Raw genomic sequence first — 60948 nt, 5'->3', positions numbered from 1 at the left:
GTACAACTGGTGAAATACTATTTTCACCCAGTGTCATGCGTTTTCATTGTAAAGATGGTGTGAGGAATGAGGGACGTTCACTTTAATCAGCTTGATGCAGGTTTGGGGGGTTGTTTTAGTTACTATAGCAACAGTCTGTCTAATGGATACTGATAAAAAACCACCTACGGTTTTATTACTTGGATTTATTAAAACTAGCAATAAACCGTTATCTACGCATAAACAAACTTTAACTTCACGCGAGGCAACAAAACCATAATCAGTCATGGAAGATTAGCCTACTATAAGACACTGTAAGCAGCTGCGTAGCCTTTTAGATGGGAGCGTTGTAGTTGTGTTGCGACGCGCAGTGTGTACAGTGTTGACAGGGCACTGAAGGTCACTTCCTGATTTACTGAGAGTCGGTACTATGTCCTAACACTTTCAAAACGCTCTGCCTCTCTTTAAATGACGCTTTGTGTGCCTGAAACGCGACTTTACCGCTACAGGTGGAAATAGCAAGTTTTCTTACTTTATTTGAGGCAGACCAGCACCTCATTCAGTCGCAGGACAGGTGAATTTATCGATTCGTATGCTTTCCTGGCACATTTATATTGACGAGGATGTTTTAAAATGGCGGTGGCAGCGTCACAACAGGTAAGATACTTTTCATTCGCTTTTATCACGCTGTTAGCGTTAACTTGCTTGCGCGCAGAAGTTTGAATATATTTTGAGCTCTTTGCAGTCAGTCACTTGAAGTAATGTAAAAATAGAACGTCTCCTGAACCGAGGAAGTATTAAGTGCACCAGCAATGAGAAAAGTTGAGTTAAGTTTAGAGCTTAGATGCTAAATGATATGTAGAAGTGTTCGTAAAAACGGGCCGTGTGATGTTATAATCGTAATAATAATAGTATTGTTTGTTGGAGGGTCTGGACTCTGTAGTGAAGGTGAGGTGATGGACGCACACACATCCTTCCACCTGCAGCAGGAACATGGCAGAAGCAGAGCACACGTCCAATGAAAGCAACACAAACTGTCAGAACAACGATGGTGAGTTCAAAGTAACTTTGTAGCCCTATGTTGGTTTAGGGTCTTGGATGTCAAAATGTAGCAGAATTAGTATTATTACACTTCCGTTGTGCATCACTGGTTCTTGAGACACAAGACAAAACTGGAGAAAAAAAAGTTTAAGTATATCAGAATTATGATTTTTGATGTTCAGATGTGTATTCAACTGATGATAATCAGATAGAAAGCATCAAAATATGTTTTGTCAAATTAATAAATGTAGCATGCACTTCAATCAATGAATGAATGAATGAAATGAGACTACAAGATACACACAAATTGATTTTCAGAGCAATTTATTGAAATGTAACCAGACAAATAGAAAACCTTGTGATATTTACAAATATTGCATATCAGCGATCACAAATGTATTAAATGCAGTGACTATTTTGTATTTCTGCTGTTCTGCTTGCTTTCCACTTTCAGCAGCTTTGGTTTTCCCAATAGGGACTTTCAAAAAAGTCTTGGTTTATGAGTTATAAGCCACGAAACACAACAACCAGCTAGCAGGACACTAGTTTTTTCATTGTTCTAGAAATGTTTTAGCCTGACGTTAACTTTTGTGAGCATGTAATCTGTCATGCAGTTGCAAATCCTTAAAAAGGAAGTTTGTTTTTGGTGCTTTTGAGAAATTTAAAGGATGCTGATTGCCTTATGAAGGATTGCATCAGAGAGCAACTGTCTCAAAAAGTACTTTGCAAGCATTAACAGCTCAGGGTGTAATGGTACACAATCATGACAGTTCGGTATGTACCTCAGTATTGAAGTCACGGTTCGGTACGGGTTTGTTACAGCAGGGTGGAGTAAACTAAACAAAAAATTTCTTCTTTTTTCTTAATTTTTTTTTATTAAACAATAGTTTATTGAACAAATTGTGTCTCTTTAAATAAATTATATTGAACATTTTCTTAAGGATGCTGTAAACTATATACTGGGAGCCCTTTCTTGCTCATTACAATAACATTAAAGGTTACAATTAACAACAGAGCCCAAACTATTCAATTCAATTGCTATTTATTTTTAAATTATAATCAACACAAAAAATGTAAACTGCACATAAGGCAGGTTTTGCATTAACTTCTAAATCTAATTATATAATCCAATTGTACTCCAGTTCATTTTTGAAATATAATCATTTACAGTTACTGTCATAACTTGTTTTCATGACAAATTTATTTAAACATATTAAGCAATTAAGACATTACTAACAATGTAAAAGTAATGAATATATAAGCTAATATGGTGCATATATTTAGTGAAATTCTCCCCTCTTGAGTTCATTTCTCTAGTGAACTAACATGCTGGGAGGGTAAATGACTTACCTGAGGTAAATGTAATGCTACGTGAGATATTATTCTCAAGCTGTTTTATTGATGTCTTTCCATGGAGATTATACGCATATCTATATCGTCTGTTCTTCTTCTGTGCTTTTTTCTGTTGTGGCGGTTAGCAAACAGCCTTCCATTACCGCGCATGCCCCCTTCTGGATTGGAGTGTGGATCACCTGTGACTGACTGTATTTTTCGTCTACCTGCATAAACCAAACTGAGATGTCCATACCGTACGTTTTGGGATGAATACATGTACAGTTACACCCTTATTAACATCACTTGAGCTACTTCATTGCTCTATGAGCTGTAGGACTGTATGATTTTGGTTGAAAGAGCTAATTATTCACTTGTAAAAATGTAATTAAAATCAGCTATTTCTCTGTGACTGTAGGAACAGAGAAACCTTAACTCAAAGACCAAAAATAATTCTTTAAATTTAAGAAATGCTATGGGCTGGGTCACCTTTGAAATGTTGAAAATGCTGTTATTGTTTAAGGCGTGTATTGTTGGGCAGTTAATCTATTGTTGTCCTGTCAAATGCAGCAGTTACTGATTGCACGTTCAACTGAAGATTTCACAGCTTTGTTAAGGCATGTTCTGTCCACAATAGAGAATTGACTTGTAGGTTATATGCACTTGTAAATGTGACACACACTGAACCATATTCAATTAGGGAAGAAGAACCAGTAGAGCTTGTATTATTCGTTGCCTCTCCCATTGTATATTTTGCATCCTTATTAGGCACAATATAAACATTTTGTTTGTCATTCTGAGCTGAAATTGCTCTATTTTCCACTTGTTTTATGTGCTACTGTGCTGTCCTCAGGCCCTCCCCTCTCCAATCATTCATCCTCTATCCTCATTTAATCAAAGCTATTTTGGTCCAATTTTGATGGAAGATATTGTCCGGTAGATTATCAAGGATGTTTGAGGACAGCTGTCTTGTAGTTTGAGTGTTGGGAGTGTTGACGTGATGTTACCTCAGGTCTTTGGGTCACATTTTTAGTGGGTTTTCTTGTTGCTTTCTCTACTTCTGGACAGTTTTCATGTCATGTCATAAGCTGGTCAATAGTGTGTTGTAACTAAAGGAAGATAAAGGCTGCTGTTGTTTTACTCATGGAAGACTCGGAAAAGTGTTTACCCAGCCACGCACATTCAGTCTTATCACTTTCAGGGTGTGTTTACCTGGAACATTGACATGTGGGGAATATAGTGAGGGCTGAGAGCACAGACCAGTGCCCGGTTGCATAAAGCACCTTAAGTTTTTCCCTTAAGTATGACACTTAAGGCGTGATTTCCCCTTAACTAAGGGAATGACTTAAGGGTGTTGCATATAATCTCTTAAACTGTTCTCTTAGGTAAGGGAAACCGTTAAGTGTTTCACGACAGCATCCCAGGTTTTGCCGTTAAAAAATTCTGCTGTTGCCATGGACACGTTATTTGTTAATACGTATCGTGGTAAGTTTTCATAGAAAACAACATAATATGGATAAGGAAAACAAAAAAGAAAACCAAATATGAAAGAGAGAAACTCAAATTGATTGTTTACTCAAAATTGAGATTTCTGCCGTCATTCACTCACCCTGACACCCTCATGTCGTTCCAAACCCATAAGACTTTCATTCATCTTTGGATAACAAATAAAGATATTTTTAATATTCTCTCATCATTTATGTCCATTTATTGAAAGACATCCATATGATTACGGCTGTGTCGGAAGCTCAAATGTGCGCGCAAGAACCAATGAGGTTTGTTTTTGCGTGTGATGCACGCACGTTTGCGCTTCCGTTGACCATATAAGATATGTTATATTTCATCAATGTTTATGTGAATAAACCGCTAAAGTACAATTTGTCTATCATATAAAGCGGCCGATCGTGGCACGTTATACGACTTGGATTGAACCTGCTCACTCTGTGTAACACTTAAGGTGAAGTTTTACGAACCTTACGATATACTTAGGGAAATGAAGGTTAAGGGGCTTTATGCAACACTTACGCATTACTTAAGTGAAAAATATATACTTAAGGGAAATTCTTAGGGTTTATGACGTTTCGCCTAAAGAAACCCTTAAGTAACACTTAACGGTTATTTTCTGCAACACCCTTAAGTTTAAGGGAAACATAAGGGCGATCTTAAGGGAAAATTACACTTAAGGTGCTTTATGCAACCGGGCACTGACACCCAATGTAAAATCTACAGTACAAAAGTACGTAAAAATAGGGTCCAATGTACTGTGGTAATATGCAGAAATTTTCTGGATTGATTTTTCAGAGATGTTTTACCTGTATTTTGAATTATGCATTGCATTACTTTGTGTTTCAGGGTTGAAGGAAATGTCTGTAAAATTTTCTGGATGAATTACCAGTACCTTTTCTGTTTTTCTATGGATTTTTTTTTTTTTTTGTGAGTTTGATGATTGGTTATTTCTGTCCAGTTGACCCTGAAATATATGATGGTATTTATTGCAAAAACTGTCTCTTTAACCCTAACCCTATGCATAAGATGCTTTTTATAAAAATTAGCCTGATCAAGACAAAGGAGTCAGCCATTTTCTTCATCATTGTCATGTCCACCACAGAATGCTATCAAACACTATACTGTATGTAATTGGACGTGGTGGAAATTACATCTGTTGGTTCAGAAATAATGTCAGTTTGTTTTCTAAAAGGCTATTAGATTTTTTTACTTGTAAGGACTAATCAACATTTGTAATGTGCCTTTCTAGATTCCCAAGTTTCATCAATCAGCAAGTCTTCACAATGTTTGCAGAGTGCTTCCATGCCTCTCACCCAAAACCATGTCAACCATTTCATATCTTCAGAATCTCAGCCCCCACATGGCTCCCTCAGCTGCAAATTATTTACTCCATTTAACGGCGCATGTGATGAGGATCGCAGTAGCCTGGCCTCTCAGGACTCTGGTATCCCCACCCTTGAGATCAACCCGCCTGAGCACATTCATGCTCGAGTCACCACTGCTAAGCTGGTAGTTCCACCTCCACATGATGATAATCCAGCAACACTAAACTTGGATATTTCAGATAGCTCCTTACTCAAGTCTTCCACCTTCCCCCGTTGTGATTTTGATTTGGTCCGTCTCTACAGTGCAAGTGGGCTTTCCAGTGCGGCAGGCAAGGGTACATTGAACCGCAGTGATGATATTTCAGTGTGCAGTGTGTCCAGTTTAAGTACTGAGTTTTCTGCCACATTGTCAGTCAGTAATGAGGACTTCCTAGACTTCATGGTTACATCCGAGTCCAGCGCCGTTGTTACATTTGAGAATGATGATGTCTTGCACCGTTCTGACAATTCACTCTCACCCCCTACTGACTTGCACGGCAAGCTAAGCAGCCCACAACGGCAACCAGTGGGGGTCTCTACACCTCATGAGGCTAGGACCAAAAGACTGGGACCACTGACCAACTTCTTCCACAGGTATTGTAGCATTTGCATTTGTAATGTTGTTAAACTCAGACCAAGAAATCACTGTCTGCTTTGTTCAGTAGTATTTTGAGTAGTATTGTGTTTGAGGTTTATCCAAATTTTGTCTTTCAAATAATGTTGCATTAATATTATTCAACAATCTTCAAGGTTTTTTTTTTTTTTTATTTCATATTGTTTTTCATATGTGCGTCTTTCTTGGGTACTTTTGGATATTTTTGAAGATCTTACAGTACTCTTGGCAATCCATAAGATTTTTCGATATAGTTTATCTATATGTAAATATATATGTACATCGCAGGACTGCTTAAACACAACAGAGAAGCACAAAAACATGGATGAATGAGAAGAAAGAGTGGGGCGTGCTTAATGATGAGTTATTAAAAGCACAATAAACCACGACGGAGAACTAGATTCGGTACTGACAGGCGGCTTTCTGAGGTGCACATCCAAAGCGCAAGAGTACTGAATTCATTCACTTTCACGGCTCATTGCGCTTGATCATTCGAAAGCACTCATTTATGCATCAAAATGTCCATCTTGTTGAGTAATCTCATAAACACAGTCAGTTATGTCTTAAAGGAACACTCCACTTTTTTTGAAAATAGGCTCATTTTCCAACACCCCAAGAGTTAAATAGTTGAGTTTTACCGTTTTCGAATCCATTCAGCCAATCTCAGGTTCTGGCGGTACCACTTTTAGCATAGCTTAGCATAGTTCATTAAATCTGATTAGACCGTTAGCATCGCGCTTAAAAATGACCAAAGAGTTTTGATATTTTTCCTATTGACTCTTCTGTAGTTAAATCGTGTACTAAGACCGACAGAAAATGAAAAGTTGCGATTTTCTAGGCTGATATGGCTAGGAACTATACTCTCATTCAGGCGTAATAATCAAGGAACTTTGCTGCCGTATCATGGCTGCAGCAGTGCAATGATATTACGCAGCGTCTCTCACATACGTCTCCATGGTTGCAAGGCACGTTCCCTGTGCAAGCAGGGGCTCACGGGTGCTGTGTAATATCATTGCACTGCTGCAGCCATGGAACAGCAGCAAAGTTCCTTGATTATTACGCCTGAATGAGAGTATAGTTCCTAGCCATATCAGCCTAGAAAATCGCAACTTTTTATTTTCCGTCGGTCTTAGTACACGATTTAACTACAGAAGAGTCAAGTTTTAAATAGGAAAAATATCAAAACTCTTTGGTCATTTTTAAGCACGATGCTAACGGTCTAATCAGATTCAATGAACTATGCTAAGCTATGCTAAAAGTGGTACCGCCAGAACCGGAGATCGGCTGAATGGATTCGAAAACGGTAAAACTCAACTGTTTAACTCTAGGGGAGTTGGAAAATGAGCCTATTTTCAAAAAAAGTGGAGTGTTCCTTTAAGTAAAAGTAAACATTTGGGTGAAATGATCATTATATTGGATTCATGTGTAAGGTCTTAGTGACAGCAGCCTATAGGCCTGTCATTAATGTTAATCAAACAACAAAAGATATTTTACTGCTCTTTATCTTTCATAGCTTTATTAAGAATCTGTTTATATGTAATATATATATATAGTGCTGTTCACATTATGCAGTTTATGTTGTCTTAGAAGGGAGACCCACTGTCTTTGACCTTGAAAACCTCTGATCTTAACTCTTTTTGTCACGGGCTACTAGCATCCTAAAAGTAGTAGTAGGTTTTTTTTTGTTTGTTTGTTTTTTTACTGCATGTGGTGTTTCCTTAAGACTGGAATACACACAACTTTTCAAATCTGAACAGATTTTAAAACTAGGCATCATTCACTTGCTGACTTTGTAAATGGTTGTAGAGGGAAAACTGGCCATCATACACATCTGGCAACGCAATTCTACAGATCGGCTCTGACTTTCAGCAACTAGAGTCGACTCATTCAGACTGTAAAGTCCTGTTGTGTATTCTAGCTTTTAGTGGAACTGCAACAAAAACACTTTCTCAGTGTACTTATGTGAACATGCCAAGTTCTTGTTTCATCAGTAATATTTTATCTAAACTTCCCTTTCTATCTGAACTTCCAATTAAAGAGTATGCTGTTGCTTCTCATCATCACCAGTGATTTTTTTTTTTTTTTTTTTTTTTTTTTTTTTTAATTGTTGTTTTTGAGAGGGACAGCACATCTCTTGCTCAACCTGTGCTTGTTTATCTATAGCTGCTTTTCCACCGTCAGGCCAAACGGTTCTTAGAATAGCAAGGAACGGTTCCAGTTGTGTTTCCACTTGAGTCTGGTTCGGCACGGCGCGATTACAAACCATTCTCAGCCCAGAATTCTTGGCACGGGTGTCTGACCATGTTGAATCGTGCTGCTAAAATGCATGTAGTGACGTCGCCACTCAGGATTGGTCACTTGTCACCAGTTTCTCTGTGGCTGGCTAAGTGCTCTATTTGAGTGACGTAAACACAAGTTATAATAATAATAAAATTAAAAGAAATATCTGATCATCCTCCATAACGCGGTCATTATTTACATCTCATTTCATCGGTAAACCATTGCGTTACCAAGACAACGACTACTGCTCTTGTATTACATTCCAAAGAGTGGCCGTTATCAGCCCCACAGTGGAAAATGAAACTGTATCTGTACCAGCTGGCCTGGATCGGCACGGAATGGAACTGTTGCAATGAGAACCGTTCGGCCCGACTGTGGAAAAGCGGCTTGTGATATCTTGGCCCCACCATATTCCATATCGCCATCATCCATTATATCACTCAGTTTCAGTGCTGCTGAAAAGCTCATGTATTTGTATCACAATTAATCACAGACTAAAAGTGTTGAAGTCACCGAATAGTGTGGAGTAAAGGGCTCTCAAAGTCTTAAGTGGCTTAGGTTTATACTTAATAAAGCTTGATCACTAACTGGACATCACCTTGCTCTCTAAGATCAAAAACTGCCCTCTATGTCCCCATAACAAGACTCTGCACTGTGGTTGATAGTTCTCATCTTGTCTCAGAATTACCTGCCCTTTCATCATTGTGATGTGCACCATCTTGAAGCTTTCAAGAGAGATCTTAAAACAGCTCAAATATTTTTCCTTCTGCCTCACTCTCCACTATAGTGCAGTATTCTCTTAAATTTCTCAGTATTCAACGAAAAGTGCTATAATAATAAATTAGTCTTGTTTTGTGGAGTTCATATCGCATAAAATAGAGCAGTCACTTCACTTTAATTTTTAGTAGAACTAGCACTCTTACTCAGTTCTGTTATTTCGTTTCTATATTTGTAAGGAGTCTTTTTGCTAGGAGGATGAAGGACACAGGTGCACTGGAAGGACAGCGAGAGCCTGGGTGGAAGCTGTTTGGTAAAGTTCCACATAAAGAACTTTCAACCAAAGACTCCAGGAAAATACAAAAGGTACGTTTCACACCTGAAAAAATAAAAAGGGACAAAATGCAGTGTACCTGCTTTTTGAGTGGTTTTGTATGTAGTAAGATTGAGCTGAAATTATATATATAAAAAGTACCCTTCATTGAGCATGGCTTTTGAATCAATGTCAGATCCTCTATAACAAGGCAAGTATCTTTTAGTGTTAAGCAAGTCTTACGAGGTGCTGCTTTAAATCAAAAGGATGGAATACACTACACTTTTTTTTTTTTTTTTTTTTTTTTTTTTTTAGTCTGAAGAAGGCAACTGCAGATTTTTTTAGCTTCAGACTATGATTCCATCCAATCGGAGGACATCAGACTTGTTTCCCATTTATTTTGAGTCCATTTTAGAACACTTTTTTTTTTTTTTTTCATTTCATTTGTCAAATGTATCCTAGCAACATTGATGATAAGTTGATGTTAAAAATGTTCAGGGTAATGTTTTCGTCCCATGGCTGCTGCAAATATAAAATTAGATATTAACCAAGAAATAGCACATATAAGCACTAAAATATTAATAGGCATCCCATAAAGCAATTATTAACTGTCAAACTATGCTTTAGAATATGTGAAGTTGCCACTTTACCCAGGAAAATATTAGAAATTTTAATTGTGGATTTCTGTTTTTAATGTCTGAAAGGTATTTAACAATTTCTTGATAAATTCTTTACAATAGCTTACAGTAATTTAACAATTAAATCATATAGTGCTACAAAAACAATGTTTAAGTTAAATCAAAGGGAGGTTTCTAAATGTTGTATTTATGCACATTTATGAACTATGTGAAATCATGTCAAGAAGTAGTGTTCATACTTTGTCATGTCTCAGTGTTAATTATTGTTCATGTTTTGGCTTTAAAGTTTAAACAGACTTGCAAAATGAATGAAACTGGTTTCCCAAATGCTTCCCCAACCATTGGTTGAGCTGTTTTGGGGATATCAATATGTAAATCATTTCCTTAGTCACCAAAAATTCACTCATTACAATTTACCATTCTTATTTTTTTATGGAATATTTATAATATTATATTTATTATTTTATGTTTATTAAAAATTATTTTATCAGTGCACTTTTTTTTCATCCATGTGGCAACTTAGTCTTTACTCACAAACTTTACCTTCCTCCCCCCCACACAGCAAAGTCACTTCTCTAATGACGTGTGCATTGGCATGAGGGCGGGACAATAATCCCTCCCCTCCAGCAAATCGTCACTCACATGAGATCGCAATTAGCAAACCTCAGTGATCTAATCAATTCCTGTTGGACAAAATAATCAAGTCCCGCTTTACATTTATGCTTGTTTGAGAAGTCATTTCACTCTGATATGTCACAATAATGAAGAACAGGCGGTCGATATTTCCATTTAATGTCGTCTTAAAATTTTCTTTGCTGAAGATGCACCATGCACATTCCCAAATTTCTATATATCCTAATTATTGTTGATGTATTTCATTTTTCCAGGAGCATATTGCTTCTACCTTAAAATTAAATGCTAACAGTGTTTGTAAATTAATTGCAAAAATTATTACATTATTTGCTAACTGCATTCTTCTATATTGTAATGTTGACATGCATTCTCTGTAAAGCTGCTTTGAAACGATATGTATTGTGAAAAGCGCTATACAAATAAAAGTGAATTGAATTGAAGATAGTTTTTTAGCAGCGAAAAAAAATCATGTTTAGGGATTTATTTTATTTTTTAGATTTTTCTTTTTTTAATTATTACGCATGAATCAATCAAATGGCTTTATATTGCAGTCTTGTTATGACATTGTTGTGAATGGAGCATTGTTTCCTATGTACAGAAAGACAACAGGCCTGCAATGTGCTTTAGGTAATTTGAACCCCCTGATTCAGCCTCCCTGTGCCCATCTACATTTCACCTACCTCCAACTCCTGCCTTTATCTCTCTTTTTTGTTCTCTGCAGTTGTAATGGAAGATTGAGGTATTGGGTGACCGGTTTAGAGTTGCTGTTTTATTTAGGCTTTGTAGCAGTGGCTTGTAGGAAGAGATGAGTTAAAATGAATTTAATATTATGTTCTTCTGTCCTGCATCAGTGCTTTTGACTTTTTTTAAACATCACAGTATTCTACCTACTGCCATTACTTGTTTTAGATGTAAAGTCTTAACAGACTAAACATTTGTGTGATTGTCTGACAGTGTGTTTAGGATGTTTCTTAATATTTTATTTTAATCAGTGGAAGCTCATGAGAACTGATGACACACAGGCCACGTAAAACAGACTATTCATCATCTTTGTACATGACTTAGGCATGCACAGCAGAAACCAGAGCGCACTGATCGCATGAAACTGCAGTGCAGAGAGCCTTGTGCTCCTAATAGCTGGAATCAATTAGTATGGCTGTCTGTAAATCATGGGTCCTCTCTCAGCACTGTGATGATGACGAGTAACATTAGCATGCACACACACACATATGGACACAGCAGGAGCAAGGGACAAGATCAGATCCTCTGCATCCCTCTGATGTAGGACCTCCCAGTTTGGTGCATGTTTGTTAGGACAGAGCTATAGAGAGAAAGAGGGAAAGGAAAAACAGTGTCAAGTAACTTAGCAGGAGTGAGACAGCAATAACAGCAGAGGAGCAGGAGCACAGTAGTATCATGCTACTGTTACTCAGGGTGTGTCCCATATTCCTTGCGGTCTTCCTCTGTTGCTGTGCCTTGCCTATCTGTCTACAAGGCACTTAAGCTTATAGATGTGAAAATACAGCAATGGTAGAGTGTGGTGTCTGAAACGCTGGATTCTGAATGTCTCAACAGCACTGCAGCGTTCATGGTGAGTTCATGTCTTACTCATTTATCTGACAGAAAACAATGAGGGGAATAGAAAAAAAATAAGAAAAGGTGAGGTGAATGAGAAGAAAGAGAAAAACAAGAATTTGTGGGGAGGAAATGACGTGGAGCGAGAGGGATTCTGTTGTAGCAGGTGTACCGGGTGTTCATGTGTGAGCACATTTGTGTTTAATTATATATATTTTTTTAATGGTGTTTTTTTTTTTTTTTTTTTTTTTTTAGGTGGCTGTCCCACATTTACTCTTAAAGCTCCTCGTCTAATCTTATTTAACTTAATTTTCTTATACGTGTTTGTCTCATAGTTGGAATGTAGGTCATTTTGTCTAGTTTTATCTCTGAGAGAGTGCAGTGTGTGGGCAAATTAAATATTTATATTCACTCAGTTCAGTGTCCAATAGTGTGTGCTTTCTGAATGCGTAAATACAACAAAACAATCATAATATAATCTTGCTTGGATATACAGATCAGACTGATTATAGACCAAATCAGAGAATTTAAAGATGGATGCAGTGCAAGATTGCACAGATTTTTATTCAGGGTGTACAGTGTGTGACATGAGACTTTGTAAAGGAATCTCATACTGTAACAGTAGCAAGTTATTCTGATTTTTATTTGGGCCCATCGTGGCATATTGTGTTCTGCTAAGACTATTACTATTCTCAGTTCTCGGTTCCTGCTGTTTTGAGAACTTCTGCTTCCATTTGTGCAGGTTGTGAAGAAAGTATTGTGTGGCAAACATTTTAACATGTTTAAGCATGAGTTCCATCAAGTTGTCAAGCCTAATTATAATTTTATTATTAGGCCTTATTATATTAAGCCTTATTACCATAATTCAAAAACACTCAATACCCCAATATAATATATATACATTTGTATATATAATATATTTATTTGTATATATAATTATATGATTTAATAATATCTTAATTGTAACATGTTATTCATCATGGTAGTATTCGATGTATTGCTTTTCTTTTATGCAAATTTCAATCAAATATAAAAAAGTTAAATTAATCAGTTACATTAAGCAGACTGAGACTTTTTATTGAGAATGAGAATCTAGAATTACAATTCAATAATCCAGTAATGATAATTTGGTGGAAATGACATACAAATAATGTAATTGCAAAATAATAAAAAATAAATAAATAAAAAATTAAAAAAATGGAAGAAACCTCAAAATAGCCTTGATTGACATGCATTGTCAAAATATAATTACTGGGGTGAAAAGTGACCCAGACTTTTTTGTGTGTGATTCATCCAACTGGCCTTTACCAATTTTGAGGAATACATTCAAGAATTTGTGCTATTCTTTTGACTAATTGCTGGTTTATGCCAGATGTGTATACATATGTACAGTGTGGGTTTTTGCTGGTAATGACTGAAATGTGTTAACAGGTCTTAGTCATCAGAATTTTTTTTTTTTTTAAATGATTTTAAAAACTTTTTACAGGAATATGAAAGAAGGAGTGAACACACAAGCAATTCCACATCTCCCAAGAAGAATGTAAGAAAGAACCTGGACTTCGAGCCACTTTCAACCACAGCTCTTATACTCGAGAACCGTCCAGCGTGAGTGCTTTTGTGTGTGCATATGTCTCTGTACATGTGTTGTATTTATCTCCTCCTATCCTCAAACTTCTCATTCCTGTATTATGAATTAAAAAATGTGGTACCATAGCACTCTCCTAAAACAAAAACAGGAAAAAAAAACTTGCATGCAACGTTATATCATTCAGACAGGAGCACAGCAAATGTTGTATACTAGTATGTATTAAAGCATAGGGTTATTAAGATCAATAAATGAGTTTTAGATATGAAGTTTTACAGTAATGTAAATGTGTATTGACAGTTATTTTGTATATATTGTTTAGGAATCTTCCTGCAAAGCCTGAGGAAGAAGCCCAGAAACACAGACAAGAATATGAGGAGATGGTGGCTCAGGCCAAGAAGAGAGGTGACTTACTTTTCATGCATTTGTTTGTTGTTGTACATGTGAGCACAGTTAATTTGCGTGCAACAACACATCTGAAAGTGAAAATTAGCTTTGGCAAGTGTATAGAAATAATTTAAAAAGTACTGTTTCATGGACGGTAAGAAATATTTATGTCCAGTAAGTATTCTCAGTTCATCATTGGCAGATGTTGCAAAAAATTGGATCAGTTTGATTGTTGATGTGTTTAGTTTTGTGTGCTCTAGAGGGCGCTGTTGTAAAAGATTAAATCTAATCCTTTTAACATAGATTTCCATTTCACTGCCATTCTCTCTCTCTTTCACACCGTGTGTGTTTCTGTGCAGAGCTGAAAGAGGCCCAGAAACGGAAAAAACAGCTAGAGGACAGGTGTAAACTAGAGGAAAGCATCGGCAATGCTGCTCTTACCTGGACTCAGGAGATATTACCCAACTGGCAAAGCATGTGAGTCAGCACACAAAAATCATTGACACAGTATATAGCCACACAAACAAATGTAACTTCTTGATATTCTATATAATTAAATAACAGTTAATGGATAAAAGAGCAGCCAAAAAAAATTCTAAAAATAGTAATATTTGGCAAGAGATGTATTGACCAATATATGATTAGTGAGACACATGGACTAGAAGTTAGTGCATGTGATCTGATGTTTTGAGCCTAGGTGCTCATGCAAGCTATGCAAGTTTGAATTTGGCTCGCAACATTTTCAGCTCCTGTTCTTATCCTTATTACATCTTATCATCTCTCTTTTGTCCCTATAAATAGAACATAAAAAATGGCTATAAGTCCAAAAATGAAATAATGTAAGAGTTAAAAATATGCTCAGAGAAACACAGTCACAATATATACACACAAATATCTGTACAGAAATAACTTGTTTCATTCTGTCTTTCTCGTCATCATTTCAGGTGTTCATCTAAGCGGGTGAGAGATTTATGGTGGCAGGGTCTGCCACCCAGTGTGAGGGGCAAAGTCTGGAGTCTAGCGATAGGAAATGACCTGAACATCACAGATGGTATGAATGTGTGTTTTGTATGCTTTATCACACAAACCTCATCTATGGCGCATATAAGCACATACAGGAAAAGACTATAAATACAATGTAGTACTTTGGACAATATTTATTTTTAAATCCAAGTTCATGAATGAAAAAGAATGCTAAATATAAAAACAAATTTTCTTTTTTTAATTTGCATTTTGTGGGTAATTATATAAATCGCTTTGTATTAGGGCTGCACGATGCATTAAAAATATAGAAATATCGCAAATGTGTGTATCACAATATGCATATCGCAATTGCTCATGATAACTGAATGATTTTAATAGTTCAAAAGATTATGAAAAGTCTACATTTTAGGTTGATGCAGACAGCAGAGAATAGACTGGACACATGACTGTTACATATGTGTGACATGCTTAATGTTATTAGGCACAGTAAGCGAAGTACTTGGACTGTGCGTGATCCTGAATTCAGTTTTCTTCCTTAGCTTATGTGGCCAAATACACACAAAATTATATCAAAATGGCTGTCTTGGTGAGTATTCATGTACACACAGTCATTTATGTCTTAAGTGGAGTAAACAGTTGAGAGAGAAAGCACACTTGTAACAGTATATTGGATCCGTGCAGCTTTTAAAGGGACGGAAGCCTAATAAACCTGCTTCCTGTCTGTGTGCTTAATGTTAATCGAACAACTAAAAACAGAGAGAAAAATCACTCTCTCATTTAAGAACGTTGTGCAAGTTTACAGCAACAATGGAGCCGCAAACTTCACATAATTTTGAAATTCTGGTGTTTTGTTGATCCTGATAAGATCCTAACAAAAAGAATGTGAAACGTGCATGTTGGTTTTATCTTTTTTTTTTTATATATATAATTCTAAATATTTTACACACTTAAAGTATTATCGTATCACGTATTGAATATCACATTCTTTAACGAGTTATTGCATATCACATTTGTCTTCAATATCATGCAGCCCTACTTTGTATTTTTTGTTTGTTTGTTTGTTTGTTTATTTGTTTTTTCATGGTATTTCACAAGCAGTGCCCTGTGGTTTCATTTTAAACTTTTCTCCAACTTTACAAGTGCGCAGTTAAGGAAAACCCATTGTATGCATAATTTATACCATAAATTGGCAAAACAATTTATTTGAATGCTGCATTGACGTCATGTGGTAATCAAAGCAGTAGTAACAATACTTTTGTGGGCGTTCACTGTGAGAACTCTACACTGAAATTTGTGTTGTGGTTTTAATGTTTTTGCAACAATCATTTGTTGTAATCATGAGTGTAGAAATAAAAAAACTTTAGGTGCAAGGATGTTGAATAGAAAACTATTCTTGATGAGACAGACAGGTTTACAAGCTGGGTAATTATATTATAAGAACTTAGTTTTACATTATTATTTATACATTCCCTGTATTTAAAGATTATGCACTTATTTTTTTTATATTTAGTCAATAAACACTCAAACACTAATCAGAAACACTCTTCAAGCCTTATTAGATTTCTAAGAGCAAATTTCATTCACAGTTACATGTAATAACCTTACTGTATCACTAGGGGGTCTAATTACAAAGCAAATGATGATTTCATATTTACATTAACATTTAAATAACACATTATTTTTTTCTGCATGTGTATGTGTTTTAAATAGAGCTGTACAACATCTGTTTGGCTAGAGCCAAGGAGAAGTGGAATGCTTTTGTAGCCCCAACGGCTGCTGCCGAAACAGAGAGTGAAGGTGATTGTTATGCATTTTTCTTTTTCGGTTTTCTGTTATTTTAGCTTTGTTTCTTTCCTCGCACCTTTTGACAGAATTGCTTCTCTAATCTCATATAAAGCATTCTTTATTATTGACAAGACTTTAGACTAACACTTATGGTATGGGGAACATTTCTCACTTTTAACTAGTTGCTTATTAGCTTGCATATTGGCTGTTTATGAGTACTTATAAAGCACATATTAATGCCTTATTCTGTGTGACCATATTCTACATCCTTTAATCCTACCCAATACCTGAACTTACCCACTTAAATAACTACTATGTGTTGCCCATACTAAAGTGTTACCTTATTATCTTCTTTTATGCTATTTTCTCCATTAATTTTCTTTATTTCTCCTTCTTTATCACAATCTCCTTTCTGTTAAACTCATTTGCTTTCATGTCCTTTTGTAACTAATAATTGCTTAATTTTCAGATACAGGCTTATCTAATGCTGACCGAGAGGCCAGTCTAGAACTGATCAAGTTAGATATTTCCAGAACCTTTCCCAGTCTCTGTATATTCCAACAGGTAGGGTGCATTGCTGTTTTTGGTGTTTTATATCAGCTGACAAATGTGTTATCATTGGTTATTTATTAATTTATTTATTTTCTGTGTTTCCTTTCAGGGAGGCCCATACCATGATGTATTGCACAGCATTCTGGGAGCTTACACTTGCTATCGTCCCGATGTGGGATATGTAAGTACCCCGTCTCGTTTACTCAAGTAATGTCTATTTTTTTTTTTTTTAAATGTTTTCTGCACCACTGCATGGTTTACAAGCACTGTTTACCCCTTTGTGACTATCTTAACCTCAGTTAGCTTGAGTATTGAGTCATATTAAGAGATGTTTACAAAGTAAAACAGGAACTGACATAGATGTTGTGTTGTACAGCTGGTTTGCTGGGGTATGATGAGAAGTATTGTTCCAGCATTTACTCACATTATATGCAGGGCCATAACCTTATTCTGCTGCACATTTGAGAACACCACAGCAATGCGTGCTGCACAGCCCTCTTACATCCTGCTCACAGACCACAATATCACCAAAGAGCCCTTGCACTAATGCCTCCACATAGATGCTGGGTGTGAAGTCATATTGTAAGGAGAAGTTAAAAAATTATAAGATAAATTAAGAACAGTTTTACTGATGTTATGTCACACAACCAAAAACATCTCCAGTGTTATGATGCAACAATTTAAATAATATTTCTACTGTAATTTAGCTGCCTAGTTTATTAAATTTTTTGAGGAAAAAAAATCGAAAGGTGGCACTGATCTGACAAAGCGTGTTGTTTTAGGGTTAAGAGTAGATGCTATTTTTCAGTTGATAAACATTGCTTGTTTATTATAACCTTTCAGCAAGCTACAACAATCCAGTCAATACCCAATGGACAAAAGAGACAAAGTCTCAGCCTAAATTGTTTTCTTGTTTGAGAAGCCACTTGGATATACATCACAATAGCGAAGAAAAGACTGTTTCATGTCGACTTTAAAGATAAATCCTCAAACATGTCTCTGTTTTGTGTTTGTCTTTTTTTCTCCTTCTGTGTTCTTGTGTAGGTGCAGGGAATGTCCTTTATAGCAGCAGTGTTGATCCTTAACATGGACACTGTTGATGCCTTCATTGCATTTGCCAATTTGTTGAACAAGCCTTGTCAAATGGCTTTCTACAGAGTGGAACACAGCCTTGTGAGTTTCATGAGCAGTCTTGTGCAATTAGTAAGATCATAATTAGACGAGACTCTTCACATGCTCCTGTTTTTTTTTTTTCTTCACTAGATGTTGACATACTTTGGAGCATTTGAAGTGTTCTTTGAAGAAAATCTACCAAAGCTTTTTGCACATTTCAAAAATAACAACCTGTCCTCTGATATTTATTTAATTGACTGGTGAGTTACTTTCCTGATAAGTTCAGTTCATAAACGTACCCCTCAGTCTTGAGATGTAAAGATTTATTTATCAGAGGTCTGCTTTTTGTCTGTGTAGGATCTTCGCCTTGTACAGTAAATCGCTCCCACTGGACATTGCGTGTCGTGTGTGGGACGTGTTCTGTCGTGATGGTGAGGAATTTCTCTTTCGCACTGCACTGGGTATCCTGCGTCTTTACGAGGACATCCTCACACACATGGACTTCATCCACATCGCTCAGTTCCTGACACGCCTGCCGGATTACATCTCTGCTGAGGAGATCTTCTCCAGCATAACCAATATCAACATGAACAGCAAGAACAAGAAATGGCCACAAGTGCGCATCTTTTTCTAAACAGTCACACATAAATGCATCACATTCATTGAAATGAATACATATACACTCAATTATGCAGAATGATATATACAGTACTACCATTCAAAAGTTTGGGGTCAGTAAGATATTTTTTTTTTTTTTTTATGTTCTTGAAAAAAGTCTCTTGTGCTTCTCAAAGTTGCATTTAATTAGTCAAACTAATCCTGAAAAAATACTACAATTTAAAATAACTTTACATTTTAAAATATATTTAAATAGAATGTATTCCTGTGATGCAAAGCTGAATTCTCAGCATCATTACTCCAGTCTTCAGTGTCACATGATCCTTCAGAAATCATTCTAATATGCTGATTTGCTGCTCAAGAAACATTTCTTTTTATTATTCATTTTAAATTCATTTTGTGCTGCTTAATCATTTTGTGGAAACAGTGATATCTCCTTTTCAGGACTCTTTGATGAATAGAAAGTTCAAAATAACAGCTTTTATTTGAAATATTCATCTTTGTAACACTATGAATGGCTTTTGATCAATTGAATGTGTCCTTGCTGAATAAAAATATCCCCCAGAAAAAAAAAAATCTCAATGACACCAAACTTTTGAATGGGATATACTGTGAATTCAGAAAGTATTCAGGCCCTTTTATTTATTTAGCTTTGTTTAAATGCTTAAAAAAAAAAAAAAGTTTAACATTTAAAAAAATGTAACATTAATCTACACTCCAAACCCATAATGAGTAATCAAAAACGGATTTATGACATCTCTGCAAATTTGTTTTAAAAAATTTTTTTAAAAAGACCCACCACTCTGCATGTTTTGTATGCATCTTTTATCTAACAGTCTTAGTACAGTTCATGGAGCTCTCATCTAATGAGCTGATGAGCTGAATCAGGTGTGGGAAATAAGGGAGACATATGAAATGTGCAGAGCGGTGGGTCCCCAGGACCAGGATTGAAAACAACTGGGCTAGAACATATACCCCTGGTTTCACAGTCAAGGCTTTAAGCATAGTTCCAGACTAAAATGTGTGTTTGAGCTGTCTTTACTGAAAGTGACTTGCACTGATTTGTCAAATGTCAGTACCATTGTTTTGTCTCAAGCTACTTAAAAAAGCTACTTAAATGTCGTAATTGAACTAAGGCCTAATCCTGGCTTAATCTAAGCCCTGTCTGCGAAACCAGGCCAAACTGTGGAAAAATTAAAGGGTCTGAATACTTTCTGAAATATATTTTTGTTTTCATCTGCTGCAACTTTACTAGTCTTTTTTTCTCCTCTTTCGTACCTCTAGGTTCTTCAGGCTTTGCAGAAAGGACAAGACCGGGGCAGTCCACTACTGAAACGCTAAGGATGCATTCTCGTGTCTTCACTTCCACCTTACAGAGACTAAGAGAGAAACTGTGCATGGGTACTCCTGCATACCTCTGGTACCTCATCAGAGATTATCAGCTCAAGTGACCACTGTATGTGTCCTCTTCCATACAAACTGATGCGTGGGAATACAAACTGAGCTCACGGGGCTGGAACGGAGGCAACACATCACATGAATGTACACTCCATCAGTTAGGTGTGGCAATGTGAGTTTGTGAAGCTCTAAACTATTTCATGTCTCTGTCCACTATTTTCACCTTCACTTTATCTCTTTGGCTTTATCCTTTTGTCTCCCTCACCTTACACATGATATTTTTGTTTAAGCGAAATAAAGTAATATATATTTTGCTGTGGTTTCTGAGATTGTTTTTATTTGTTTGCTCAAGTTGTTTTTAATATGTTTGGAAGTATATTGGCTTCAAATGAGTGTCCTTCAAAATCTTGGAATCTCAAAGTGAGATTTATGTTTTTAAAAAACTGGAAGTGTGCAAATCACAAGGATATTTTGTTTGCTACGATGCAATGTCATTGAATTCAACCACTCTTTTTAATACTTCTTGCACACTTTTTAATCTAAGTTTCTTATCAAGAACTGTTTTTTATTCTACCTCTTACTCCTTGTGTCTGCATTCTATGTTTCTGTCCGCTGTCACAAATGTCTTTATTCAAAGATTTGTGTGGACGCTGAAAGATTTTGGTGTTTGTAGTACTTTTACTGGATTCTTTCTCCCTTTTCTTGCTTTTTTTTTGTTTGTTTGTTTTTATTGAAAATATCATGCTGGTCTAAAACCAAACATGCTGGAATACTAGCATTTCTGAAGTTCTGAAGTTTGGCTTCAGTTCATGCCTACACAACAGGATTTTAGTATAATGAATGTGGCTTTAACATTGTGGTGCAAGTTGGATCTCATAGTGGTTGAAGTGTTAAGAAGAGAGTAGATGAAAGATTACGTTCGATACCTGTTCAGAGATGATGGTGGTTTTGTCACACAGCTCATCTTAACACTTTTGTTTGACATATTATCTTTGTTAATAACAAAGAAACTGCAGTAAATTATTAAGGCAAGCTGAGATTAAAATCATAAAAAAATCAATTTATTATACAAAATGCGAGAATTTTATTTTTAACAAATGCCATGTTATAGTACTTCATAGTCTTTGCTTGTTTCATGTAAATAACATGCACCAAAGCGGCCTAATTTATAGGACCACAATGTAACAGCAATAACAGCATTTTTCACTTTTTTTAAGTTTGTCATTTTGGAGAATATTTTTCACTGAGAAATTTATGGAGAAATGTTATGGTTTGACACTATAACGTTAAACATCTAGATGCTTATTTATTATATTGATTTGATTTTTTTTTTTTTTTTTTTTTTTTGGTGAGAAAAAGATCTTAATTTCATATCATTAAAAATTGTGTGCATGTGTTTACATATGTACACACAACAATATGTAAAAAGCTATGAAGGCACTGTAAAGAATATTGGATGGCATGTGTTATCTTGCACACTCTGTAGTAAGTTTATATTTAGGTATTATCAAGATAATGCGGTGAGATTTTGCTGCTTTATGATGACTGTGATAGAAGGAAAACCTCCCACTTTTTTGTGGTTTAAACCACACTTCTGCAATAAGCTGCTTTGCACTTTTTTTTTTTCTTTTTCATAGATTTTCACTGTCGTCTTTACTGTGCTCTCTGATGATTCATGTTTTGTTTCTTGTTCATTACCATGTAAGAAAGCCAGGAATCCATTCTGTGTTAATGTTAGCTGTTTGGATTCATTATCATCCATCTGATTATTCATTGCCCTCAATTTAAAATAGAATATATGTATAACAATTTAAAAAAAAAAACTATTTAAAACAACTTATATATCTGGGGTCAAGCACCAGAAATTGATGGCTTTATGTTAGTGGCTTTCCATTGTTTTTGTCTCAAGTCCAAAACTTTGAAGTAACTTATGAAAATATATACATAACTCAAAAAAGAAGTCAAAAGACTTCATGTGTATCCGGTTGTGCATTCAGCTCCTTATGTCTTCATGTACAATAATAATAAAAAAAAGACATTACAATCTTTATTGATTGTACAGAGCTGACTTGTGTATAAACAACTTCATGTTATGTTGTGAGTACTTGCGTGTGCACATCATCATAAACGATTCATGTTGTTCAGAAGAGCATAGAGCATCCAGGAACACGGGAAATGTTGATAATGAAGTGCAATAATGTATTGTGCATTGTATTTGTTATGCTAGTGTTTTGTTTGTGTGGGAATTGATTCGGTCAATATGACCAAACCTAAGATGAAGGCAGTAGGATGTTCAGTGTATCTGTGCCTATGTATGAACTGTCCAGTCAAAACTATTTAATGTTAGCTTTTTTATTTTTCATATACGCACTGTATGAGCGTTGAAATGCATACTGTGTGCATGCAACCCCACACTTGAAGCTTTCAGAGGTTATTTGAGCATGCATTTATGCAGCTCACACAACACGCTTTGACCATGTCCTTGTTTTTATGTTTGTCCTTTTGTCATATACTGCTGCCTTTGTTTTTGTGTCGATATAGAAATAAATAAACTTGCGTATATTCATGGTCCATTGTCTCATCACCTCATTAATGTTCACATTGAGAATAAAGGCACTAAAGACAAAGATTAAGATGGTGAGTTGCAGTTTTGCTACATGAAATAACCGCATAACTGTTTCCTGTAAGACTTGTGAGCACTTTTCTGTTCAGTTATGATTCGCAGTGGAACATTTTCTCACCTATAACCTGCCCCCTTACCAAAACCTCACTCGCCCCCTCCCCTTCTACCTTTAAAGTCCACGGTAAAGTTTATAGGGCATTATCCTGTTGTTATCAGTAGTATCTTGAAGCAAAATCTGCAGCCATGCGTCAATATTGTCTTTGTCTTTTTATTGGACTTTTGGCCGTTGCATTCCTCCAGTTTGGTGTACTGGCCAACCGTAAGTCAAACTAAACCTTCATTATTTATTTGTTAAGTGGTGTGAATTAATTTATATCAACAAACATTTATTTATCAGAAATTTAAGAGTGATACAATGTTTACACTGTTTATCTGTTCATTTTTAAATGTTTAATGTTACAATGTTTTATGATAAATCGATTCAGTTTTATAAATAAATTACATTTTTCAACACAGATGCCAATACGCCAGGCGAATGCTGTTTTAAGTATTATGCGAGAAAAATCCCCATCGCTAAAATTATTTCCTACATGGAAACAAGCATGGATTGCAGTAAGCGTGGAGTCATGTGAGTTTTGCCATTGCCAGTTTTAATTTCCATTCCTATTTCTGTAAATGGAATGATTGATTGTACTAAACTTTCATAATGTGTAATTTGTCATAAAGATTTCAGAATGGAAATTCATTATTTTGTGTATGTTTGTAAGATTTCTGTGTTGAGTAACTGATCTTTTCCTTCTAACAGTCTTGTCACACAGAAGGGTCTTCGTATCTGTGTGAACCCTGAGCTGAGCTGGGTGAAGAGTACCATTAAAACGATCGATGAACGTGATTTTTAGTGATGCAGCTGTGGTCGATGATCGGCATACTCAAAGGAGTGATTTAACTTGTTTCTTAACTGAAGAAGTAGCTCAGTAACCTTCCTCCTATGTTCTGTCAGTTTTTCTGTTTCACCATTAACATGAGGCAACATGACAAGTAACTGAATGATGTTTTCTGTTTGAATTAAGCTTTTTTTTTTTAACATTTGTCTTTTAAATATAAAATTTTTTCTACCTTTCTACTGTAATGTTACTTTTACTGGAAAGCAATACATGTAAAAAGACATGATTTATGATTGTTCCAATTTTAAACATGTAGGCTTAAAAAAAGAAATTTGCTTTAACAATAGTTGTTTTATATGATGCTCTTAATTCTAATAAAATATAACAGAAGACAAAACCCTTTAAGATGTATCATCTTGTGTAATACCCCAGTTGTACATCAAGAGCAGAGCTTAATCAAAACAAGAAAAGAAATCAAAACCAGTGTTGGGAAAAAAATAAAAATAAAATAAAAGCAATAAAATGCTGACACAGGACCCAAAAACCAACAAACAAAATATATGAATAAATAAACTTCAGGTTCTGTTAAGGCAACTCTTTAAAGCATTTATATTTCATGTATATTTAGTAATGAATTCAAAAAAACAAAAAAAAACATTCTCAATGTCATTTATTAATGCATATATTCATGTTATCAATTTAAGTGTCAGTAATTATTGACCTCTTTGTGTTTATTAATTTTACTGTTTTGCACTCAAGAACAATTAATTCAACAAGATCATCAAAAGTAGAGAGGACAGTATTCAGTAAAACTCACACCACACATTACGGACAGCAGAGACAATAGGTAAAGTGTGACTAAAGCATATAAAAATACTGCAGTTTAGATGAACAACGAGAAAAGCTTTGGGCAAAATGAATGTATTGTTGCTCATTTTGCCACCTGAAGTCTTTCAGTCAAAAAACCTAATTAAACAGACTTCTAAGCCAACTTGGTGTAAACTGGTAATAGTAAGAGGTGTAAGTTAAAGACGGAACTAAATATCTGAATACAATCATTAGCATGAATCTTCTTACACTGAGTCTACAGCAGACGCAAGCGGTGTAAAGAGTTAGTAGACTAAATTGCTCCCTAGTTGAAGTTACTGCGACCGTCAGCATTGAACATTTTTCACATAATGTAATAATAAATTATACTAAAAGCAAGATCATTCAAAATAATAATTATAATAATATTGATATTCATGCTACTACTGTAGAACATCTGTTCATGTGAATTCCAAAGTGAAAATCATACATGATTATTAAAGGGCCTCAAGACAGACTAATCAAATGAAATACTGAAAGGGTGACCCTCATTATTAACTTCATTTTGGACTTTTTAAGTATTAAAAGAACAGCACTGTATTGCATAACAGAATTTTTGGTGGAATGTGTGGATGTGTCTTATAATAGCACTAGTTTCTCACCTACAAAGTGTCGCTAGATGATAACACCTCAGTGTTGTCAGCGGAACACAAGTTTGTGGTTGGAGGCTTATGCCCATGACCCCTATCACCTTCAACTGCATATCCTGTCGAAGGCCATATACTGCATATAGTTTTTAAAATAGATGTGTAAAAAAAATCACCTATAATGTTAAATGGAAACACCTTTCTTAAGAAATGACGTCAGTCAGTAGTCTTGTAAAAATTCTTTGAATGTTCTAGCATGAACTTGCTGCAACAAGCAACAGCAGGGAAAATAAAGCTGAAGCTTGTTTCCCCTCTGACACCGCAAAAGGCATGTGGTTAAACTAAAATATTTGTTTGCTGAGCACTGACCTCTATAAGAACTTGTTTGATTCAAATAGACTCACAATGGCAGAGGAGTGAAATCGATATCTTTATAAGGCTTGTTTTAAAGAGACAGAACTGGTCCTCTGAATGCCGGCCAAATGTCGGCACTGTTACAAACACAATTTGAAAAGAAAACTGATATAAACCTTTGAACTGTTTGAGAGAACTAATTCTGTATTTTATTTCTCAGTTTTTCTTTATTTCTTGCACAGCACATTATCATAAAAAATTGTTCAGAAGGGCATTCAGGGAACACCAGACAGAGATATGTTTAAACCCAAACAGGGTATTTAATGACAGTGATGAATTTAAAATCAAGCAGGTGAGTGATGGAGTATTTTTTCCTCTACCAAGGTGATAGTGGAGCACTGATGACTGGATTGGGAGTGTAAAGAGAGCACACACAGCTCTTCACAGGAGTATGGTGAGTAGACAGGTACGTGTAATATTCCAAAGAGTAGCTTACAGGAGATTGCTGGAGTATTACAGGGGGATAGTTGGAGATTTACAAGGAGATCACTGGAGTATCACAGGGAGATCCAAAAGGCAAGTAGCACAGGTAAGTAGTTTATTGTCCATAGTTGAGACCAGACGAAGAGTAACTGTGAGGTGTGTGCACTTATCCTGGTGCAGATTGGAGCTCTGTTTGGACACAGGCACGGGTGATGGCCGAGTGAGTGAAGGTGAAGATCTGTTGAAGATGGGATGATGGACAGAAACAGCATTGATGAAGGAGACGGCTTAGGAATAGAAGGGATCCAGTGTGTCCATTACATTGACTGTGCTCATAAGCAGCCACTGTACATCAGGGAAAGGGGCATGGATTGACTCCAACTTCACACTGTCAAATTCCACTAGAATCCCTACTGGGACTGCTACGTGTGGCTGCTCTCGCACCTGGTCAGATATGATGACTGGCTCAGCCTTTTGGACTAGTAGAGCTTCAGGCTCTGGCTCCGGGATGACCTTCTCCATCCAGGTCCTTGTTGGGTGCTGGCTCTGGCTCTTGACTCATGGTGGGCTCTGGCTCTGTGACCATGGCGGATGGGGTAAGGGGCTGTCTGTGTAAGGGGCTCGTTGGTGGGTGTAAGGAGGTGTGGGGAGGGACTAGGGAGGAATTCCAAGGTGGACGGTGTCTCTGAGATGAAGATCAATGGCACCAGGAAGAATGGAGTGAGCTGGGGAGCCTGTGACTGAGGAGCAATGATGTCTTCATCCACTTCGCCTACTGTGAGGGCAGAGTACATATTTCACAGTACATATTCATCATATCGTTCCAGGGTACAGGTGGTAGTTCTGGCTGGAAGCTGTTTGAAAAGATGATCATCCAATCCACTCCCACTGTTTTTATTTCAGCATCGAAAATTGAACAAATCTGTTGAGTCAAAGATTCAATGATTATTACTTATGATATTCTTGAATGAATCAGCTGTTTAAACAAATCATTTGAATGAATGACTCAACGACTCACTTATTAAGATGGTCACTTGCCGCCACCTACTGGCGGTTTAGTTTAATGTTTAAAAGAACCCCCCCCCAACATTTCTTATTGGTTTTTTCAAATATTAAAAAAAAAAAATCCCATAACATTTATTTATTTAATGCAGTTGTAATTTAGTTGAATTTAATGCAGTTGTAATTCAGTGTAAATTATTTTATTTGATTGGTAACAGCCCTATTGTGTCTTATTCTAATTTCATTTATAGATAATTTTTTAAGAATTTAACATGAAAGATGAATCATACATTTAATAAGATTATGGGAAATAACGCCCTTTATAAAGGTTTAATAAAATGCCCTCGGGGTTAATATCACAAATATCCAGATTTAAATACGTCAAAGCTGCAACATTATGAAAGAATAAATTAGATTTACACAACAATTTTTTTCTGGTCAAGCAACCTTTTTACTCAGACAAGTGAATGGCTGATTTCCTTTCCAAAGAGCAAGCACATGACAAGGCTTAATGTCGAGCCCTGCAGGGCATTCCTTTAGATCATGCTCGTGGGCAGCCACAGGCATGGGGCAGAGACATATTGATAATGAAGTAAAATAATGTACTGTGCTTTATGTTTGTTAGTTTTGCTTATGTGGGAGTTTAAGGCAGTGGGATGTTTAATATATCTATGCCCAAGTATGAATAATTGACCACAGTGGCCAGACTACATATAACCCTTTTTTTAATTCATCTATATTAGCACTGTATGAGCATTTTAAAACAGATATAAAATCCCTAAATTGAAACTTTCAGAGTTATTACCGCATGCACTGATGCAGGTTGCTCAGCAAGTTATACACATTGAAGTAAAATCTTCTCTGACCATGTCTGTGTTCTTACAGTATGTTTTTCTTTCGTCAAATAATGCTGCCTTTGTCAATTATTGATACAGCAAGTTAGATCAGAAAAGACCATTTAAATTACTTCTGCTTTGCACTGAATGAAAAATTCAACAGCATCCTTTAAAGTAGTCAGTCTGGCAAAATAAAGCTGAAGCCTCTAAAACTGCATAAGTCATGTACATAAACCAAAACTGGTGTTCTTTGTTTGTTGAGGGCTAACCGTTATTAAGCACTTGTTTAATTTAAATAGGCTTAAATATCAACAGATGCCGAAATATCAGGTGGTGATATCAGATTTCTGTATTGAACAGATAAGACAGTAGAATAATTAGCTGCCAAGTTGAGACTTAAGAAATATCGCCATCTGCTGGCACTGTGACAATCACAGAAGAAAACAACAAGCAAGATATAAACTTTGAATGCTAAGATGACAAATTTGATGACAAGTATTATTTCTCAGTATTTCTCACCAGATTTTTATTTTTGTATAAACTTTAATAGATTGCAAAAGATATGTTTTGTCAAGTTACACACATTACATTTTGACAGAAACAATTTACTGAAGGGGATGCAAGTGCACATGTGATGTCACTGGCACTCGGCTTTGCTTTGCTCAATCTTCTGCTTCACTCCAGCACACTTCAGTGTGAGCTCAGCATGACGTCTCTTTAACATCTCCAGTCTCTGCTGCAGGCATTCAGAGGTGTCTACCTTCTCCTCAAAGTCCCGCAGTAGTGTGGTGTTTCCCAGAAGGCCACAGCGCTGTTGCAGCTTGAGATTGTCTGCGCGTAGGGAGTCACGAACCTGTCGGGTACGTGTCAGCACTTCACGTTTAAGAGCCACCAATGTGTCTGCCTTGGCGAGTTGAGCGTGTTTGGCCTTATTCTCTATCTGCATGAAATGCAGCTTCTCTTTCATATGAGAAATGCCCTAAAGTTGAGGGACAAAAACATTTGTAAAAATTAATAATTTCTAAAACAATATAGTTTGCTACAATAAAAACTATATAAAATACATCTTATGTGTACAGTTGTGCATTCAGCTGCTATTTTAAATTGATATATTAATTTTTATTATATATAATTAAATATATTAATAATTATTTTTGACATTAAACATCTTGATGACCACAAAACTAATTTCACTCCTCAAAAAAGGAAAGAAAGAAAGAAAGAAAGAAAGTTCATTTCTGACATGTTTTGGTGATGTTTTCAGGAATTAAACAAAGTGATTTACCTGAACAGAGCAGGCAACCTTCTGTTTTAGATCAATTAGCTCCTCGTTGCGCTCATTCATGTTTTTGCTCAATGTCTTGTTCTCTGCTTTGAGCTGCTCAAAGTCCATCAACATCAAGCCATCAGCCAGCTCCCGCTTAGATCTAAGTGCCATCTCAGTTTGACATATCTTGTTCTTGAGCTTGATACTGTTGAGACGCACGCATGCCAGCTTGTCTTCCTGCTTCAGTCCGTCTGCCTGCAGCTGCTCCACCTTTGCCACTGCTGCCTGTTTGCCCATCTTCCCAGCCAGTGCTGTGCTGGCAGCCTCATATTTTATTGCAGCAAAGGATCTCAACTCATGCTTCACCTGGTTCAGTTTCTCTGAGCTCTGCTGGCGGAGCTCCTTAGTCTGCTGTTGGTGGAGCTCTGAGCAACGGTGGTGCTGCACTTTCAGGTCCTCCATGAGCTTCAAGTACTTTTGGTACTGCTCTTGTCCTGAGATATCTCCTTCCAGTTTGGCACCAGTCTTCTTACTGAGATATTCTGCTATTTTGGTCTGCAGCTGACCATTTAGCTTGGTGAGCTTTTCATTCTCAGCCTGTAGTTCATGTAGCAGGTCCATGTGTTCCTTATTATTGATGCTTAGGCCAAACTCTTGCTCTTCTCCAGGAACCAGTGATTCATTAGAAGGGCTGGTCCTCTCATTTTCTGGGTCAGGAGTTGGAAATCTATTCTCCTCCTCCTCTTCCTCCTCAGTGTCCTCACGTGATAGAAGTTCATCAATGAAATGTCCTATTTCAGGACCATCAGTCTCCTCCAAGTTCTCATTTATGAGGAGTTCTCTTCCATCCTCCTTTTCTGTTATCGTACCCTGCATAGACTCGGTTTCGTCCCTCTGTGCTCCACTTGTCTCAGCAATGGACATGTCTTCTGTCAGGACGCCCAATGAGAGCTGTGAACCCTGCTTGACCACATCATCCTCAAGTGCTTCTGAGATATCAGGAGGTTCAATTTCTTCGGGTTCTTTCTCCTCAACTTGAGCATTTGTTGCCTCTGTTAGATCCTCAAACGTTTCAGTGTTTTCCACCGGTGTGTTATTTTCTAAAACAGAGCTTTCTTCATGACCTAACTCTATTTCTTCCATTTTACAGGGTTGAATTTTTACAAAATCCTTTGAAAATTATTTTTTTTATTGACCTAAAAAAATTACATGTAATTTCTCTAAAATAACCAACATTTAGCTCATGAAACAGCGCTTGCCTCAACTATTTTGTGTCTGTATGGGAGTGCGTGTGTTGCCATGGACACCCAGAGCGAGAGCCAATCACAAGCATTCGCTGTGTTACTATTAATATTAATGAGACGCAGCGGCGTGACCAGTGATACTCCACTGCGCATGCCCTGTCCCGCGCCACTGCTGCTTCCAACAACAAGCGGTAGTAAGCAATATGGCCGACCTAGGGAAGAAGTACTGCGTGAACTGCCTGGCAGATGTTACGAATTTGCGGATTCGCTGTGCCGAATGTCAAGATATTGAACTTTGTCCGGAGTGCTTCTCCGCGGGTGCCGAAATCGGCAACCATAGACGGTGGCATGGCTATCAGCAAGTTGACGGCGGGCGCTTTTCGCTCTGGGGTCCCGAAGCAGAGGGAGGATGGACTAGCAGGGAAGAACAGTCGCTGCTCGATGCCATCGAGCAATATGGATTTGGTAACTGGGTACGATTCTCAATTGAGTCAACATTGACATCTTTTGCATTGTCAAATGTGCACCTCAACACAAACTGGTCATGTTTAGTCTGCAGCAAATGATGCATTGCATAAAGAAGAAACTTAAAGAAAGTAGTTTTTTTTTAAAGAACCCAGCAGATTCCTTGGTGCATTACAGTATTGGTCATTCATAAGAACTTATAGCACAATATATAGTTTCCATATAGAGAACAAACAGTATTGTGCACTTATACTGAAAGCAGGTGCTTTTGCAGTAACTTAATTTATTAAGTAATATTATTTATGTTTGGGTTTCACATTATTATGACTGATAGTTCTCACAAAAATAATTTTTTTCCAAACCAGTAAAAGCTTTTTCACCTTCAGAACACAAATTAAGATATTTTTAAGGAAACCTGAGAGATATTTGTCTCTCCATTAAGTCCATGTTATCAAAACATTTATTAAAAACGATGTAAATGTATTCTGCATTATTCGTGCTGTTTATTCAAAGTCTTCTGAAAAGACACAGTCACCTCATCTTCATTTATGTTTTGAAGATGAACAAAAGTCTTATGAATTTGGACCAACGTGAGGGTGAGTAAATAATGACAGAACTTTCTTTTACAGATGAACTAACCCTTTAACTTTGATTATTTCTGTGTGTTAGGAGGATATGGCAGCCCATGTGGGTGCATCACGCACCCCTCAGGAGGTCATGGACCATTATGTGAGCATGTATATCCATGGGAATCTGGGCAAAGCCTGCATCCCTGACAGCATCCCCAACCGCGTGACAGACCACACTTGCCCGAGTGGAGGTCCGCTGTCTCCTAGTTTGACTACCCCGTTGCCCCCACTAGACATATCTGTGGCGGAGCAGCAGCAGCTTGGATACATGCCGCTTCGTGATGACTATGAGATCGAATATGACCAAGAGGCAGAGAAACTCATCAGTGGCCTGTCTGTAAACTACGACGATGAAGATATTGAAATTGAGATGAAGAGAGCCCACGTGGACATGTACGTGCGGAAGCTGCGGGAGCGCCAGCGCCGCAAAAACATTGCTCGTGACTACAATTTAGTGCCAGCCTTTCTGGGACGAGACAAAAAAGATAAAGAGCGAGAACGACCAGGTGGAACAGGAGGGGTTGGGGGCACAGGTGGAGCTCTTGGATTGGGAGGTGTTACCGCCATCATTCCGACAGGGTCGCTGGGCTCCTCTGCAGCAGCAACGCCGAAACGCAAAATCACCAAGGAAGAGAAGGAGCAACGGACAAAACTACGTGCCCTTTGCCAGTTCATGCCACAACGTGAGTTTGAGGAATTCTTCGATAACATGCACAAAGAGCGCATGCTACGGGCGAAGGTTCGGGAGCTTCAGCGTTATCGGCGAAATGGCATCACGAGGCTCGACGAGTCGGCTGAGTATGAGGCGGCACGCCACAAACGGGAAAAACGGAAAGAGAACAAAAGTGTTGCTGGCTCAAAGAGAGGTAGCAGTGGAGGAGGAGGAGCGGCCGGGCTTGGAGGAGGGATTGGAGCAGGAGGTGGGCTTGGTGGCGGTGGAGGAGTCAGTGCCATTAAAGAGGAAGGGAAGGACAGTGAGTTCTCAGCCATCGAGAACCTGTCTGGCTTTGAGCTGCTGTCGGATCGGGAGAAGGTACTGTGCAACTCTATGAACCTTAGTCCTACGCGCTATCTGACTGTCAAGACTATCATCATCAAAGATCACTTACAGAAACGGCAGGGCATTCCTTCGAAAAGCCGCCTACCCAGCTACCTGGACAAGGTGCTAAAAAAACGGATTCTGAATTTTCTGTCGGAGAGTGGCTGGATATCCCGAGAAACTTCTTAACGACACTGTCCAAAGATTTGGCTGTATGAATAATGACTGTAAATATATTTTTCTACTGTTTTATAATGGACCTCAGAAAATCCTGTGAGAACAAAATGACTGTAGGTGCCACACTGGTACATAATCAGTATTCATCATAGGGAACTTTCCAGTATGTTGTCCTGTGTAATACATCAGGATATAACACAAAAAACCCCATTGCCCCATGTTAAAATCCCTCTGTTTTGAATGTGATTTTGAGTGGCACTCGAATGTTCCCTGCCAATAGAGTATCAACACAATGCTTAATGTTGTACAAAGCAGATATTTGGTTCTGAGTTTCTTGTTTTGTCATAAGAAGGAATTTAGGACAGATTCTTGTTCTGCTTGCCAAAAGTCTCATGCTAACCTGAATTTGCCTGTTTCTTTTGGATATATTCTGTTATGTCAATTGTGGGAATGTGAGACACGTGAAGCATGCTCGATATTATCTAAACATCTGATGTTTGTTTTTTTTGTTTTTTTTCGGGGAGTTGACCTTTGTGAGGTTGTTACTATAGCTTTTTATTGAGCATGTTTCAGAAGCTCAAGTTAAATGGCACACAACCAGGCTATTTAAAGTGTTAGCTTGATGATTAAAGCGTCAAGCTCTGAGTGAGAATATTTACCATAATCGTCCTATTTCAGGAGGGTATTATTCTCATTTGTCAGGTAATGTGATGGATAAAGCTTAATGCGGCATCAGGGGTTCTAATCTCAAAGTGTACAACTACATTTCTAAGCTGAGACTGTGTTACAACTACATACTAAAGGTTTTTGTCTTTTCAAAATTTTCAAAAGCCTTGACAAAATCTTCATGCAATACCAAATCATAGATTACAACTGAGACAAACATATTTTTCCATGATTTGTAATATTATTGCCTGCTCGTGTCTACCCCAAAGCTGTAGAAAGCTAAGAAAAGCACTGTTCACGGAGGCAAATGAAAGGTTTAATTTTTTTTACATAGTTTTGATATTATTAATATATTACAAGTCAAATAGGATAGGCAAAGTATGACTTTTAGCCATTGATTTTTTTTTTTTTTTTTTTTTTAAGGTATCAGATATTGGAAAGAACTGTTTAGTGTAAATCCGCTGTAAAGTCCAAGGTGGTCATCCACATTTGTTTTTATACCTTGTCATTTTTAGTCCAAGACATTGGTACATATAAAGTCCCATAAACAGTCATTCATGTTTGAATATGCTCATGTTGTGTGCCTTGAAGCATATTTGCCCTGGTTGATGATTTTTATTCATTTCCCTTGACATATTATATTTTAATCTTAAATTGTACCACATCAAAAATGTACAAAAGGTTGAGGTTTATTTTAGGTGTCTGTTTGATCCTGATTTTTCTTTACATTTCAATGCTAGACATAACTGCCCCACACAAGATGTTTGTCTTTTTATGACTAAAGCCATTAAAAGTAGATGTGCACAGTTGTACTGGGAGAGAAACTCGCCCAAGGCACATGTGAGATATGTAAATTGGCTGTGTAACCATTTGGTAAATATAAATGATGAATGTAGTTATGAGGAGGACACTGTGAGTAGGAATAAGGAAATTATGGGGCAAATGTGGAGGGGTTCTTTTTTTTCTATGGTGTTTTCTGTCACAGCCTTTTTATTTTATTTGTATTGGGGTGCTTATATTTTTACACAAGGTTAGTCTTCAAGTTATGCTTCATGGTTATAGGAAATAGGATCTTTGGTCATCTTTTGGTTCCCAAGCCATTCTTCAAAACTAGTACAGTCATGCTCACCAACATTCACTCGAGGAGGAAAAAATTGACTGGTTCATTTAAAGCTTACTATTTTCACTTTAATACTCATTCAATATGCTATTTCAGAGAGTATAATTATTTTTCTAACACCTAAAAATGAGAAGGGATATGACATTGAAAATGACTTCACAAAAAGACACTATCTTGAGTACGTTTTTATATTTTTTTTTTTTAAGAAAATGTGACATTTACCACTTTTTTCTGCTCGGTTGTGACACAAATGTTCTCTGGTAAAATTTTTGAAGGATCATATTTGTCAAAATATTGAGTATGTGGAAAGTATTTTATTGCATATGTCATGTTCTTTCCTACTTTGTATTAAAGTGTTGAAATATAACCAATTGTCTATTATTAAGTGAAAATAATGCATTTGCTTACATTTCAAGACTGAAATTTCAGAAGGCATAATCTAAATAACATATGTAAGAAAATGGCAATTTCTAGTCATTTTTAAAATAATAATGGTTTTTATTAGTATGAAATGCCATTTAAAAAGAAATATGCCCACATATATACACTTATTTTATCCAAATAACAGAAATACAGGACTTACATAATCAAATGAAGTATTAACTGTACCATTGTATCCTTTTTTGAGCTTTTGGTTTATGATGAAAATTTCACAAATGAACAACAAACCTATGGAAGTTGTAATAATCACAGATCTACTTTTGAAAATGGTACATGCTTTATTTGACAATTGTCTGCTTTTTCACTTGGATGGAAACGTTGAATCCAGATGTAAACCTTTAAATCTGATGTTCGCATCTCTCCATATAACAACCACCATTTCTAATGACTTCATAGGACACAGATCTCTCAGTGTGCTCGCCCTTTCTTCTCCCAAAAACATCTCCAAAAAACAATTACAGTGTTGACTGAGGTGTGATATTTCATCAGGTCTGCACACTATGAAAATAGTGAAAGTTAGGAAGTACAACTGCTGGTAATTAAATAATTATAAAATTATACATTTCTTTTTTTTTTCTTTCTGAATAAAATGTTACTCCAAGTTCTGTAAAGAAGATTAATTATTCTCTCTTACAAATTGAAAAACCTGCATAGCACAAGTGGAATCTAACAACTGCTGTCAACACATCATCATACATGGTGGTGCCAAATTGGTAATGTTCTTCAGTACAGTAATTAATAGAAGAGCAAATACGTATAATAAGAAAAGATGTTCAACGGTATAATTTGCTGCAATGTTTCTTGAAAGGGCTTTCTGAGCAAGAATAATCACTTTTTGTCCCTGGAATGGTGGCGATTCTCAAAGGAATAATGCAGCATCCAATCAAAGACTCTGTGAATCTTCTACTGCATATGCGCTCAGCTCTTATAATATACCCAAGAACTATTGTTTTAATATTGACTATTATTAATACATAACTCAAAGACTAGTCTGGCATTGTCCTTCAGTTGTCAACATATTGGATTTTGCCTCCCAGAGGCACCTTTAACAAAAAAACAAACAGTGGAACCTAAGGCCAGGTAATGACCCTTGATAGTGTGTACGAGTAGTTAGGGGGCCTTGACTACACCCACCAGAGCTGGCCGGAGGGTGCGACCATGCAGCTTGTAACCTACTTTGGTAACTACGGCTATGGTACCCGGCTCCTTACCCTCCACAGGTGCATGAAAGACAGCCTCATGCTCATAAGGATCAAATTTCTGGCCATCAGGGTTAAGCTTAAGAAGGCCGTGTTTTTTGAAGACCTTTTGGATCTGCACCTCAGTCATTACAAGGCCATCGTATAGATTTTTCAGGTGAGGATTTGCAGCAGATACTTCTGTTTTTGGTACACTTTCTGTTGCCTTCTCCAAGATGTCAGCCACCTCCAAGAGATCTTTACAGAAGCCCTGGATTCCTGAGAAAAAACAAAAACCCAACAACATTAGTGAAAACGATAAACAAATTGACAAGATGCGGAAATGTCCGTTTATAAAACAGCTTATAAACTAATTATAATAGCTTACCATATAGTTTAGCATCATCAATCATCTTTTGACTTCTTTGCCTAAGGTTCTCGGTGTCTGCTAGTGCCCGCTTGTATTTATCCTGCAGCAAAAGGCAATTAAAAATGATCAGACAATAAACTACAAAAAGCATGCTGAGTTTTCTAATTAAATTACACACAATATATAAACTGCTCCTCTCAAAAACACTTTTGTTTGACAAATGACAAAACCTCTTGAATTATTTGCAATGCTTCTTCAAATATCTGCAATACTTTGTGTTCATTTTCTAAAAACTCATTTACAATATGCTGGATTTACTGTATTGATTAATCTGAATGCTTCAATGTTAAGAAAGGACCAAGCTGAGGCTGACACTCAGACACATTCTGATTAAGATTGAGACACTTTACAGCTGATTTACATGTAAGTAAATCTTCTGAACATCACTAATCTGTAACATGACCAGCGCCGGTTTTTAAGAAACAGTATTTGTTTAAACAAATATAAGACAGTTAGATAGAAGTGTCCTTGGGGTGTCCTTGAACTACAAGGGCAACTGAAGGTCAGGCTGTGCAGGAGGAAATTACATGATTTCATGAACTGCAAGAAAAACATTTACTGTCGATGCATTTCAATCTCTGTACATTTTTGACTGGAACTTTTACAAATCACTGATGGCTGATTCCTTTGACCAGTTATTGGCTAATTTTCCCATTAACATATTATATTAATATTATTATTATTACCAGGCTAGTATTATCATCAAATTTATATTAGGACATGCATTCATTTGCCTTCCCTAATTTCATAAATGACATCACACTTGTGACATGACACGCGTATAAGGATCGAGGACTCTTCAAAGAAAATATTTTTAAAACAGACATGAAAACTACATCCCACATTAAATTTGAATTAAAAGGTGATCTTTTCACAATTTGTCAGGAGTGCTTGTTATAAGAGAGACACATCATTCTTATACAGCCATTGTTTAAAGGGGTGGTTGATTATGATTTCACTTTTTTAACTTTAGTTAGTGTGTAATGTTGCTGTTTGAGCATAAACACCATCTGCAAAGTTTCAATGCTCAAAGTTCAAAGCAAAGGGAGATATTTTCTTTTAAAGAATTCGCTGTTTAAGGACAACAGCAAACGGCTGGTAGAGACTACAACAAGCTTCTTTCCAGGTTAGTGACATCACTAACCCTAAACTTTACATAAAACATGCTCCCGAGAACAAGCAACAAAGGGGGCGAGGCCATGTTGGGCTGCTTTATAGAAGAGGAAAAGTTGTTGTAGTAGAGTGTTGTTATCATGCCGTCATTTTACACCAGACTGCTTCACAAATGAGGGTCAATTCAATGCTGGATTTGCACAAAAGATTAACATGACGGCACATGCTAGTCGATGAGTTTAATCAACTCCACAACAATAACATAAATTTGTCCTCTAACCATTCAGAAACGTCCAGATGCATTCTACAAGTTGTAACCTGAGTGTCTCCATCAGTGTCCGACTCCGGTTTGAACAATGTAAGGCTGAACACCGTTACTGACAATTTTCATTTTGGCTGCGTGAGATTCTCCAGCTTTGTTGTTGTTGAGCAACCGAAGCGAGAGCTGTTAAAATGAGCCGGGAGCAGCAGCTCATTTGCATTTAAAGGGACACACAAAAATGGCGTGTTTTGCTCACACCCAAATGGAGCAAATTTAACAAACTATACAAAATTATCTGTGAGGTATTTTGAGCTGAAACTTCAAACACATTCTGGGGACACCAGAGACTTATATTACATCTTGTAAAAGGGGCATTATAGGTCCCCTTTAAGCCAAGGCAAAAACGGCATTGTTGTTGATCAGCATTTTGTTTTGTTTCCATAGCACATTAACAAAACTTTTTAATGATGATGATAACACTAATAACAATACAATTACAAATTGTTATTGTTATTAATAATAAAATTATTTCTACAATTATACAGGCCTAATAACAGTCTTTAGGTCTGAACACAGCACAATAATCAGTTATTGATGAAAATCAAAAGCAGCTTTAAACAGCGACCTTAAAAACAAAACTGATTCTTCAGTTTTTCCCCACTATCATAATGTATGGTCCACAAGAGGAAAATTAAGCCAAAAAATTTTGTAATTAATAACCTACATTTTCTATATCCAATTATCAAAAAAGGTCGCACCCCTGCGATAATATTGTGTATCCGTAATCTCACTGGCTGACACCAGGACGATATGATTATTGAGCACATCGCCCAACACTATTCTATGCAACAAATGTCAAGGCTGAAAATACTGCATTACCGTAACATCTTTCAGCTGTTCTTCCAGTTGCATCTTCTCTTCTGTGAAGGCTTTCTCAGCTGCACCAGGTTCTGGTTTCTGAGCCCCATTCTCTTCTTCGGTTCCAGTTCCTGGGCTTTTCTGTTGGGCTGCTGTGCAAAGGAGACGTGGGGTCGCCCTGAAACGATGGGAATATTCATTAATACAGTCTTTGCATTATAGCATTCTCTTTGATCTCAATGGCACTTACTTGGTTGGCAAAGCTACTGAAGTACAGTTTGAAATGTGCTATCTTTACTCATCAATGGGATTTCTGAATCTATTATCCTTTTTAAAACTTAAAGTCAATTGTCAATATGAATGATCACTGTATATATAAACTAACCGACTTAGAATAACTGCTCCTTTATAGTTAGCAGTCAACACTGAACGGGTGATGAATGTTTTACTTATCCAAGCATGTAAAGAATAAAAAATAATATAGCTTTATTAGCTTAAATGGTTAATATAATATTTCAATGACATTGGATTCTAGATACAGTGAAATTACAAAATATTTAAGAGTCCAGTCTGCAACTTGTTAAGAGATAGTCTAAACCAGGGGTGTCCAATCCCGCTCCAATCTTTAACTCTGCAGGACAGTGGCTATCCAGGACCGAGTTTGGACACCCCTGGTCTAAACCAATCATAAGGTGAAACGGAGGCGGTACGATTAACCTAAAATTGAGTAAGTCTCCTGAACTAGCAATGAGTCTGTCATTGCCATGCCAACATGCGGATACTATTTTTAAAGGCTTAAGGAGATTGAAGCAAACATCCTGAACCCAATGAAACATGTTCTATATGTAACAATATATAATAATAATAATATGGTAAAGACCTGTACGGAAATTTCACTAGGAAGCATCGATGATCACACGTAACTAATCTGCACAGTTATTATAATGTATCCGACAGGACAACAACAAACCTGTCTAAATATTGTCACCTGAAGACATTAAGTGAGGGTCCTAAGGACAACAGCATGAATCAGTCATTTTGTAAACAGCTTACGCAACAGAACGATTATTAATTTTCGTTAAAGCAAAATATTTAACCAAGCTTGGACACAATAACACTGCTCAGAAAACCTACCTCACAAGCGAAGGAGACGCTATGATAGAAGAGCTCTGTCTGATCGCGCGCACACACCAGTTCGCCATCTTCACTCACTGATGTCCACGCTGAGAGACACGCAGAAAGAGCAAGTCTCATTCAACCAATCGCAGCTTCTGTTCTTACACTGTTGTCTTACATGACCAATCCTCGCCATAGTCAATACTGACGCAATTCTGTAGTTTGGTTGAGAGAAAGGTCGAAACATTTTGCACGTGATAAAGGACGGCGTCTTTCCTTGGCCAACTGAAGGTTACCACCGTTACCACACACTTTTATTACTTAACTAACATTACGCTTTTACATCACTCCAGGTTCACCAGTTCAGACAACACACACGAATGAATTTAAAATATGCTGTCTAAATTGCATTTAACCTGTATCAGAAGACTCACAGTAGTCGGAGTTCACTGACATGAGTGATGGAAATTATCTATAGGTTTATTAAAAAACGATTTATCTATTTTATCACAATTTGAACTTTACTGTTATCAGTTTATGATATATTCAGAGTCAAAGTATGAAATGTGTTTGTGATTTCCCCCCCTCAGGTTTTAAAGCAGACAGCTGACAACAGGCTACTCTTTAAATTTAGTCCAGTAATCCTCTGTCGACTCTCAGTCAGCCTAGTCTGTCTCTTGGACATCATTTGAGAGATTGAGGTGAGGAAATCCTAACTTGATTTAGGCTCAGAAACAGTTCCTGCTTGCATAAGGATTTTTTCCCACAAGTTTTGACCCATAAAAGGTCTTTGTTTAAAGGTGCCCTCAAATAAAAAATTGAATTTATCTTGGCATAGTCAAATAACAAGAGTTCAGTACATGGAAATGACATACAGTGAGTCTCAAACACCATTGCTTCCTCCTTCTTATATAAATCTCATTTGTTTAAAAGACCTCCGAAGAACAGGTGAATCTCAACATAACACAGACTGTTACGTAACAGTCGGGGTGTACGCCCCCAATATTTGCATATGCCAGCCCATGTTCCCAACATTATGAAAGGTATTAGACAAGGGCAGCCAGTAACGTCTGGATCTGTGCACAGCTGAATCAACAGACAATAATAACTGACATGATTCATGATATCATGATATTTTTAGTGATATTTGTAAATTGTCTTTCTAAATGTTTCGTTGGCATGTTGCTAATGTACTGTTAAATGTGGTTAAAGTTACCATCGTTTCTGTGTTCACGGAGACAAGAGCCGTCGCTATTTTCATTATTAAACACTTGCAGTCTGTATAATTCATAAACACAACTTCATTCTTTATAAATCTCTCCAACTATGTAGCATTAGCACAGCCTCAAATTTATTCAGAATCAAACGTAAACAATATAACAGTATACAATACTCACATAATCCGCCGCATGCATGACGAACACTTTGTAAAGATCCATTTGATGGTTATATTAGCTGTGTAAACTTTGTTTATGCACTGTTCAAGGCAACCTCGAGCTCCGTGGGCGTGGAGCACGAGAATTAAAGGGCCAGTAGCCCTGAATCGGCTCATTTAAAATGATGTCCCAAAATGGGCAGTTCAAAAAATATATTAAAAAAAATCTATGGGGTATTTTGAGCTGAAACTTCACAGACACATTCAGGGGACACCTTGTTGTTTGACGTGATGAAGACCCTTTCTGGGAGGTGTAAAACATTCTGCCTTTGAGCAATCCTGTGTAGTATACACCATTTAATTCATTTTTTTTTTTTTTTTAAGGAATTTTTTTTTTAATACTTTTATTTAACAAGGATACATTAAGTTGATCAAAAGTGACATTAAATACACTTATGTTAAAGAAGATTTCTATTTCCAATAAATGCTTTCTTGTGAGCATATTTGTAAAGAATCTTGAAAATATGCATCACAGTTTCCACAAAAATGTTCAGCAGCACAACTGTATTCAACATTGATAATAAGAAATGTTACTGTTATTAAAATGATTTCTAAGGATCATGTGACACTGAAGATTAGTAAATGCTGCTGAAAATTCAGCTTTGCCATCACAGGAATAAATCACATTTTAAAATATATTAAAATAGAGAACATTTCTTTTAAATTGTAATAATATTTCACAATATTACTGATTTATCTATATTTGTGATCAAATAAATGCATCCTGTGTTTGCATAAGAGACTTTTAAAACTATTTAAGAGAACTGAACCCAAAATATATGTGCTCCCCTGTGATCCCTAATTGGGTATAGAAAATGTGGATGTTTTGTAATAGTTTTAGAATTCTTAACATATAATATTTTTAACTCTATACAACCCTGTATAAAGATGTTAAATCTACTGAAAAAAGTCCATGTTGAGTGTCGCTTGTTTGAGGATCGATCTGGAAATGAAAATCTGCTTTTATTTATTAGAATATTTGGACAGTCTAGTTAAGTGGCCACATCAGCTCACTAGAATGTTGTAATCAGTGACTTTATACTTTGCTGTGCTTCCTCTTCTGAAATGATTGATTTGAGGTGGAATTTAACTGAGTCAGCTTATTTATAGGCAAATAAGATTTAATAATTGGTCCACCTTGGATGTTTTAAGTTATAATGAGAAAGAATTACAAGCTGTTGTTTTTTCTCATTCAAAGTACAAGCACATAGAGATATCATAAAATATTTAAAAAGTGCATAGATTTTGTCTATTCAACAACAAGGAATTAAACCATTTAGATTTAGTTTTCCCCATGCAGGAGCCCAGCTAAAGTGACTTGCATGCCTTCTTTAAAACAGTTTCAGAGAGGTTTGAAAGTGTGTCGTACTGGTTACAATTGTTACCAGGAATGAAATTGACAATTGACAATCCAAAAATAAATCCTCATTTCCTTTAGATTTTTCATACAATCTTAATGATACTTTAACAGTAGGCCATTAAAATATTATATATCAAATATAGTAATTGTATAGTAAGTTTACGTGCATCCATGTGGTCATGTGACAATTTACACTAGCAATGTAAAAAAAAAGTTCCAAGACATTCTGTACTTTCATATAGCATATAGTTGACACAAAAATATATTAATTTAAATAATTTATGAATTAATTAACAAGATACATCAACACATTTTTAGACCATTCTAAAAAAAAATTTAATTACTTTTTTTTTGTTGCATTATTTGGTATGTGATGTTAGTACAAACTTAAACTTTTCTAACATAGTTTATTATGGAGATAGGATTGTAGCAATATTCCAAATAAAAAGATTATGATCCACAAATAAATGTAAAGATATTCACAAAAAATAATTGTATCCACAAATGAATAGAATGAGATCCACAAATATTATGTTAGGAGTTTCACAAAAATTAATTTAATTCACAAATAAATAAAATGAGATTTGCTAATAAAAAACATATTCAAAAATATGTTTTTATGTGTATTTATTTGTGAATCACCACCTGTGCATTTCTGGATCTCTTCCTGCGCATTTGTGAGTCACCTCACGCATTTGTGGATTCTGAAACAATTGACCTTTTGCCGGGAGTTTGATTGACAAGCGATCTAACCAATCAGAACGCCGCATCCGCCATTTTGTCCGACAAAGCAGCCAGTAGGTAAAAGATTAACCTCGGTGGAGTTAAACCTGAAAAATGGTGTGTATTGACGTCTTTCCGCGTTTGAAACAACATTCATTCTCATGTTAATGGACTAATAGGAAGAGATGATCGGTTTTTACGAGCGGTTGAGCTGAGGATCTACAGCAATCTGTCACGACCATGGTCACGACACATTCAAGAGCAACAAAACGGTTTTTATTGTTTGAATTTCTTTAATAACTAACACGGTTTGAAAGCTGGGACTTTGTTTAATATCAAAAGTAACCTGCTCTGTCTTGTCTGTCGATGTGTGGTCTATGGAGTCAAATTAATGCCTTAAAGTTTTGCACAAAAATAAAGTTTTGTAAAACACAAAAAAGAATTGAGCTATAAAAAAATGTTTTGCAAACAAAAATAAAGAATTGCAAAGGAAAATAAAATATTGAGTGGAAAAAAAATAAGTTTTGCAAACAAAAATAATAAATTGCAAAATAAAATAAAGTAGTGCAAAAATAAAAATATAATCAATTACAAAAATCAATGACAGCTGTAATCCTATTTTATCTTTGCCACATATTTTTCATGCTCAAACCTACTAAATCATTTGCAACGCTCATTTTATTCTGCGTTTCAGTCAAGCGTGCGCTCACGATACCGGTTTTCTTTTGCGCTGCACTTTTCTGTGCGGATCTCTTTATGGCACTGGTTTGACGTGGGGGTGGAGTCAAGAAACGGGGGCACGCCCCCGCGAAACACGTCATCGGCAGGAGACGCAGATCGCAACAGAACAGGGCAGCGTTTCCCAAAAGCATCATAAGCTTTTGGAAACCAATGGAGCTACGATCAACTTAGGCTTACGATGCTTTTGGGAAACGCTACCCAGATCAGATCAAGCATAGAGACAGAGCGCATTTATTATAATCTGAAAACCACGCCCACCGGGGGAAAAACAATCCAACAGTCTCCATTGACTTTGTATTGCGTGAGGCTGCCTTCTTGTCTTTTCTGACTCATTACAATAAACAGAACAATGCCTAAAAGCTGCTACGTGACAAGGTGTACAGCTAACAAGCTAAAAAAAAACAGAAATACGTTTTTATAAGCAGTCGACCCCAAAAAACGAATGTTTAAGGACACAAAAGTGGATACAGGCAGTGAGACAGAGCGCAACGGGTCATATTACTATAAGAAATGCATTGGAGGGGGTCGTAATCGGTGACAACATATGCTAAACAAACCAACAAAAACAAACCATGCATTATTTTTCACCATGTCAAAGAATTATTTCACCTGTCGCCGATTACGTTCCCTTCCAATGTATTTCGCGGGGGCGTGCCCCCGTTTCTTGACTCCACCCCCACGTCAAACCAGTGCCATAAAGAGATCCGCACAGAAAAGTGCAGCGCAAAAGAAAACCGGTATCGTGAGCGCACGCTTGACTGAAACGCAGAATAAAATGAGCGTTACAAATGATTTTGTAGGTTTGAGCATGAAAATTATGTGGCAAAGATAAAATAGCATTACAGCTGTCATTGATTTTTGTAATTGATTATATTTTTATTTTTGCACTACTTTATTTTATTTTGCAATTTATTATTTTTGTTTGCAAAACTTATTTTTTTCCGCTCAATATTTTATTTTCCTTTGCAATTCTTTATTTTTGTTTGCAAAACATTTTTTTATAGCTCAATTCTTTTTTGTGTTTTGCAAAACTTTATTTTTGTGCAAAACTTTAAGGCATTAATTTGACTCCATAGTGGTCAGTATCCTCTTTGTTCCGCGATGTATTTTACACTGCGTGTGGAGTGACAGCGCCACGGCTTGTCGGACAAAGGAACAGTAACTAAGGGGGGCGGGGCTCGGCGAAAGGCTAATTCTAGTGTCAGGATCTCAGACAAATCCACAAATAGATCGACTCCACCCACCGACTACTCAAGCCAATCAGATAACGGCCACGTGGCGCTGACCAGAGCCGTTAAACTGAAATACTGTTGCTATGTGACGACAGTTTAATCTATTTTGCAAACTCGCATGTTTATCACAAAGTTATGCCGCGTTCCAGGCAACCCGTAACCCGTGTTTTTCCAACCTTCTACCCGTGAAAGTGCACTGGAACGGCAGTCAAACCCGTGACTTCCCACCCGTGAACTCGTACTAGATCGATGTACTCCCAGTTACGGGTTCTGACGTCACATAGCCCGCGAAACAACAATGGCAGCCCCTACGGATGCGGTGTTTATGCAAAATAAAATAAAAGGTATAACAGCATCTCTTGTCTTTGCGCCGTTTTCCTCCTCTGTTTCCCTCAAATAAGCAAGGAGTAAGCACCTTTGGCGATGGAAATAATTAATGAACATAAGCCCCGTACGGTCCGCCATGTTGGTTTTTACACTTTTACGCAGTTTGGCGTGACTTTCCTGGAACGCTACAAAGTTGTGAGTTTTGATTTGAAATCGTGACTTACGGGCTCAAAAACCTGCCTGGAACGCAGCATTAAATCCAGTTAGATAAGTTAATAGAGCTATTCACTGAATTATAATTAAGTTATAAATTATTATCAATCTTGAATACGTGATGCTTCATAACGCATCTGTATCCAATGTTATTCCCATATCAGAGAGCTGTTTCTCTGGCATTTTTAAATGGCGCATAAAATATAATAGTTTGGCTTGGCTTGACAGTCTAATGGTCTAATTAGTGGTTCCCAAACGTGAGGTGACAAAAGGGCAACAAAATGCTTAGTAGTTCATTTAATTCTACCTTAAAATAATATTAAAATCGAGCATGTATTTCTAACTGCCAAAATGTCGTAAATCCAGCACATTTAATCAAATTAACGTTACCTCATCATTTGCAGTCAAAAATGACGGCATCCACACAAGCATGCAGAATCTGCTGCCTCAAATCGCGCTAAATTACTGCAGTTCTCGACAATGCGCCTTTGTAAAAGTGGGGATTTATCACTTAATCGCATGAAGAACAAATATAGACACAGATAACGTTAGTGGATTAATTTTGATTTAAGACTCAAACTTTCTCCGATACAAAAAATACCTTGTGTGAGTTCCTGTATTTAATGATGATAACGAGCAAGAACGCAGTTGTTCCCAAATATCCACATGACTGCAAACGTGATATTATTATACAACAGGTCAAAAACAAAATGTAAATTTTAAACACAGTACTGTCAGTGTTTACTCTATTTTGCAATGAAATAATAGTTCTAACGAAAACCACAGCAGAACTACAACTCACGTCTGTGTTTCGAGAACAATTCTGCGGCTTTGAACGATTCGTAAGAGTCGATTCAATAATTCATTCACAGCCACTTGCTTCGTTAATGAATGAATGACTCGATGACTCACTCATAAAAACAGTGACTTGCTGCCACCTACTGGCGGTTTTTGTTTAATATGAAAGTTTTACTTAGTTTTACCATCATTGCATATTTCTCTATTGAACATTTTTTATTTAAAACAGTATTTATTTTATAAAGTTATTCAGAAAGGTAAAAAAATGCACTGGAAAATCAATTTAGGGGGCAAATATTGTTCCTTAATGGTAAAGGTGTGACTGCAGTCTAGAGAGGGGGTATGCAGAAGGATGGTAATCCCTTCAGGGGGTACTCCAAGCTAAAAAGTTTGGGAACCACTGGTCTAACGAAATATAAATTTTAAACCTCCTTTTTACTGTACCATTGTTTAAGAACCCTCTACTTCCTTTCTAAGCCAATGCAGGACGAGAGACCGCCCACGATTGTAAAGCAAAACGTGTTTGGTTGTAGCGAAAGTGTGCTGCGATTGGTCAGCATCACGTGGCCGTTATCTGATTGGCTTGAGTAGTCGGTGGGTGGAGTCGACCTATTTGTGGATTTGTCTGAGATCCTGATGCTAGTTTCAATTCAGAATCCACAAATGCGCGCAACGATCCACAAATGCACAGAAAGCAATTCACAAATGCACAGGTGGTGATTCACAAATAAATGCAGACAGAGTTGTGCTTGTGACATAAAAACACACATTTTTGAATATGTTTTTATTAGCAAATCGCATTTTATTTATTTGTGAATTAAAATAATTTTTGTGAAATTCCTAACATAATATTTGTGGATCTCATTCTATTCATATGTGGATACAATTATTTTTTGTGAATATCTTTGCATTTATTTGTGGATCATAATCTATTTATTTGGAATATTGCTACAATCCTATCTCCACAGTTTTGGGTAAAAACAAAAACAAAAACAAACAAACACTTGACGTGTAGCTCCACTAGGTGGCAGGCGAATACGGCTGATCTTCTCAGCGGTCTCGGCACGGCTGTCTACTATACAGCACATGAGCGCGCTCGGTACGTAGCTTTGCTTTCCCCACCCTCTTCCCCTCTCTCTCCCTTTCTCTCTTTCTCCCTCCCTCTCTCTTACATTAGAGCTTTCCATCTTTCGCTTGCATCGCACTCGCTTTGACAGTGTTAAATGAAGACGCTCATCATGGCAGTTTTTGCGCACCTGTACCCAGCTGTATTTTTCGCTTGTGCGTTTATGTCACTTTTCGGACCGATTTCATGTCACAGCGGCGTTATACACCAGAGAAACGAACGGGACCGAGAGCTTGACAGCCGCGGTGGGCATGTCATTGGCAGAGATGAAACGCTTATCTCAGCGCACAGCCGCGGAGATTACAGCGGGGACCCGGGCGGACCGGCCATGGGAGTTCCCCGAGTCCGGAGGGCATCGACTCCGGAGAAAGTCTCTCTACTCAGCAGCTCTTTCGTCCTTAAAGGGGATGCCACCCACAACCAGGCAATGGTCCACTGGACGGGTGAAAACAGCAGCGTGAGTACACCCCTTCTCCTGTTATCCGTTGTAATTGTCCCAAAAACTCATAAGATTGAACGTTGAGTTGTTTATCCTGTCAAGTCCTGTTCGGTTCGTAGATGCTCTATAGATTTATTTCGGGTTTGAGAAACAGGTAATGAAAATGAAGCATGCATGCGTAATGTTTGTACGGCAGGTGTATGTATAGCGCTCAGCATTCATCATCACACAAAACATCCGCGGTGTACATTGAGAGGTTTAGTTCCAGTGTTTACCAAACCGTCGTGCATGTAATGTGAGCCAGAATGACAAGTGATGCCGAAACGCACCGATAGTATTCCATGCACCTGCACGCGCATAGCAGGTAGGAGTTCACTGCAAGTCTTCGTTATTATAAAAATGGGTGACGCAAAGTTTGAAGTTTGGCTATGTTTACTTGGGCTTGCTCAGTCATATAAACGATACAGTGTGATATAGGATAGTATTTACAAAGCGACCAAACGAACCAGCGACTCTTTGAGCACTTGCAGCGCGGATGCGCTCTGAACAAACGCGCGCTTGTCTGTATAATAGTTTGGTGAATTGTATCTGCAGGAGACGTCCCTTGTTCACAAAGCTGCCAAAACAACTCATGAGCCGTTTACATAAAATAAAAGCGATCTGATAACTTCTGAATTGAGTTGATGAGAATGTTTTTGAATTGTAATCTCTGACTTTTGATTGGAGACTTTGGTATCTTGGTGGATTTGTGGTCAGTTTGAAACATTGAGTTGTCTCTTGTGAGAAAGGAACACACTTTAGCATACTTGTAAAAAGACTACTTAATACTTATTGAAATAATATATACTTTGAAAGAATATGCTTAAGTGCAAACGGAATGTAATAGTTTTAAGACGCTTAATTGCATGTTAATTGCAATTAAATGAAAATGCATTACTTTAAATTTGTTAAAGGCAATCAGCTGAACTTTAGAGTGATTTTTTTTGACTGACTTAAGTTGGACATAAGTACATATTTATATTTAATTTAATAATAACTTCTATTTTTTCAAAATATTGTTAAAGTGTTCTGCCGAATGTACTGAAAATAATTCAAGGTAAACTAAAATATACTAAAATGTAATTTCTATTGAAACTTGCATGTATTTACACATTTAAAGTTGCAATTTAGCCTTGTACATTTAAATATATGAACTTTAAATGTAATGTTGAATAACATACTTGAGTGTGTTATAATCAACATTAGAACAATATGTGTTTTACTATGTTAGTCAACACATTAAAAAAGTCTATCTTTAAAGAACAAAAAAAAATGTAAGTGTAAAAAAAGTGTACTAAAGTAGCCTTTAAGTAGGCTTTATTTTATTAAATTATCTGCAGGTAGTTTTTAAAAAATATATTTTTAAGATTGGGAGTACACTCCAAGTACACATTCAAATTATGTGCACTTCTTTTTTCACAAGGGGTCTTCTGAAAGTCTCACAAAGATGAGAAGCAGGAGACAAGTGAAAAGTCTTGTACTATTAAATATTGATCTGTAGGAACAATTGAGATATTAAAGAGTTCTCATTTGTTTTTTTATACATGTTATAACAAAATCTGTATAGTTTCTTGTTTCTTGTAAAGGTTTTACAACATCACTGAAAACAACTCCCACGCAGTAAGCAGTGATTCCCTTTGTGTAATCTAGTGCATTTCCTCTTAATCACGGATCCGCTGCTTTTCCAAAAGATCTAAGAAGCCATTTTGTGAGGGAATTGGCATGAAGATGCTTTATCCTGTGCGTATTGGAGATGGAGATGTAAGTGTCTGTGATCTTGTTGCTTCTTTTAATTACTTAAGGACCTTAAAGCAGTAGATGTATGAATTATGCAGGTCGTGGCTGCTATGTCAGATGTCTGAGGAGAGCTGTAACCTCATCTGAGCTGAGCAACAGCAGACACATACTGGATAAGCACAGAGATCAACAAGCACTGATACGCTTACATATGGTCGTTTGCTAGATTTGTTACGAGACTGCAAAGCATTTTACCAGAAGCACTGCTAAAGATCTTTATCTTTTATATCAAGCCCACAGATCTCCAGTCCATTCACAACAGGGTTACATGACCATTTAGTGATTGTTCAAAATAGATTGACTACAGTGCCATGTGGGAAAGATGACACAAAGGAACTGACGGCAGCAAATATTTTCTATTGTCAGAGTAATGTGAGACTGTTTAGGGGACGTCTTCTTGAAATTGTCTGATGCAGAAGTCACGTGTTTTTCCATATAGATTCACCTTACTGACCTACATGAAAATAGTCAACACTCTTAAAAATAATGCCATAAAAGGACCATTTTCGGTTCACCAAAGATTCTTTCAATAAAAAGTACTTAAAAGAACCATTTTATACTTGGGGTGAAGAAGATTTTAATAATCTAAAAAACCTTTTTTCACTTTAAAGAACCTTTTGTGGAATGAAAAGTTTCTTCATGAAATCAACAATGCCAGTAAAGAACCTTTATTTAAGGCAATCCAGTGCAGACTTGTGTTTAAATTATTTACACTATCATCTACTGCTGTAATAGGAGCACGGAGAATTGATGGTTGATATCAGTTTAATTGCATAAACAAATAAGAGGAACAAAGATATCAACATGTCATAATTACTAGTGCTGTATGAGATTTATAATTAAGGATCATTCTACATGTTTCGTTAAAGTTCAATTTTAGTTGAAAAAAAATTTTCACAAATGGAGAGAGGCAATTTTCCTGTGCTTCATTTGATGTGTAGAATAGACTGTTAACAATGGAAGGACAAACCATCATTAACTCCAGAACCTATAGTGAGTTCCTTAAGGCTCTAGTCCTGGAGAATGATACTATACTCCCAACATAAAGCCAGCATGAGAGCCCTTTTATCTGCTAAATGTGTGCGCCTTGTGTTTTCTGTTCTATCTCTCTTTTTCTCCCTCACTTTCTCTGGGGAGTGCAACCATCCTGATTCATTTATCTTGACCTCCTGCACTTCTGATGACAAATCTCTTTTCTGTAAATATGAGGAGATATAGACATCTATCTAGTATTTAGCAGCAGTCTCTTTGCTGTTGTTTGTTTTTGCAGTGTTGTCAGGAACCATCCATCTGTTTGTCTGCTGATAGCTGTTTAGTTAAGTCATAGAGAGAGAAGGGGAAAATGACACAAACTATTTTTGTGAAAGCGATATATAGATAGACAGACAGATATTTTTTATTGATTCCCAAAGGGATATTCAAAATGGAGATACAATGAAAAGGAGTCCAAGGGAGCAATGGTAGAGAGATTGCTATTAGTCTCATTTAGCTCAGAGTGTGTGCATGTTGTTCTCTTGCCTTCATGCTATTAGAAAATCTGATAAAATGAAAGACACATGGCTCACTGACATGTGCGCTTCCCTCACGAGTCATCATTTTCTTGTTTTCCAAAGCCAGTAGGTTTTCCAAGTAGGTGGGGTGGAGTCGTAATTTAAAGTCCCTGTAAAGTCAATTCTGAGAATTATTTCTAAACACATTATAAATGTTACCAATGTACTGCTGAAACACATTACAAAGACTGAACTATGTAGTACTGAATTGTGGAGTTAACCAATTCGTTCAGGATTTTTGGGCGGGGCTAAAACGGTGGCTCGTTGACGCACTGGACACCCTAACATTATAATAACTACAGCATTTTTAGCATCAGTGGTTCGCCCGCTCAGTCTCAAGTTAATGTCATTTTCATTACTATTTTGCTAGCTAGCAGGGGCGTAAATCGCGGGGGGGACGAGGGGGACATGACCCCCCCTATCTGAGTGCTGTCCCCCCAAAAAAATATAATTAAAAACCACTCTAAGTATTGTAAATAAATGATATATCCTTAAAATAATTGTGTAAGAAGTAAAGCAATACAAACGCAAACAGGCGTTTTAAGTTTAGAAACATTTTGTCACCCCTCCCTTGCCTCCCTTTGGTCCACCGCGCATGTCACACTCGTGCGTGTAGAAATCGGGCGGCGCCGGCGGGAGAGAAGACAGACAGTAATTGAGAGGAGCTCTAGTAAGTCGGCTGTTTAGGCTATTTTATTCAAAAACATCGGATGAAGTGGTTATTTTTGCTTTAATGCTGACGACGCTGAGTAATTAGTCATAACAAAAAAAAGCAAGATGATAACATGATTTTTTTTTTCGTGAGTCCGCTATTTTAGCAATTATAATGTTACCTAGCGTGTTTGGTAGCTTGTTTACAATAGTTTGTTGGATACTATGCCACCCACACCAACAACAATTAACAGTGTGATAAGAATATGTGAACTGTAATAAGGCTAGTAGATTTACTGTTGTGTATTGGGTTTTGCTCAAAGTGTAGCCTATTCATCGTATTTTGGTGACTTGGTTGTAAACAACTTCAAAAATATTCCAATAAATAAATGATTTTGAATATTTTGGTCAATTTAGTAAGTTTTTTTTATTGAACCAAAGAGAAACATTGAGCATAATGGCAGTCTACATGCTACACTAATAATAGCAGTAAGGTTTTCTTCTGTGTAACATTACAAGTCCTTTATAAGTAAAATTTTGGCTGTATTATTTGTGTCCCCTTTAAAAATTGCTCTTGAGAAATGTTATGTTTATTGTCCCCCCCTACTGTCCGATGAAATTTACGCCCCTGCTAGCTAGCTATGCCTTCGTCACGCAAATGCATATTACCTGGTTGCGATAATATACAAAACAGCTCGGCCTCCTTATTTAAATTTCCTAAAAATGATAATATGAAGAAGAAGTGGATTAATTTTGTAAGGAGCCAATTTGATGGAGAGCTGATCACCACCAACACCCGCCTCTGCAGTGATAATTTTACACTGGATAGTTTTACAAACTTTCATCAGAGACAACTGGGATTCACTGATAATCCACTGTTATTGCTGAATGGGGCTCTCCCGCCTCGGCCATCATCCTCCCTTCCTGCCAACAACCGATGATCCCGGCCTTCATCCTCACGTCTCACGGCGCCGACATCTGGTGCCACATTCGGCAGTACGTGCCCACTACAAAGAGTGTAAGTAGCCTTGTTGTGTTCTTATGTTATAATTAGTAGGAAATCCACAGTAACTCTACTAAATTTGGCATTTGTTTCTTTTGTTTATATGCATCAGTATGTTTGACTCATTAGACAAGTAAGTTGAGAGAGATGACATCTTTCTCGCGAGTGGGCGTGGTTTCAGCGCAGACAGATCTTATTTCATTTGCATTTTTTTTATCATTCAAATTTAGCTGTGTGGTTAATAACATTTTTTTCTGTGGTGTGACAAACTCAGAACACATTTTCATATTGCTTTACAGGGACTTTAAATAATAATAATAATAATAATAATAAAAATGTATACATAACATTACGATGATGAGCTCTAATAGTGTACAAATTTGGCTCTCTAACATTTCTCAAATACTGATACATGATACATTACTTTTGCTTTGTGGAAATTAAATGGCCAAATGTTTTATACAGTATATTATCTACACATGCAAATACAAACATGCACATCAACCCTTTATCAGTTTACCAAAATATATGTTTAAGTGCAAAAGATGGATAGTAGTATCTGGCAGCACATGGTTAATTAAAATATGCCTTTCTTGCATGTAATTTGGGAATAAAGTGTAAAAATGTGCTATTAATATTCATAGCATGTCCGCATTATTTCTCTCTCCTTGTCACATCCTCTGGAAAGCTTACTTCATGAAATAGGCATTCATTCATGGGTTATATACTTAACAGACAGTTAATTTGGCCCCTCCTATTGCATGAGCAAAATTGTTAGCACATGTCTTGTCTGTCTGAATCAATATTCCCTATTGTTTCTGAATGTTTCTGTTTTGCAATGAGTCAGATTTGGCTTGCAAACATGTGGCAGAGTGGACAAAAGTGTTTTCCATCCATATTTTTAAAGCCTCTCCAAATCCATTTTCCCATTCCAATCTTCTTTTAAATATCAGTACTAATTACTGGCATGCCATTGGTGGTTTTGCTCTTCTCAGCCCTGAGACTTTAGTTTCTCTACTTCTATTAGCCCAACTTATTAGAGGCTTACTTGTGGTCCTTTTTCCTTCCGCTCCCAATGAGGATTTCTTCCTTTGTTTCCTGGGAGACCTCATCAGAATCTGGAGGGACAGCTCAGGCAGAGAGTTCATGCGCAGCATGCAGAATGTGTTTTTGTGCATTGGCCTTAGACCTGCATATGTCATATTGCCCCTACAATGGTGTTTTAAGGGCTAGTTACACAAAATAATAAAACAATAAACTTTTACCCACACTCATCCCTAGTGAAAAAAATAAATAAATACTAAAATGTATTTGAAATACATTTATTTTGTGCTAAGTATACTACAAATAAATTTTGTGTGTGCTAAATAATAATACTCTGCAGTTGTAATTTTTGTATACTAAATTAGTTTATTTAAAGTCTGCTAAATTGGAACAACTAATTTTGTACTTAATGCACTAAATGGTGCAGAAATAGTCCTGAGGTCCAAATAAAGATATACTTAATTATATGTGATTGTGCTAAAGTGGAACTATTACAAGTATACTTTAGGTACACTTTAAATATCTTGCATTTAAAGACTGATATTATACAAAGATCATACAACCCTTATTAGTGATATTAAAACATTTTAAAGCATAATATTAAGAAATGTGCATTGTGCAATAAAGACATACTTCAAATAAAGTTTAATTATAATTTTATATCAGTAAGTCTTAAGTGATATATGTCAATAAATATGAATATAAATGTATTTTAAATAGATTTTTATTTATTTTTTTTAACTAGGGATGTCATTCCAACTTTGTATTATTTTCTTTTGTCTATGAAAAACAAAATGAGGTGAATGTCTGAGCTGTATTGTTATTGGATCGTGATGTTTTTATGAAAGTAGCATTGGACTGATACAGAGCTCTGGTATATTAATACATAAAGGCAACAACTGAACAGCCTTAGATGATTATTTAAAACATAAAATTGCAAGTTATTTCTAGAGGAACTTAATGAATATGATGTTTTGACCTGTGGTTGCCTGTGAACACCATATCAGAGTGGATTTGAGAAACTACACTGATTCATTTACATTCATGAGCACAAGTATTGTATTTTGGCTTTGAAATTATATGACACGTGTGGAATGTACAGCAGTTGCTTTTGTACTCACCAGTGTGCTTCCGCAGACAACGTGAATAAGTGAGGTGATGAATTTTCATTGTGAAACTGATGCATTTATACACCCCTAACAGCTTTAACGTCTCATGTCACAGTTCTAAACTTCGCTGTTTAACACACAACTACAATTTACAATTTACAAATAAAAAACTTTTCGCCTTACACTGTGCAACGTCCAAGCTCCAGAATGTCCCATATAGCACCATAAAGATGCTAAGAAAGTAGTCCATTCGCTTTGAGCAGTTTAGTCCAAGCCCAAGTCTGAAGCTATATGATAGCTTTGTGTGTGGAGGAGAGAGAAATTTAAGCCGTTATTTACTGATAATTGACCCATACGAGAGCCCTCAAATCTGCCTTGAATGGAAAGCAGCTAAGATGTTCTGCCAATCATCTTCTTTTATACTTCACAAAAGAAAGAAAACCACATTAGAGATTACAACAACATGGGGTGAGAATATGATGACAAAGTTTTTTGGGTGAACTATTACTTTAAAAAAAAAAAAAAAAACACAGAGATGGACTTGCTATATGGACTCATTAAACCAGCAGCTATGAATAACAGTATCAGATGTCACTAACAGATCCATATCACTAATGGTTTTGACAGAAAGTTCTTCTTGTTTCTAGCTTGAGGTTATTCATGTCTGTAGATTCTAGTCATTTCATCCTTACACTGTGCAGTGTATGAGACCACAGAAGAATGCAGAGAGAATGGTGGGTGAGAACTAATTTAGCTCTGAACGCAGAAGTGATGATGCCTAGTTGATAAGCTTGTGAGACAGTCATAATAAAGCTTGTGCTTTCAAAACTTTCCTCAAAGCCATGAGACAGCAGATGATTAATCTGATCTATCTACTGTCCAAAATCTGGTTAATAAAATTAATTTTGTTGTCAGCAGTCACACAAAATTGAATAATATCAGAACAAACTGCCTGTTGTTCTGAGGTGACTACAGCTGGTATTAATAGTTTGATGTTTGTGTATCTTAAAGATGACTGTAATGATAACTAGAGTCCACACCAACGTACAATATTGTTCTGTTTTTACTAAGCATGTGCTCCTGTTATATCGTCTGCCACTTTAAATGCTCACTCTTTTTAAAGCATTATGGATTCTGATTGTCTGTCAATGTTTTTATCAAAAAAAAAAAAAAAGTACATGGGCCTTTATTCTGATTGGCCTGATGAGAACATTGTTTCTGAAATGAGGCATGATGTATAAAGCAAGCAAATGTTCACAGTAGTTGGTTTGTGGGCTGTAGCGGTTGAGATGTTTGGATCCCCTTGTTTTGTTTCTTTTGCCATACATACACATCTCCTGATTGTTTTGTGCCACTTTATGCAGTGACTCATGTTATTTTTTACATGTACACAGTGTAGGTTTACTTTAACATTCTTTTTTTCTTGAGGTTCGACTGACAGTTGCTGTCTGTATTACAGTGTAGGGTAGCTTAACAGAGCCTGAGAAAGCTTGAGAGTTATGAATACTCCTCTAGTAAACAGAAATGTCTTGGAGCCAAGGACATTTTTGTCTTTTCTTTGTCAGCTGCTGTGATACTCATTCATTCTTTCATTTTTTTCCCCTTTAGATAGATTATTTGTGCATTAATAGACATAATAATTCAAAAATTGTTTGTAACTTTAGTCTGAAGTATGTCCATATAGAGCTCAGTCAAGCAGACATCTGCCATGAGTCATGACATTGTTCTAATGTCACAGCTTTATCTGTACGCTGCATTGAACTACTGGTAATAAGACATCTTTATTGCTTTAGTCCTCTAAACCTTAAATGGACCTTGTAGGGGAAATTACTCTGAGAATTAAATAATTGGTATGATGGTACTGAAGCATGTTTTCTCAGTTAGAGTGCATCTATTTCATGATGAATCCTGTATACATTCTCTTAAATCTCTCTCTCTCTCTCTTCCTCTCTCTTTCTCTCTCTTAATCAGTGTGACTGTGCTTTAATGAAGTCTGTTCGTAGTGCCTAATGACTCTCTGTCCTCATTTCTCTAACCTTCAGCTCATACACACACAAATGTAAAGGGTGATGTCTTTCATATGTAATTTTCAGCAGGACTGACAAGTACCATGATGAAGGTTCTATGAGCTCCATCAATTTTAATTACAGAGGCGCTCAGATAGTTATTGGGATCGTTCAGGTCAGCCAGGATGGCAATAAAAATTCACACATGGGATGTCAGTCACTATATACCTCGCACTTTTTAATCTTGGTCATTTTAAATACTAATATAAATTGAATATAGACAGCATGCTTGATTTATTGCTTACTGTCTGGATAGACACACATGAAATGTGAGTGTTGTAAAGAATTATGCATAAAGACCAAACCGACCGAGGAGGACCTGACAGAGGAGACCAAAAACACAATCTTGAGGCTTCTTAATCATCATCATTCTGATGTTCCCTTAACCTCATGTCCAGGTTTCATCAGGAATAATCCAGCTGTTATATAATAACTGGAGGAGAATTTTTTTTTTCTTCTGAGAGCAAAGTTTGACACTGGACCTTATGCACTTTCTTACTGAAAATAGTACGCTGTAAGAAAAAGATCTGTAGTAAAACGGATAATGTCCTGTACAGGTTTCCTTTAACCCTTTAAGAAAACACAATGCAATACATAATTCAAAATGCATTAATACAGAACATTTCTTCATATTAACACTGTAAATTGGGCCATATTTTTACAGACTTTTCTTATAGTGTTGATGTTCATGTTTGCGATTAATTGTGTTCAAGATTGAAATATTGTTCATTCGGTCACCTTCATTTAAAAACATTGAATGACCTCTTACTGGCTACATGGGAACGGAGACATTATATCCACACAATAATGTATTCTCTACTCAGCAAGGCTATAGGATGATGATATTATGAAATAACAATACACTGCCATTGTGAAACAAACAAAGACTCTACGCCGAGCTCCCATGATGCATCAGTCAGACCATTTACATCTCCCCTCTTTTGAAGGTCAAATAGTATCTTTTTGCTAGGCTGCATTTATGATTTGATGAGTATAGAGTTTTAAGGTTTATGCAATTAGCAAATGCTAAATGAAATCAATTAGCTGTTATTGTCTGCCTATGGGGCACAGTTACATAATTAGAGCTATAATCATAATCATCATTATGTCTGTTTTCCTTTGACTGGTATAACTTGGAATACTTTTAGAAACATTTATCTCAAACATATTCAGGAGATATACGAAAATGTAACTATTCAATTCTATCATTTATAATATAAATATAAAGGATTCTTACAAATGTTTCAAAGCTGTGCATATGTAAATACTATATTATATATGCTGTTAGTATGTTCATATGTATGTTTCATCATATTTCCAAATTTGCAAAAATGTGTACAAAAGTACAAGTACCTACTAATACTAATGAGATCAGGCTGCACAATCATCAAACAAGAATGTGAATATGTTTCAATGATCTGTTGTCACTAACCTGGGTAAATCCATTGGGTAGTTTTTCCTTAAACATGCTTGCTGTATCAACCATGTGTTTTTGTAATCTTAACTTTGTTTCAGGAGGTTTGCTGTAAAATTGTGCTGGAGCCAGCCAATCAGATTAAGGCTTGCCAGATTGAGAAAATGCTTGCCAGTTTTGTGTGCAATATCAGACAGTCATGAACGAACTGTGGGCGGTCTGAGGCTAAGACTAACATTTGGATTGATTTGAACACTAGCATTGACTAACATACAGATAGAGGTTTGTTTTCTGGCATAAGAACGAAGAAATATAATTATCTTCCTGTTTTCAGCATTACACTTTTCAGAACTCTCTCTGGAAAACCCATTCATCTTTCTAATGTGACTTAATTATTTTAATACATAGTATTCCTGAGCATTGTAGCTTTTCAAAAGGGCTAAACATATTAGTAAATGTATTTTGTCAAAATTCGTTAGGATAGTGGCAAAAAATACCCATGACCAGCTGCTTGCACAGAGAGGTCAAGACCCTGGGACACACACACACACACACACACACACACACACACACACACACACACACACACACACACACACACACACATACACATACACACACACACACACACATACACATATACACACACACACACACACACACACACACACACACACACACACACACACACACACACACACACACACACACACACACACACACACACACACACACTGTTATGCCATACCATCATGTACCATAGTATCACAGCCATATGGCTCTTGTCCTCAAGTCTTAGTAATTGACTACTGAAGTGTGCCATCATATGAGTGTACATTTGCACCTTTAGCTGTTACCATTGTATGCTGTAAAACATTAAACATGATCACCTACAGAACTGACTGTTTGGTGTGTGTATGTGTGAGTCTGATGGATTGCATGAATCACTTTATCTCTCTCTCTTTGTTTTTCTCTGTCTGTCATGTGAATCCCACAGACCTGCCCCCACAAAGTCATATGAGCTTCACTCATATGTCCTCCATATATTCATCTGCTATTTTTGTCTGTTCTCAATGCATGTCTTTCATCTGTTATTTTTATTTTTTTTTGTGATAGCTCATAAAATTATGCATTTTATATATTTTGTGTATGCATGTATGTATGTATGTATATATATATTTTTGCTTGGGAGCTGCTCTCTGTCTTTCCCTTTCCTAGTCTCTGCTTCTCTTTCTTTGAATTCAGTGCTTGCTTCCTCAGGATTTGTAAAACTCAGCTCAGACTAAGTATGACTGAAGAGGGAAGCTTTTTGGGTTTGGCTGTATAATCTCTCGTCTTGATCAGTTGTTGGGTTGTGGTAAAGATTGCTGCTTGTCACAGATTCAGTCTCTCTCCCCTCTCTCTATACAGCAGACCCATTTATATATAGCTACAATGCACAGAGCTGACAGGGAATATGACATGGGTAATTCAATCAATGGAAAAGAAGGACAAGATTCTCTCTCGCTGACTTACTCTCCCTTGAGGTGGTTTTCATGTTAGAGTGGCACTTAGTTTCCAAGTGAACATTTTGAGATCTGTTCATTTTCTGCTCTGGTTAAATTTGACCAGAGTCAAATCTAAACACTAACATTAAAAAAGTGAAAAAGTATGTATTTTCAAAGTCAACGAATCGGTTGGTTGCCTGAATAACTAATCTATTAGTCTATCTAAAGGAATCCTTGTATAATTAGTTTTCGTGTAAAACAAATTCTTGCATTCAAAATTTAAATTTTGCATTGTATCAGTTCCTTGAGCAAAGCTACATGATGCTGAGCACCTGCCGAC

General features: G+C 36.6%; 6 protein-coding genes across 13 annotated transcripts in view; 4 read left to right on the top strand and 2 right to left on the bottom strand.

Annotated features, from left to right (window-relative positions):
* Positions 1-288: 288 nt before the first annotated feature.
* On the top strand, positions 289-23074 carry tbc1d14 (TBC1 domain family, member 14). 5 transcript variants are annotated; one of them, XM_067402177.1, is made up of 15 exons: positions 295-636; positions 907-1030; positions 5108-5816; positions 9072-9198; positions 13478-13596; positions 13899-13981; positions 14323-14440; positions 14908-15014; positions 16658-16744; positions 17202-17296; positions 17394-17465; positions 18329-18457; positions 18548-18657; positions 18755-19013; positions 20300-23074. In XM_067402177.1, exons 2-15 carry the CDS (start codon positions 973-975, stop codon positions 20354-20356), a joined length of 2130 nt encoding a protein of 709 aa, XP_067258278.1. In that variant the 5' UTR covers positions 295-636; positions 907-972; the 3' UTR covers positions 20357-23074. The 5 variants fall into 5 exon arrangements, with proteins under 5 accessions (XP_067258281.1, XP_067258278.1, XP_067258279.1 ...); XM_067402178.1 differs by having other exon boundaries at positions 300-636; positions 9087-9198; XM_067402179.1 differs by lacking the exons at positions 295-636; positions 907-1030 and adding an exon at positions 2494-2609.
* Positions 23075-23196: 122 nt separating this feature from the next.
* ccl36.1 (chemokine (C-C motif) ligand 36, duplicate 1) lies at positions 23197-24331 on the top strand. Its single transcript, XM_067402183.1, has 3 exons — positions 23197-23355; positions 23553-23664; positions 23842-24331. The coding sequence occupies exons 1-3, from the start codon at positions 23280-23282 to the stop codon at positions 23933-23935; spliced, it is 282 nt and encodes a 93-aa protein (XP_067258284.1). The 5' UTR covers positions 23197-23279; the 3' UTR covers positions 23936-24331.
* Positions 24332-28217: 3886 nt separating this feature from the next.
* On the bottom strand, positions 28218-30473 carry cfap184 (cilia and flagella associated protein 184). The gene is made up of 2 exons (XM_067402174.1): positions 29335-30473; positions 28218-29028 (listed from the first exon to the last, which is right to left on the bottom strand). Exons 1-2 carry the CDS (start codon positions 30457-30459, stop codon positions 28687-28689), a joined length of 1467 nt encoding a protein of 488 aa, XP_067258275.1. The 5' UTR covers positions 30460-30473; the 3' UTR covers positions 28218-28686.
* A 66-nt stretch (positions 30474-30539) lies between these two features.
* tada2b (transcriptional adaptor 2B) lies at positions 30540-35208 on the top strand. The gene is made up of 2 exons (XM_067402175.1): positions 30540-31033; positions 31695-35208. Exons 1-2 carry the CDS (start codon positions 30764-30766, stop codon positions 32880-32882), a joined length of 1458 nt encoding a protein of 485 aa, XP_067258276.1. The 5' UTR covers positions 30540-30763; the 3' UTR covers positions 32883-35208.
* A 147-nt stretch (positions 35209-35355) lies between these two features.
* Positions 35356-40229, bottom strand: grpel1 (GrpE-like 1, mitochondrial). The gene is made up of 4 exons (XM_067402176.1): positions 40073-40229; positions 38960-39116; positions 36664-36745; positions 35356-36554 (listed from the first exon to the last, which is right to left on the bottom strand). The coding sequence occupies exons 1-4, from the start codon at positions 40138-40140 to the stop codon at positions 36208-36210; spliced, it is 654 nt and encodes a 217-aa protein (XP_067258277.1). The 5' UTR covers positions 40141-40229; the 3' UTR covers positions 35356-36207.
* Positions 40230-48041: 7812 nt separating this feature from the next.
* sorcs2 (sortilin-related VPS10 domain containing receptor 2) overlaps positions 48042-60948 on the top strand; it is a 217239-nt gene continuing 204332 nt past the window's right edge. For all 4 annotated transcript variants that reach the window (XM_067402170.1, XM_067402171.1, XM_067402169.1 and 1 more), the window contains exon 1: positions 48042-48466. In XM_067402170.1, the coding sequence (XP_067258271.1) occupies positions 48107-48466 (360 nt within the window). In that variant the 5' untranslated portion in view covers positions 48042-48106. The remainder of the gene's footprint in view (positions 48467-60948) is intronic.

This window comes from Chanodichthys erythropterus, chromosome 11, assembly GCF_024489055.1.
Source record: "Chanodichthys erythropterus isolate Z2021 chromosome 11, ASM2448905v1, whole genome shotgun sequence".
Classification (NCBI taxonomy): Eukaryota; Metazoa; Chordata; class Actinopteri; order Cypriniformes; family Xenocyprididae; genus Chanodichthys; species Chanodichthys erythropterus.
The sequence above is the reverse complement of the archived record's forward strand: the minus strand, read 5'-3'. Positions and strand labels throughout refer to the sequence as shown.

What these genes read in the sequence shown, in the direction of transcription:
- tbc1d14 (XM_067402177.1), top strand. Translation starts at nt 973, where the DNA reads ATGGCAGAAGCAGAGCACACGTCCAATGAAAGCAACACAAACTGTCAG. An exon ending in TTACCCAACTGGCAAAGCAT is followed by an intron (nt 14,441 to 14,907) that starts GTGAGTCAGCAC and finishes TCATCATTTCAG; the next exon opens with GTGTTCATCTAAGCGGGTGA. An exon ending in ATCGTCCCGATGTGGGATAT is followed by an intron (nt 17,466 to 18,328) that starts GTAAGTACCCCG and finishes GTTCTTGTGTAG; the next exon opens with GTGCAGGGAATGTCCTTTAT.
- ccl36.1 (XM_067402183.1), top strand. Translation starts at nt 23,280, where the DNA reads ATGCGTCAATATTGTCTTTGTCTTTTTATTGGACTTTTGGCCGTTGCA. An exon ending in GTTTGGTGTACTGGCCAACC is followed by an intron (nt 23,356 to 23,552) that starts GTAAGTCAAACT and finishes TTTTCAACACAG; the next exon opens with ATGCCAATACGCCAGGCGAA. An exon ending in TGCAGTAAGCGTGGAGTCAT is followed by an intron (nt 23,665 to 23,841) that starts GTGAGTTTTGCC and finishes TCCTTCTAACAG; the next exon opens with TCTTGTCACACAGAAGGGTC.
- tada2b (XM_067402175.1), top strand. Translation starts at nt 30,764, where the DNA reads ATGGCCGACCTAGGGAAGAAGTACTGCGTGAACTGCCTGGCAGATGTT. An exon ending in AATATGGATTTGGTAACTGG is followed by an intron (nt 31,034 to 31,694) that starts GTACGATTCTCA and finishes TCTGTGTGTTAG; the next exon opens with GAGGATATGGCAGCCCATGT.
- cfap184 (XM_067402174.1), bottom strand. Translation starts at nt 30,459, where the DNA reads ATGGAAGAAATAGAGTTAGGTCATGAAGAAAGCTCTGTTTTAGAAAAT. An exon ending in AGGTTGCCTGCTCTGTTCAG is followed by an intron (nt 29,029 to 29,334) that starts GTAAATCACTTT and finishes CCTCAACTTTAG; the next exon opens with GGCATTTCTCATATGAAAGA.
- grpel1 (XM_067402176.1), bottom strand. Translation starts at nt 40,140, where the DNA reads ATGGCGAACTGGTGTGTGCGCGCGATCAGACAGAGCTCTTCTATCATA. An exon ending in GCGTCTCCTTCGCTTGTGAG is followed by an intron (nt 39,117 to 40,072) that starts GTAGGTTTTCTG and finishes CCATCGTTTCAG; the next exon opens with GGCGACCCCACGTCTCCTTT. An exon ending in AACAGCTGAAAGATGTTACG is followed by an intron (nt 36,746 to 38,959) that starts GTAATGCAGTAT and finishes CTTTTGCTGCAG; the next exon opens with GATAAATACAAGCGGGCACT.